The following is a 60,948-nucleotide window of genomic DNA, read 5'->3' on the forward strand; positions in this document are numbered from 1 at the left end:
TTGTGTGTGTGTGTGTGTGTGTGTGTGTGTGTGTGTGTTTGTTTGCTGCTCAGATGCTTCATCATTTTTGCTTGAGCGAAGAAACAAAACAAAACAAAAATCCGAAATAGGGAGGAGAAGCTCTGATCTGGTTGTTCCCAACCCACCACACCTCATTCCTGCTTACCTTCGGCCATCATCACCGTGCCGAAACCAAATACTTCAAGTTCAGAGAAACCTTCTGGGAGAGGATGTGATGTTGCCATCTTTGTAGCAGTAAGGCTAGACTAAGCTAGGCTCTGCCTCGTCTACTAGCAAACTCTCTGTGATAGTGTCTCCCCCTCGTTCCCTTTTTGGCTGGATTTCTGCCTCTTCCAAAAGCCCAAGCCAGCTCTCTTCTTAAAGGGCCAGTTCCTGCATGGACACTGACCGAAGGCGATGGGGAAGAGTGCGACCTATTCCCACATTCCCTTAATAAAGCAACTGACAGCAGCCACCTGCCATGCGTTCGACAAACTGTCTCATCCATGAAAGAAAAAAGAAGAGAGAATGCTTTCATCATCCTTACCACAGGTATTTTGTGAATATGGAAACTTATGCTTATATGGTTTTAGAATGATCGTTACTCCAGAAAAGGATTTCTCTCATTTATGCACCATGCACATTTCATATGACTGTCCAGGTAGGCATTTTTCTCCAAAATAAACCTCGTCAAATTAAAAACTGGGTTGGCCATGCATCCTTCTTTACAAAGGACTGTCCTCTATTTGTAGCATCCTCTGTTTGAAAGGTTGTCTGGTTTAAGGTTGTCCAGTTAAAGATCAAGAACTTTAAGAAGGAAGAGCTGGGCCTTAAAGCTGACCATCAACAGTCAGCACCGGGACAGCAGACTGAGGCCCTTTCTACACCTTAGGGTTATCCCAGGAAAATGGAGGGATCATCCCTGCCTGCTCTCAGGATCACCTGTGTGGCATTTGGATGCACAGGAACGATCCTGGGATGATCTCAGGATATAGGGCTGGTGTAGACATGCCCTGAGTAAGCACATAGACTGCCAGGTCACAGTCCTCCTGTTAATGGGAAGAGCCACTGTAAATTTGGTCTTTTTTAACCTCATTTCTATTTAAATTATATATAGTCAGCATATACAGGATCAATGGTCACCAAATGCCAGATGAAGCTGGAATCCAGCCCTAAAACAACCTGTTTGTGTTATTTGCCCTAGACTGGAAACCAAATCAACTCCTAAACTAAACTATTTGAAGGAAGATCATGGTTAGAGGGTTATTAGTTCACTTGATACCACCCACATTGCTTCCTCTTTCTGTAAATAGCACAACTTATTTTTTCCCCAGGTCTCTTTGCACAAACTGGGAAAATAACAATCAATAAAACCTCTGATACTTTCAAAATATTTTCCTTTGATTTGTTCACACCCAGGGCATGGCTAGATGAGTGTTTATCCTGGGGATCACCACAGGATCATCCCTGTGTGTCCACATGATGCACAGGGGATCCCAGGGGCAGGGAGGGATGATCTCTCCCCTTCCCCGAGATAAATGGGATGGCTTTAATCCCGACATTTCCAGTGGTCTCAAGATCATCCCGAGACCACAGGATGTGTGGGCAGCCATCCCGGTTTCTTCCCAGCTCGTCGTGAGTAAATATGAGGAGCCAGGAATTGGGCACAGAGCTCCTCCATTGGGGATGGTAGGGGTGAGCATGGTGGTTTTTTTTTTTAAAAAAAGCTTAGCTTTTCGATGGAGCCCTCAAGCAGGCGGGCACAACTGTTAAAGCTGCAGGAACCTTGTCCTACTGCCACTTTAACTGTTGTGATGAAGAGGGAATTTTACCAGGTGCTGCATGCATACAAATGACACCTGCTGAAATTCCCTTTCCTACACAACTGTTAAAGATACAAGAGCCCTGTCCTCTTTTCCCTAGGGTCACCCTAATTGCCAAATATGCCCTCAGGCTCAAAATAGTTGCCTACCCCTGCATTAGGGAGTCAGGATGTTCTGTATTTCTCTGTTCTGTGTACTTTCAGTGGCAACCCCAGGTTGTCCCTGTGTTTGGTATGTGAAAGGTCCCAAAGTCCAAGAAAATCAGCAATTATTAAGAGCTATTATGTCAGCATTGCAGAGTGGGACCAGGGTATGGGAGCTGTAACTATGGATAGACTGGGGTGGGTTTGCTAAAGTCGCATGCCATTATTGGTTACAACTCACAGAGTTTGGCTTAGCATAGGACAAGGATCAGAGACTGGGTAGCCCAAACCCTGACCAATTCCCCCATCCCAGCCTGCATGCTGGGATAATGAAGTGTGTGACAGGAATGTTGGGTCTAACTAACTCAAAGGAGAAGGTCTCCCAAATGCAACAAACCACAGACAAAGTCTAAAGGAGCTGCATGAATATATAGGATGGGTGTTATTACTAGTAAAAAAAAATGACAAGGCAACGTAACACAACAGTAATACGTAAGAATGTGAATAGCACATGGTATGTCCAAAAAACACTGTAAAGCTAGACTTATAAGGAAAAAAGCAGCAAACTGTAATGCTAAAAGTATATTGAACTGTTATAGAAACTGAGTGTGGGATGGAATTATAACAGCTGTTGTTTGTAGTAAAGCAGTTGCAGTTGTTACTAGGGTGTTTATAGTTGTTGATGAGTTCTCTGGATTATATCTCCAGTACTTCATCAAAACCAAGTTGAAACAGCAAAACGTCTCATGTTGGGCAGCTGAAAATACCCCCCTGGCCTCTTATGTGTTTCTTCCGAACCACTTATATAAATCATCCAGAGAATTCCCCCAAGGGGTTTATTGTTTCCCCCAAAAGTTCAATGCAAAAAACAATTTGCAGCAATCCGGAACAGCAGGCCAGAAACATTGTTGAGATTCCCAGGTAGCTGTGAATTGATTTTTACACCAAAACTTTTTGGAAGAGCAATAAACTGAAGGGGTTTATTGGAAACCACCAGTAGGGTATCTCCTGACGAGTGCAGCCACCAAATAGGCAGGTAGTTGTAACAGCAGCAGCAGCAGCAACAACAACAACATAGTATTAAGACTAGTGGTAGTGGTAGTAGTAGTGTCCAATTACCAGTTTTGTCCTCTGTAGGATTACTAATGCTTACATAAGAGTATCCACATTCCACAGCATGTCTTGGGAGATTAAATGGCAAAAACCAGAAAATCAGATGTTGGCATCTCAAAAGTCTTGAATTCCAAGTAGGGAGTCTAAGATCCATTTTAAAATATCATACTGTTCCTTCTCACTGGCAGCCATAACTCTCTAGCACTTTTATTTTCTCACCCCTCTATCCAACCATCATTTTAAATTATGGAACTTCTTTTTCTAATTGAGCTTCTTACAATTTGGAAAGCACCAGGTTGATAAGATACTTGGACAGCAGTCAGACAGAGCACCAGAGTTAGCACTGTTAGGACTATTTCTGGGAAATAACAAAAACTGCTCCTTTAAGCCATTGGCTGGATTTTTGGTGGCGGCAGCTGGACTGGTCATTGCTCAATTTTGGAAAGACCTAAGAAGATTTTCATTGGATGCTTGGTGGAGTCAGGTTTGGAAGATTGCGTTATCAGAAAAATGAACAAACAAGTTACAACTGGCGAAAGGAATTAGAGAATATGGTACATTTGCTATGGATTGTTATCAATTTATTTATTTATTACATTTTTATACCACCTAATAGCCAAAGCTCTCTGGGCGGTTCACAAAAATTAAAACCATGTAGAGTTGGTAACACTCAACTTCATAACACTCTGCCTGTAGCATATCAGTCTCTCTGGTTCAAGTGAATAATGTATTCTGTATTTTTCTGCCTGGATTTATTATAATTATTGAATGCCTGGAGAATCGCATTGGGGTGGGGGTGGGGAGGAATAGAGTATTAATTTTCTAAAATTTCAAAATTAATTATTATTATTATTGTTAACAGTAATAATGATAAAAGCAAGCAAGCAAGCAAGCACCAGGTACCATTTAGACTTAGGGTGACCATATGAAAAGGAGGACAGGGCTCCTGTATCTTTAACAGTTGCATAGAAATGAGAATTTCAGCATATATATGGAGAACCTGATGAAATTCAATCTTCATCACAACAGTTAAAGGTGCAAGACCTATACTAGAGTGATCAGATTTAAAAGAGGGCAGGGCACCTGTAGCTTTAACTGTTGTGATGAAGAGGAAATTTCCCCAGGTTCCCCATATATACAAATGACACTTGCTGAAATTCCCTTTTCAATACAACTGTTAAAGATGCAGGAGCCCTGTCCTCCTTTTCATATGGTCACCCTAATTTAGATATCTGTCTTCTAGAGACCAAAGATAGGGAGTTTACTTGAGATCTGAAAGACTCAGGTGTGCAGTGTCTTAGCAACATTTTAAAAATCCACCCGACATTTTCTACAAAAGATAAACAGATTTTTCAAGGACAGATACCCCCCCCCCCAAATGGATGTCCATGGTAAATAGAGATGGTTAACGTGCATGTTATTTCCCTTTGAGATGGTTTCTGATTCCATTTTTATTCTGAAATTGCATAATCAAATAATGAGGAGAGAATCTTTAAAGTGCTGTAATCTACCCCAGCTTACCTTCTACCAGCAGGGCGGTGCCAATAGCAAACACCTCTACTTCAGTGAAGCCTTCAGGAACAGGATATGCAGAAGTAACCATATCTGCAATAAAAATGCCCCCTATTTTGGGTTCTTCACTACAGCCTGCAAACCACCCTTATCCCTTCTTTTCACTGAATTTTCCTTCTCTCTTCCAGTAGCCTAAGACCATGACCTTCTTAAAGGGCCAAACCACGCGGAGACACATGCCTGTTCTTATATAAAAGCTTTGGGGCCATAATCCCAACAAAAGCAATCCTTACAAGAATGCCATGAATGAATCCCCATTCCTCACCCCACCCCCACACCCCACGACTGCAAATCGTATTTGTGAATTATGGCAAAAGGAAAGCATTCACCGAATTTACAACAAGGCCTTTGTAGAGACAAGATTAAGACTGCTGTCCACTTAATTCTGCAACATTGGGAAAGAATTAAAGGAGGCTGGGAAGGAAAGTAATATGTAATTGGGGAGTGACCTGAAAAAACAAACAAACATGATTAAATGTCTAATTAGGGGAAAGGGGACAAGAGGAATTTCTGGTGTACACATTTATTATTATGAAAGACAGCAGCAGGACATTTTCCCAACAGTTATTGTGAAACGACTTCCCTGCCCCAATTTTGTAATTTGTTTCTAATAGCTTTGTACAAAAGCAAACCAAAGTTACATATCTGTGCTGCTCACTCAGCTGAAGTAGGCCAAAAGGGACCAATCAACTTTGCAAGCTGGTGCCCAGTTAAGTAGTCCCCCTCAAAGCTGATTCACAGGATACATGTTTTTATTTATTTTATTTATTTTTTATTTATTACATTTTTACACTGCCCAATAGCCGAAGCTCTCTAGGCGGTTCACAAAAAATGTTGAACTCTGGTCCAAAGCCATGTGTGAAGTTTCCCTTGTGTCATGACATCACAATGTGCTTTATTTTCCATACCCCCCACCACTGGCAACCAATGATGTAACAAGATGGAAGGGAAATGTGGGATGCCAAGACATCAGGATATGGGAAAGCAGGGTTGTAGTGGTGCCAGGACTTACAGGGTCAAAGCACAAGGACCTTTTGACTGGCAGGGACGATGATGTTATCTCCTACTCCCTTCAGACTTCCCTGTTCCCTCTGAATGTAGCTAGCTGAACCACTGCTATATAAGGTAGGCTCACATTTTCATGTGCTTCAGAGGAAAGATGGGGAACGGAGCCTCCTATCTCTTCAGTAAACAATGGCAGTGTTCAGAAGACACCTTCAATCACAGCTTTAAGCATGGTGAATAAGGTAAAAAGCTTTAACTACCATGGTTAAAGCCGTGGTTTAAGGTATCTTCTTAACAGGGGCAACATAAAGAAGGATGGTTCTTGCTTTCTTTGCTCACAGTTTCTTTTTATATTGTATTTTGTATTTGTGTTTTAAATTTGTTGGTGGTTTTTATGCTCTTCATGGTTTTAATTTTTGCGAACCGCCCAGAGAGCTTCGGCTATTGGGCGATATAAAAATGTAATAAATAAATAAATAAATAAATAAATTTTGACACACATTGATTTTGGGGGAGATGGGGGGCAGGTCAACCTGGGTTGGGTATACATATGCTACCCTGGTCTTACGCATAGTTTGTGATGTGTCCAGATGACAGAGCAACACATGTTCAGGAGAGAACAACCTCAACATGTGTCTTCTTAGTTTCCTCAGAGGTTCTGAAGCCAATCTCTAGACATCAAACTTTGTTGTTGACTTTGTTAAAGAGGATAGCTATTCCACACAATCATGCCTCTTGGGGTGCTATATTCTAAGGGCATCATCAGACAAGCGTTTTATTGCACACTCGTTGCTACTTATGGATTTTCACCTGTCCCTCTCAAGACGTTGTCTGCGTCCTGTGGGCCTCCCGCTCCTTCTAGCCTTCTTCACGCAACAAAAAAACACCCCAATAAGTCTGACTTATTTTTTGATGGAACTTGCTGCTCTCTCCTGCTGTGTGCAGGAGAAGCAGCAGGCTCAAAACGGCACACTGAAAGGCCACGTGCACGTTGTTTACTTCCTCTTTTGAAAGAGGACGTAATGAAGGACAAATGTGCAGGTGGAGATGCAACGGTAAGGAAATACAATTTCCCCCCATGCGATGATGGTCTAAGTATTTGAAAAGTTAACACAAGCTGAAATTGAAGGAACGGCACATTAAATTACGGAATTTAGCAGTCTTAGATAAAGTTACCTGGTGTCTCTGGCTTAGTTATGCTATATGTAGTATTAATAGGTTTGAAACTGACTGAAAATGTCTTCAATATATTGGATTGCCAGACGGACATGATCATTGGTAATACTTTCCCATTATTATTGCATTGTGATGCATTTTCTCTTTGTGACTTTTCTTTTGTATTTGGTCATAAGTTGTATGGTGTTTTTTTTTTATATATATATGACAAATACAATCTTGAAAAAGAAACCCTGTAGCCATGGCCTTTGTCCATTGTTTGCATTCACACTAAAAACGGAGCTTCAGGCTTGATTTCTTTCTACTGCACATCCAAGCAGAAACACAGTTCCAGACACTGCAGCCTATTCAACGCTACCCACTTACAGACCATTAAAACAGGATTGTTATGAGCCTGCCCTGTAAAATCTTTTTCAGTGTCTCTGTTGTGGAGTTCAAAATGGCCTTTCCATTATAAGCTCATGACAAAGGACAGCAGGCTGTTCTAGTGAGAGAACATCGCTATTGCATAAACTCTCCTTCCCAGGGTCCCCCGTGTACCCTTTTAGAGAGGTCCAGAAGCATCTTGTTTTGATTTCTCCTGAGATCACACAGTGCAAACAGTATGGGGACAATTTATCAGAAGCTTCTCTTGTTCTGGCCTTCTGCCTGTGCCCTTACATTTATTTCAGTGGAGTCTCTGCTGGATACAGTTTTTTATTTTATTTTTTACCATTAAACATTTACTGATAATACACCAAGGAAGTCTGAACAAACAGAGAAACAGACTTGCCAGTGTCTCATCCTATGCCTGCGATGCCTAAAACTACAGGAGCTCACTTTACCCAGCAACTGGTCTACTAGTACAGTTAGTAGATGGAAGAAATGCTGAACTGAAGAGCTGTCTCCACTCACCCAGGAAGTCCATTTTGTCATTTTGGGATTGTTACATTCCTTAATTCTGACCTACCTCTGAGGATTGTTGTAACGATAGCATGGGATAACTACTTCTAAGGAAAGGCAGGGTGTGATAACTCAATAAACAGGGGTGTGGCCACTTAGCAGAAATCAAATTATTGAAGATAGCACGAATCATCTGTACTGGGGTGGGGGGCAGGGGGAGAACAGAGGAATGGCTTGAAAATTAACAGAAATCAGATCAATGACAAATGACAAAGGAGAACAGGTTTAATTTGCTGGAGCAAAGGAATCCTGAACATTCATATCTTGAATAGGTGGACAATACAAGATCTAGTGTTATCAGGGCTGTATGGAAGAAGCAGAGATGAAGAAAACCCTGAAGTACATATTTTACAATTTAGAATCTTCATTGATAAGCTTACAAAGTGACCTAAATGGACTAATGTTAAATAACCAGATAGGGAACTGAAAACCTTAAACGAAACGAACTTTTCAATGCTGAAAGGACATGGGAAAATGGATGGCGGCAGGCATTTTGCTAATTTGTTTCCAGTTTGCTCCATTTTTTATAGGAGAAGTTCTTGATGGATTGATGGGCACCACCTTTTGTTTTGCCTTTTGAGCAGTTCAGCTGGATGAAATTCAGTTCGGGACAAGCTTTCCAGCTCATTTGGTCTAACTCCCTAACTAATTTATACTTGGAAACGTTTAACTGCTGGACAGTGTTCACTGGAATACAATATGTCTTCAGTAGCAGACAGAGTGAACAAGCTGAAGTTTTATGTGGCGGGAAGAAGAAACACTTAACCTTATTATATACTTAACATGTGGAAAGCTTATTTGCTGCACCCTGCCAAGTCCTCTGAGTGAAGTCAATGGTCAGTTTCACCATTCCCATTAACTATAATGTTGTCAGGCTTTGATAAATTCTCAGCCCACTCAACAGGAGTCTCTTTATTGGATTCTTGGGACTTCGATTAAGTTGAATTTCAGTACTCCTATTACACCGTTACCAAGAAAGTCTATAGTCTATTCCCATTTCCCAGTCGACCAAAGAAACCTAGAAATGATCCAGTACAGCTGCTCCGTTCATTGGTTTTAGGTACAAGCAAGGCCATTTAGGATAATTCTTTGTCATGCTTTTAGTACCTGCAACAATTTTATTGTGATCATGATACGCTTGATTTGGTCTATTTTTTGTTTGTTTCTGGTGAAAAATCATTTAGTGGATTTTTTAAAAAAATAATTTATTTCATTTTCTATTATTGTGAATTACATTTGTTCACAAGTGCATTCGTTTTCCACTGACTTCAATGGAAGACCCCACCTACTCTTCTGCTGCCTGTAACTTTTATGTTTTGATCCAAAAACAGGCATTTACAACCTTCCCCCAGAGCATAGGATTGGCCAAATTTCAGATAGATAGGACAAAGGAGTATGAATGTGTGCAGCACTGTGCCATTTTAACATCTATTTGCGAATCCAAATTGCATTCAATTCTTACCCACAGGAAAACCTTATGCCAGCTTTCACCAACCTGGACCACGCTGGTTGGGGATGACAGAGTTATAGTTCAACACATCTAGAGGGCACCAGGTTGGGGAAGGCTGCCTGATAGAAAACAGCCATAACCTATTCAGTGTATGAATGGAAGGCCTGCATGCCCCAGAGTTTGTCCTTGAAGAATTGATTTCACATACTTCTGAGACATCCCTAATTGCTGTGAGGAGAATTGAAGCAAGGACTGTGAAGCATGTGACCTTGGCCAAATGAATCTATTAGCATTCAGCTGCATCTCCCCTAGTCCTTTCCTCTGACTTCTGTTCATGCCTTGACTTCTTATCATAAAAAAGCTCTAAATTATCACGCCATTTAAATGGGAACTTTGCCATTTAAATGGGGATTCAGGGACATAGTTAAGTGGTAGAATGCAGCCATGGGCTTGTGTGGCTTCCTCGACCATGTGTTTATGCATTGGAAAACTGGAGGAATAGAACCTTTTTGGGTGGATGTATCTCTCTGTGTGGTAGAATCAGTAGAACTCAGGAAGGAGTGCAGGATTTGTGGGCCAGGCCTCGGATAGAGGATGGAGGATTAAACAGCACACAGCTTTCCTTCTCTTCCCTTCACCAGCTTCCAGGCACCCAGCCAAGCGTTGGGGAAATCCTTCCTTCCTTGGGTGCCTCTAAACCTGAAGCCTTTAAATCAACACACACTTCCTACTGGCTCCCATTCCCTGTTTCTTCCCCAGGTCCCTCATGACTGCCATCTCCTCTGAGAGGGAATGTTCCTGTGTTGCCTGGCTTTCACTAAAGGTTATATAGGGCAGCACTGTACACCATGCAAGAGCTTCAACCATGGGACAGTATAGAAATATAATAAACAGGATTTTTTTTTTAGTGTGCAGTTTGTTTGTTTATTTATTTATTATTACATTTATATACCGCCCCATAGCCAAAGCTCTCTGGGCGGACACAAAATGTGTAGTTGGGGAAAAAATGTGCAGTTGGAAATCTGTTAATGTGGTGGGGGGAAATGACATGTGTTATGTATGTTTATTAAGAACTTAATAGACAAAGTCAGGGATGGCTTGTAACACAAATTATATAAGGATGCAGGCAAAAGAGCCCTTGATGGTGTGACTGAGGTTGTTGGGTCCTGTGACAGTGTTGCCTGAATAGATGTGGGGGCAGAGTTGGCACTTGGGTCTGTTGCATGGTCTGTGTCTCTGTCCTGTACACTATTGCTGGTTAGCATCTGCTTCAAGTTGGGAGGTTGTCTGTAGGCCAGGACCGTTCTGCCTCCCAAGGCTTGTGAGAGAGAAGTGTCTATGCTGATGATGGACTAGAGTTCATGGATGATCCGTTGCCGTGGTTTCAATTGGGGGCTGTAGGTGACAACCAGTGCTGTGCTTCCCTTGGTCTGTCATCCTTCCTGGGTATCTGCATGGCCCTGTCAATCTGTCTTTAAATTTAAGGTGCAACTAGTGTTGGTGATCATCTCTCCAGTTGTGAAAGAGAAATAATGTGTTTGGCTTGGGCAGTGGTGTCTGACAGGGCATTTGTGCAGAAGATCTGCTTTAAAAAAACCCTGATAATAAATGAAATTAAATGCAAGCCTGAGGACTGCTTCCTTGCCTCACTTGAGGTTCACGCGTTTGCCCTCATCACACCTAAAACATTATAAGTGTACACCCAAAAATGTAAAACGTGAGCGCAACAAACACTTATACAGGTACATTACTCAGGGAGCTGTGTTTAGCTGCCATTTCCTGTTGATACAATTGGTGACTAACTAGGATTTGGTTTAGCATAATGTATGCAATCGCTATTAGGGGTTAGTCACACCATGAACAAATAATGCTTTTATGCCATTATAATTGCTGTGACTTCACCAAAGAATGATGAAGGTGCTGAGAACCCTATTCCCCCCTCCAGAGAACCAGATTTCCCAGGGTGCCCTGAGAAAGAAAAATGATAATTAAACCACTTTGTTTCTATATGGCCTACATCTCAGAGCAGAGGGTAGTGGACATTAGGGCCTGATGTGTGCTAGTGGAGAAGTTTATAGTCAGCCATGTTCTTAATTGTTGAAGAATAGCACAAGTGGCGTGAAGTCTGGAGGTTCCTGATTTAACTTGGCCAGCTTAATTGGGTTGAATTCTCTCACCCCAATTGGGAATTTGTTTCAAGCATTGTGTGAGCATGTGATGTGTGCGGTGCGGGAACATGTTAGTCCTAGAGCCATTGAAATGAATGAAGTTTAAATTGGACAAACATTGGATATAATCCAGTGAAGATAATAACTCAGCAAAGGCTTCTTTTTCAGATCAATGATGTTCACCCCTTTATGCACGCTGACATCCTTTTTGTAATAATTCCAGTCAACGTAACAAGAACTTTAATGTGTATGACTAATCTAATTTTCTTCTTGAATGCTTTGAATACCAACTTTGAGACAGAAATAATAGCAAATATATTTGGGAATTTCATGGTCTTACAGAAGAGCGTAATGCAGGTGTGGATGATTGTTGTCACACAGGCCCATTCTGGTTGTTGATGCAATATTATCTAGCCACAGGCAGACCTACCAAATTTGAATCAAAGTGCAATAAAACTTTGCCCACCATTTCATTCATTTACATTTCTATACTGCCTAATATCTGAAGCTTTCTGGGCAGTTTACACAGTTTAAAAACCATTAAAATACATTATACATAGTATAAAAACCCATATACATTAAAAAAAAAACATATAAACATAGCACACACACATATATCTAAGCACTTTTTAAAGAATCAATAAGGAAATCCAGGACCATTTAACTTTTAAGAGGGAAAAAATCACAAAAAATAGCATCCACTTTAATATGTCTTTTGATTTTGTAGCAGTGCTGAGCCAAAATGAATCTTTAAAGAAATGTCAGCTTGGAAATCCATCTCCCAACCACCCCCTCCCCCCAAGAATTCGGAGGGCAACTGAAGAAAGGGTGAAAAGATTTTTCAGAACCACATACTGGCTTGTGATGGCACCAGTGCTGGCAGTTCCTTTTATTCTTTGTTTGAAAACTTAAAGCTCCATCACACCGGGGGTTAACACGCTCCCCACCGTTGCTTCTCTGCCTGTGTTTTCATTCCTCAGTTACTTCCTCTTTTCAAAAGAGGAAGTACAGAACGAGCACGAGGCATATTGAGTCCGCTGTTCTAATGGCGCTGCTTCTCCTGCACACAGCAGAAGAGAGCAGCAATCCTGAGTTTAAAAAAAATGGAATTAATGAGGTTTTTTTTGTCATGCCAGGAAGGCCAGAAGGGGCGGGAGGCACGCGGGAGGCAGACGACGTCATGTGAGGGACCTGAGCAAGCTCCGTGAGTGCCCAGGAATGAGCGTGCAATAAAACGCTCGTCGGATGGAGCTTTTATTCTTGCTCCCTCTTAGCAGAGCAGCGGCATTAGACTGTTCTTGATGGCTCAAGGCTTTCTTCCATGGCCAGATCGACACCTCATGTCATATTATTTAATTTATTTATTTAATTTATTACATATTTATACTTCCCAACAGCCTAAGCTCTCTGGGCAGTTTATAACTACAACCATAAAATCCAGTTTAAAACTTTAAAATCACGTAAAACCAGAATAAATTACAGTCCAGGGAAGGCTTGTTTAAAAAGATATGTTTTTAGGAGGTGTTTAAAAGTTATTACATTTTCCGCCTCCTGAACTGCACGAGGGAGGGTTTTCCAGAGGGTGGGTGCCGCCTCAGAGAAGGCCCACCGTTGAGGTTCTTCATGGTGACATTCTCGTCGTGTCGGGATGATAAGCAGGGCCTCCTCTGAAGATCGTAAATGTTGCCTGGGAGTATATAAGGGAAGGTGGTCTGCTAGGTATCCTGGGGGGCTTCCACACACAGTCTTCGGGGTGCCCCGAAAGCACTTCAGGGCGCCCCGAAAGTCCTAGTGTAGCTACCTGGTCAGAAGAGACGGAGGAAGAGGCGGCGGCGGTGAAAAGTTCCCAGGGCTCGGCGGCTTCCTTGCCGCCGAGCCCAACTCCCCGCCGGCCTCCTGCTGCCGGCAAAAGAGCCACCCGGGTTGGAGAGCTCAGTGGAAGAAGGCGGGCTCTTCCGCTGAGCTCTCCAACCCGGGTGGCTCTTTTGCTGGCAGCAGGAGGCTGGCGGGGAGTTGGGCTCGGCGGCAAGGAAGCCACCGAGCCCTGGGAACTTTTCGCCGCTGCTGCTGCCGCCGCCTCTTCCTCCATCTCTTCTGACCAGGTAGCTACACTAGGACTTTCGGGGTGCCCTGAAGCACTTTCGGGGCACCCCGAAGACTGTGTGTGGAAGCCCCCTTGGTCCCAAGTTGTTCAGGGCAGGCCTATCCAGTGGGACTTTAGGATGTTTTAACAATTTATATTATGTTTTAATTCAGTTTTATGTATTTTGTAATTGATGCTGTTCCCCGCCTTGATCAGAATGGAGAGGTGGGTAAGAAATAATAATAATAATAATAATAATAATAATAATAATAATAATAATAATGCTATGCTACACTTGAAGATGGAAGCAAGGTCAAACTATACAGCAGGGGAGGGCATATTTGGAATTTTGTCCACAGTACTCTGAGAAAATGGCTGCCATGAGGTGCTTTGTGTATTCGAGACAGGGCTGCCATATCCAGTCATGGAATACTCATTTCCCAGAAACCAAACTGATGACATTAAGGGCTCCTCTAAATGAGCTATTTATAGTATGCTCAAGACTGGACACTCACAGAAGTTTCCTCCGGTGCCTCTCTCGTTCATTCTGTGGTGTAATGGAAAAAGGAAAAAAACTAGTAACAAAAAGACTCCCTTTCCATTTCACCATGAAAAGTGCCACCTTGTGGCTGTAGAAATGAAACCTACAGAACTCCTAGTTAAGGGGGTGGGGGAAGGAAAGGAAGTGCATGGAAAGGAGCACATAGTGATTGTGGGATGAAAACGGGAGCCGGAAAGCTGTGGTAAAGTTGTAGAAATAGTACAGAAATAGTAGAAACAGTAATTAGAAATTGTATAATAGTGTAGAAATAGTATAAAAGAAAAGGAACTTGTCCAAGAGCCAAAGTGCAAGGCTAAGGTGAGGTCTGAGCTCCCAAAACACAAAACTGCACTTTTGAACCCCAAAAATGGCACTGGATGACAACTCTTTACTTTGCAGCAAGTCAGCCTCCTAAATAATAATAATAATAATAATAATAATAATAATAATAATAATAATAATAAAAAAAATAATAATTCAGAAGGGGCAGGGAGCATGGTGTGTCCCAAGAGGGGAGTTTGTGAAGACTTTAGCCATGGCTAGACAAGGGGGTTTGAGGGTGACGATCTTGTGATTTTATGATCGCGAGATCGTCACCCTCATCTACACGCAGCGCACAATGTCCCAGGAGGAAGAGGACGTCGTGCCCACCATTTGTTGTTTTCATTCGGAGAAGAGCGCATGACCGCTCATGCGCAAAAGTTTAGTTTTTTCAAAAGTAAAAAATTTCTACACTTCCCCATCTCACCCTCGATGGTTACTTGCGAGGAGCCGGGACAACCCGTGACACCTGGCCACACGTTCCACGGTCTCAGGATCATTCCGAGACTGTGGAAAAAGCAGGGGGAAGGGTAGGGCGATATCCCGGGCCAAGGGAGGGATCATCCTTCCTGCTCCCAGGATGCCCTGTGTGTCATGTAGACACAGAGGGATGATCCCAGGGCGATCACCGGGATATCACCTGGTCTAGCCATGGCCTTTGACACTCATGGGCACCATGTTAGAGACACCAGCTGTATAGAACAGCCCTATGCACATGATCAATTCTCCATGTGATTACCATCCTGCAAAAGGAGAGCAGAGCCAGAATGCGCTCGCTGCCCCATTGCTCAGCGATGTACCTGTCACATGGCCCCACCCACCACCACATTTTGGAAGGGAAAATCTGTACTGGTGATGGTGGGGGGAGCATAGTATACTCATTTGGGCTTCCTGTGTGATACAGAACTATGCATGATCATGGGACTATGTTGCAGGTGTCACCTACATGAGTACAGCAGAGTCCCCTTACAGACCTTTTCCTCTGACCCATAGAGGGTGGCAGGGCAAAGCAACATGGGAGCATGACCTACGAGTGCATCCCCACTCTTCCCCCCACATGAGACGGTTGTTGTGTGAGGAATTGCATGCATGAATAATGGTTAATATCTATTCTGCTTGTGTGCTTCAATGAATTGATGACAAAGCTGATGTGTAATGAAGCAAGCACTGTTTCTGCTAAGCTGAGGTGACCCAGCGGGGCTTAAAGTAATACTATTATGGCTCAAATCAGAAGAGATTGATTCTGCATAAAGTAGCAGGTGGGAATAGTCTGGTGTCAACTAAAAATAAAAAGTACATGTCTAACAAACCAGGTGGCCTATTGTTTTACTTTCATTCTTTCTCCCACCCAGCCAATATATTTGCCTTAGGAAAAGGAAAGGAACCTCTCGTGCAAGCACTTGAGTCATTGCTGACTCCTAGAGGGACGCCTGCTTTCACTGACGTTTTCTTGGCAGACGTTGTAGTGGGGTGGGTTGCCATTACCTTCCCCAGTCGCAGTTACCTTTCCTCCAGCTAGCTGGGTACTCATTTTACCGACCTCGGAAGGATGGAAGGCTGAGTCAACCTGAGCCGGCTGCCTGAGAACCAGCTTCCGCTGGGATCGAACTCAGGCCGTGGGGAGAGTTTCGGCTGCAGTAACTGCCGCTTTACCACTCTGCGCCACACGAGGCTCGATACATTTGCCTTAGGCCTGTACAATTTAAAGAAAGCATGGCCACATTGTGTCCTAGAATTCTGCATCAGCTTTGTAATGGATACATATTATAATTCTTTAAGAGGACAACCTCTAAACACTTCTGCTCACTGCCACATCTACCACCATGAGAATGCACCCATACCTTGTTAAAATAAAGGCCGGAATTATCTATGGGTTTATTTATTTTATGATTGCATGCTTCCAGGCAATATACAACAAAAATAAACAGCCATACCAGAACAGAAACAAAGCCAATCTAAACCACAGTGGGCTGTATCCAGAGGTGGCATGTACACTTAGACAAGTCAGAGTGCCTTCCTTTTTTTTTTTACTGATCTCCCAACGCACTTAAGCATCCTGTCCCTTCCCATTGGAGCTATTTCTGAGAGCTGGGGGTACCTCCAAAGTAGAACAGGATATGGTATTGAGGTCTTCAGTAAGTAGGGTAGCTTAGTGAAGATGAGCAGGTGCAACTCCTTGCAAGAGAAGAAGTGCTTTCTGGGCTTAGGGTTTCCAACTGTCTTTTTCTTCTTTTTATAGGGGACAGTCCTCGATTTGAAGGGCTGTCAGAGGACTGTTTGGAAGGTGTCTTCTGTTTCAATGTCTGTCCAGTACATGTTGACGATAAAGAACTATCAGAAGGAAGAGTTGGAGCTTGAAGGAGCTCATTGATAGTTCACACCTGTACAGCAGACTGAGCAGGACAGACACAACGGTCACCTTGTCACAGTCTTCCACACTATGGTGAGATGTATTTTATTCCTGCTTAAATTTTAATGATTTTTTTTTTAAAAAATTGCATCTATACATATAAATTATCAGATGCCAATTTTATGCAAATCGCTATCCTTTTTCATCCTCTTTTTGGGTGATGCGTCTCCTCTTTTTTGGTGATTCACAAGTGGTCACCCTACTTGCTGCTGTGACAAAGTCACCATTGTATATAGCCCTATATCAAAAAATGTTTTACTTAAAACCAATCTAGGAGAAAATCTGCATCAAAATCAGTTTAAAAAACAGCACAGAATGAAGGATAAATATCCTCAGTTCAGTTAAGTGACCCTGAGAATTATTTTGTATGTCAAAGCAGGATGGTGAAGCTGATAGAGAGGACAGTGGAGCTACCTTTGGTATACTATGGGCATAGACCCCACAGGGAAATCCATGAGTTTTAGAAGCTATATGAGGCCAAGAATATCCCTGTGAGAGTGATATACAAGCCTCTTTTTTATATTATACCAAAAGAAGGAAAGGAAAAACTGAGTTGTTCTGCCTTTCCTCCTCCTCCTCATCTATCTAATATAATAAATTTGAATGACTCATTCAAAAACATCATGTGACTCAGCCCTTCCTGACCATACCATTTCAGATTGCAGATGGAAGATCACATATTGAAATGTTTTCCCCAAGGCTCCGCTAGTCCCAGACTACTGGGTGGAGGTCCAGGGCCCCATAGCCTGGGGGCAACCCAGATGCCCCCCCCCCCCAAACTCCAGGAAGGCAGTAGCAATGAACTATGGTGTAGAATCACAGTGCTGCACCAGCAGTCAAGACTCCAGCTGTACTCCATTTTAATTTAAACCATTTCCTCCCAAAGTCGGAGTGGCAGCAAGCTCAGCAAGCCCCATGATCCAAAAGATGGTATCTGATTGGCACAACTCACTGCCGTGCTCTCTCTGGGTGGGAATGATTTAAATTAAAACAGCACATGATTTGACCCTCATTTCTGGTTGGCACAATGCTTTCCTTTCCAGTGAGGGCCAACAGGTGGCAGCAATATAAGAACATAAGAAGAGCCATTCTCGATCAGACCATGGGTCCATCTAGTCCAGCATTCTGTTCACACAGTGGCCAACCAGCTGTTGACTGAAAACCCATAAGCAGCAGGATGCAAATGCAACAGCATCCTTCCACCCATGTTCCCCAGCTACTGGTGTACATAGGCTTACTGCCACTGATATTGGAGGTATCTGCTTTGTCAGCCAGCCAGGGAAGGAGCAGAACAGAGCCAACACCATGAAGCTAAAAAAGAAGAAGAAATTGGGAACCAGTGGGAGGAAGGGTGAGAGAAAAGCGGCCCTGATATCCTACAAACAGTAAAAACAAAATAAAGGGTGGCTAGGGTAATAGTTATACTAATTATTTTAAATTCTCTCTCTCTCTCTCTCTCTCTCTCTCTCTCTCTCTCTCTCTCTCTCTCTCTCTCTCTCTCTCTCTCATCTATCCATCCATCCATCCATCCATCCATCTTATTTCTATCTATGTAAACAGAAATACCGTATATCCCCCCATAGTGTGGAACACTATGGCTGTTTCTACATCAGCCTGAAAATCCGGGCTGGTTATGGACAAGTCCCTGTGCATCCATATGACACACAGGGACTCTCAGGGGCAAGGGTGGATGAGCGCGGGTTTCCCCAGGGATAAATAATGCCTGGGAAAATCTGATTCTTCCTGCGGTCTCAGAATCATCCCAAAACCACGGGAGGTGTGGGCGCCCATCCCAGCTTCTTCCCTCCTCCCCGTGAGTAGTGGGGGTCAGTAGAAGGAAGGAGCTGGGCCTGGAGGAATGAAGGGACATCGGTAGTGGTGGTGGTGGGAGTTGGGTTAGGGCTTTTTTTTCCACCTTCATTTTTGCTAGAGCACAAGTGTGATCCAGCTCTTCTTCTTTTAAATTTTTTTAAAAATGGTGGGCACAATGCCCGGGATGTCATGTGGCCATGTGAACACAGGGTGACAATCCCAGAAGCAGGTAAGTCCGGGATCGCCCCCTCTCCCTCCCTCTACACCTGTAGATGTAGAAAGGGCCTACAATGAAATGACCTCTGTGCTTGCCTGCCTGCCTGCCAGTTCAGCCTGCTGTTTAGGTGCTAACTGTGGATGAGCAACAGTTCTGATGGTTCTTTGTCCTTAATCCAGATTGGTCAGGTCAGTTCCTTCAAATAGAGGACTGCTTCTGTAAAAGAGGACACACAGGAGCACAGGTGGGCCCCGTTTTATGTATTATATTGTATTTAATGTTGTTCCTCACCTCGATCTAGAGGCAGGTAAGAAATTATATTATTATTATTATTATTATTATTATTATTATTATTATTATTATTAGGCCCGCCCCGATGGTGTTTTGGACAGTTGGTACCTGCCCAAGTATATCGGGTGCTGTCACTGGATTTGGGTGCGGATAGGATTTCCAAGCAGTGTCTCATTCAGGTACTGGACAGATTCAGATCTACTTAGCTTCCAGACTCTGCCCTGGGACAGGGCAAGAATTTGGCAGTGGGTACTGATGCACAAGAGCTCAGCTCTAGTCATCCACTGCAAAACTCTCTCAGTGCGTGATTTTTTATTTCTTGGGGTGCTGGTGCTTTTTCTGGATTATCATATTCAAAGGAGGGAAACAAAATCTTTTATTTTAAAAAAAAATACAAGAAAAATGGTGACTGGTGGTTTGTCTTGCTTTAAATCAGGTAATGCTCCAGTTGCACAAACCTCAAAGATACAGCCCTGATAGGCTTTAATATTCCATGCCAAAATACATCAGGGTTTCTTTTATTTCACCAGCGCACCTAGTAGTTCTACTTAATGACTTAAGTCTGATAGGTCTGGAGGAGCTTTCTTCATCAGCCTTAAGTGCAAAATCCAATTCCAAATGACATAATGTATTAACATGCTCTCAGGCTTGCATCAGTGGGGAGGATTTGCCACTTTCCAAGATGTGCCCTCTCAGAAGCTTTGGCATGATACATTTGACTAATGAAATCACTCGAGCAGCTGGCTGAGAAGTTCCCCTTTAAAAAAAGAAGAAAAGGTCTGGGTAACAAAATGGCAGAACCAAATAATTGTTACTTCTTCTGTTATGCTTATTTTGCGTTTTAACTAGTGTTAGGCAGGTGGTGTTTTTTTAAAGCAAATTTTCCAACTGCACAAATGCTCTGTCAGAGACACACACACCCTTTCCCTGCTCAAGCCAAACACATTATTTCTCTTTCATGACTGGACAGATTATCACCAACGCTAGTAGCACGTTAAACTTAAAGACAGATTGACAGGGCCATACGGATACCCAGGGAGGACGACAGACCAAGAGAAGCACACCACTGGTTGTCACCTACACCCCCAATTGAAACCTTTGCAATGGATCAACAGTGAACTCCAACCCATCATCAGCACAGACACTTCTCTCACACAAGCTTTGGGAGGCAGGCCAGTCCTGGCCTACAGACAATTACAGCATCAAGCGCTCTTTCACCTGCATCCTTATATAATTTGTGTTATATGCCATCCCTGACTTTGTCTATTGTTAAGTTCTTAATAAACACATACACATAACACGTGTCTAATTTTTTCACCACTTTTTTCAACAGCACATTATCAGATTTCCAACTGCACATTTCCCCCCACCCAACTGCACATTTTGTGTCCAACTGCACACTAACCCCCTCCCCCCTGGTTTTAGGTGACTGCTGGAGCTCTCATAGCCCACACTCCTCGCTATTGTACTACTGGAGATCAACTGCATTGTGGTCGCCATCAGGATTGTCCTTCTTAGCCAGGAGTTGTGTTCATGTGAGTTATGTTCTAAGTCTTATGGGCTGCTTACAGGTACAAAGGAATTTAGGAAGCTGCCTTACACTGAATCATATCCTTGGTTCATGTAGCCCAGTATTGTTGACACTAACTGGCAGTGGGTCTCTCCGGTTTTAGGGAGGAATTTTCCTGCCCTAACTGAAGATGCTGGGCATTGAACCTGGCCCGATGTACACCAAGCAGGATATAACACTTTAAAAATGGTATGAAAACTGTATATGTAATGTGTTCTGGGCCTGAACAGTTGTCATAACTGTTATAAACTGTTATAAGCAGTAGTGAAGATCTTGCCCCTGAGATCTCCTGCACACAACACAGGTGTTCTACCACTGAGCTATTGTCTCTCCCTGGTCTAGAATGTTTCCTTTAGGGACCCCTTGGTATTTGCCGCCTAGATAAAATAGCACATTTGTGGAGCACAGTGAAAATGGCCTCTAAAAATTGCCACCCTATTTGTTGATGGTGGAACTGACAGGGCCATTTAAACTAAGATTCTCCAGTTGAGGAGGGAGCAGATTTCTCCAGCTGGGTGTGTGTCAAAAAGTAAAAATTATCTGGAAATTGTTTTCAGAGATATATTAGGGCCCTAGCTAGACCTAAGGTTTATCCCTGGATCATCCAGGGGTCAAACCTGTTCATCTAGGTGACACACAGGGGATCCAGTGCTCAGGCAGGGGCGAACCCTGGATGATCCCAGGATAAACCTTAGGTCTAGCTGTGGCCTAACTCATTTAATACTGAATGAAAGCACCTTGTTAGGTGTGTGTGTGTTTGTGTGAAGATAGGTTTTCAGCAGGGGGGAAACTATCCCCCCCACTAAACTAACCATTGGACACTTCTCTCACACAACCCTTGGGAGGCAGACCAGTCCTGGCCTACAGACACACCTACTAATGTCATCACTCCTCTGCCCCAGCACGGTTTTTGCCTTTCTGACCTCTAATAAAGAAAATAGTAATATTTAGTTTAAGGTGAAAAAAAGAAGTCAGGGTCTGCATAATTTATGTGTATGTTCTAGCGGGTTCTCAATGCTGTGAGTACTAATAAAGCCAAATTGAGACCTTAAGTGTTTGTGTAAATTATAGGCAGGCAACCCAAGGCTCATGGGCCCTCAGCTGCACTTCAACTGGCCCATTAATGAAACCCACCCACTTTCTGCCACTGCTCAGTAGAACAGTCATCAGCTACATGGTGGAGATCAAGGATTTCTGGAACAGGGAGAGCCTTTTATCTTGCCTTCCCCAGTGATCCATGCAGGTTAGATAGCTGAAGCACCCATCTTGATCAGGAACGCAGTGGTGGGAAAAGAAGCCTTAACTTAAAGAGGCAAGATGGTTCTTTTCCTGCTTAAATAGCAGTGGGAAAACTGTGTGTGTAGTAGTGAATAAGTGTTTGAGTGAAAGGTCTTTTTCTCATGGCCTCATCCATCACCAGCCCTGCTCACTCATGTGACTCTTGAAGGTTTCCACGGCTTTAAATGGTTTTTGCAATTAAATAATGGCTATAAATTGCTATTAAATTAACATTAATTAAATTTTAGGGGCACACACACACACACACACTGACCTTTACAACTCATGGAGACATACAATATCAAGACATCTTTATAAATTACTTCCCATTTTTTCCTGTTTGCCAATTGAATCTGTTCTATGCAGCATCAGGGAAGGGTGTCAATAAGAAATCTGTCTTATATTTACAGGAAACAAACAGGACCAATATTAACTTTCCATGACAGAGATATTCAAAATCAATTAACCTGCTCTTATTTTTCAATCCTCAAGAGCAATTCTGTGGTTGCCATGACGACTCCTGAAGGTCTAGATACCTCTGCTTGCCAAACATACTATGTCACAATAACACCAATGTAATGAAAGTCATGTCATTGTGATTCTGCTATCCATTTTAAGACTTTGCCATATGGTACATTCATGCTCTAGTTTCCTCCAGGCTTGAATCTGGTAAGATGTTCTACATCAGGGATGGACAACCAAAATTGGGTGGATGGGGAGATGAACCCCCACTCAGCTCTCCAAGGTGCAAATGACATCAAAGGGTGTGTGGCTGCACCCCTGATGTCATTTGGTCCCATGTGGGTGCATCAGGAAGATATTTCTCCCAGTGCATCCCCTGGAAAAAGTCTTCACCCATAGGAGAAGGCTCACATACAGCAAAGCCACTTTGCTTCTCCCCATTGGGGAGAGGATGTGGGACAGGCAATTCTGTTGTGGCTGAGCTGGTAGATGGAGAATGCTCCATACATCAGCTCGGTCACAGTAGCTCTGCCCACATAGATTCTCCAATGGGAAAGCCATAGCATGGGTGGGTCGTCCACACACTCACATTCCCCACTGGAGGGATTCCTCCAGGAAGGGGAAGAATTCAGGAAGGCTCCATAGGCTGGATGGTGAAGCTCCATAGGGTGGAGGTTCCCCTTCCTTGCTGTACACTGAGCTTGCCCTTGAAAAGTGTTTGGCAAATCAGCTGGTACAGAATACTATCTGAACTTGATTGGAATATATAGCTTAATACGGATGAGGATTTATATGATTTATTTGATCAAATACAATCCATTTGCTCTACATGGGTTATCTATTTCTTACCAGTCTCAATTCGAGGTGCCTTTTTAATCATAGAAGCATGAACTGCCTTGGGACCTGGATATCTAAGGCACCACTTTCTTCCATGTGCTCTGAACATAAGAAAATAGAAGTGTCATGCTGGATCAGACCAAGGGTCCATCTAGTCCAGCACTCTGTTCACACAGTGGCCAACCAGCCATCGGCCAGGGATGAACAAGCAGGACACGGTGCAACAGCACCCTCCCACCCATGTTCCCTAGCAACAGGTGCACACAGGCTTACTGCCTCGAATACTGGAGATAGCACATCTGCCCAATTTACTTTGTTCTGTGGATGAATGGGATCTGTCAATTTTGGTCTCACCAAGATTGTTGCTTTTTTGAGCTTAAGCTTATTCCAGGATCAGCCTTTTGCAAGAGGAACAGACCTTTCAGAAGAGGAAGGGATCCACTCAATAAATAAATAATAATTAAAAAATCCCTCTGCCCAATTTTGGGGGATTCTCCCTTAACCCTGCACCCCACAGCTCACCCTGTTCAGCAAATCTCCTAACTTTCTGTGTAGCATTTTCAGGGGCTGGAGGGGCTGCCTTGAGAAGGAGGGGTTGATGAAGTCCACTTTCATCAGTGCAGTTGATCCAGCATATATATATATATATATATATATATAGAGAGAGAGAGAGAGAGAGAGAGAGAGAGAGAGAGAGAGAGAGAGAGAGAGAGAAACAACCCTATGTGGCAGCCTAAAATCCAGCCTTTTTTATAAGGCCTTTGAGTTAATTTGATTTAAGGCACAGTCTTATGCATGGCTGGCTGAGGAACGCTGGGAGTCATAGGGCTTTTTTTTAATGTCTAAGCTTGGTTGTGCCCTTAAATTCTGTTAGTTGTTTCTCTGAGTTTAATTTTTGTGTTTTAGCTGAGTCTTTGCATTTTTGTTATTGTTTTAATTCCTGCTAGTTCTGTTTATCAGTAGGTTCTCTGACAAGAATGACAGGATAGAACCTTTTAGAATGAATGAACAAATACACATTTCCTACATAAACTCCATAAAGGAACATAAGTGGATCCTATGATTTTTTTAAAAAAATTGTGACTTGTTCAGAACTTTGGCTATTGGGAAGTATAGAAATGTAATAAATGAAAAGAAAAATGAAAACGATCATTGGCAAATCCTTCACAGGCCATTCTTTATTTATATAAACAATTTCTGGACCACCTTTCAGCCACCAAAATAAGTTCAAGGTCAGTATATAAACCTAATAAAAATCCAATAAAAACCAGTCCATAAAACTGAGAGAAATTAAAACAAAGGCCATCTGCCAGCTAAACCCACATAACTATAATCAACTTTGAAATGCCCAGTTTTCTGATATATATATATATATATATATATATATATATATATATATATATATGCCAGGTTGGCCCTTTCATCCACAATTAAATCATGGATAATAGATGGACCAACCTGGCATTCAAAAGCAGCCCCACAAGAACAGAGGGTAGGTTGATAGGGAAACCCAAAACTCTTTGAATATGGGAAGGCCCAGAAGAGGGGACAGCTCTTATACATCTTACCATGGCCTTAGCTAGACCTAAGGTTTATCCCGGGGTCATCCCTGCCTGCTCCCGGGATCCCCTGTATGTCATTTACATGAACAGGGATGACCCCGGGACGATCCCGGGATAAACTTTAGGTCTAGCTAAGGCCTAAATGCTTCCCCACATCTGGCTAATCCATCCCCAGGATCATACTTCTCTCTGCCCATGACTACTGGGATAGATGCTCCCCATCCCACAGTCCCAGGAATTCCATTGCACAGGCACATACTAACCGGTTCGCTAATTAGAAAAAGTGCAGTCCAAGAAGGATGGAATAATGTGCAGCAGCGGATAACAGTATGTAACAATTGCTATCAGATTTTATAATTTATTCAGCATGAGAGTAATGTAAGATACAATTGGTGCAGAATCCATAAAGAGCAAAGAGCAATAAAGTGCAGCATTTGTTTAAGTGAATGCAGAATTCAGTCATATAAATATAGATTTCAATAAAGTGCAAAATCAGTGCTGTATAAACCAAAAATGACCTTTCTGCTTCGAAAGCTCTGTTAATACCATGACATCATTCCTGCAAAAATACCACAATAACCGATTATCCTTTCTCTGTCTCTCTCTCTATCAGGAACCACCCAAACTTCATCCTCCTGCCTCTCCTAAATACTAAAGAACATACATTATTCTTCCAGTTATTGTGTAAAGAACATATTTGGTGCTGCCCGTGCCCTTGTGCACATCCAGGGTGGTTACACCCAAAGGAGATAAATTGATTCTATGAGGAAATCCAAATTTCAAATTGGTAAGAAAATGTTTTTGTGGTGGTCATGGGTGGATAAAGCAGTATTTATCTTGGATCAACTGGTGGGGGCTGATGATGAATTTTAATTGTTCTTTTTTTGGTGGGTTCAATATGATTTGCCAGCTATGGCTGTCTGGAAATACCTGCAACTAAAACATTTGTTACTATCTAGTTTTAGCCCTGCAGCTTTTACAGTCTCCCTCACTATTGGAAGCACTTACTGAGGCCGATCAGGCAAATCAACTATGATCCATGTCTATAAATACTTATCATTGGTGAATAAATATGAGACACTGGATTTTAAGCAGGAATGGAATAGGGAATTGGATTGTCCCATGTTGCCTTATCAACGAATTAGGCATCTATATCTAATGCGTCTATATTTGAAGCATCCATGGATCTCAGGTTTCATCTTAATCATCAAAAACCTTTGTTTCTTGTCTGCTGGATGCAGCAGCATCACTTTAAAAAGGGTTTGTCTAAGTCAGCTAATTGTTGGAGGTGTAACACAGTTAATGCTTCTTTAAAATGTATGTTTTGGCAATGCCCAGTAAATGCCCCTTTTTTGGAAAAGGTAATTGGAACACACTCCCTGGTATTACTTATTTGGATATTTATTTATTTATTTAGAATATTTATATACCGCTCCCCATTGAAAAATTTCGGAGCGGTGTACAAGATAAAATGAAAATAAAAACTGAATAAATCAGTTAAAACAAAATTTAAAAGAAGCAAAAACAGATTCAAGGCTGCATATTAAGGAAAGGCTTCTTGGAATAAAGATGTTTTCAGGAGGCGCCGAAAGGAGTACAAGGTTGGCGCCTGCCTGACCTCCAGAGGCAGGGAATTCCACAGGAGGGGGGCCACCACGCTGAAGGCTCTTCCCCTGGTGGATTCCAATCCGAGGATGGATCTATGTGGAACCAACAGGAGCAGGCCCTCGGATGACTTCAGTGACGACCAGGCAGGTTGGTAAGGGAGAAGGCATTCTCTCAGGTCTACTTTTGTTGAAGTTAATATATAGTTATTAAAAACCTGTATTTTCACACACACACACACACACACACACACACACACACACACACACACACACGAATACATTGAAACTGATGTAGTCAAATCTATGTAGCTACATTTTTTTCTGTCTTACTTTTCTTTTGTTGAAATTTTGCAATAAAAATATGGTTTTTTTAAAGCAGCTAAGCCTGTGTGGCAACCCAGCAGCCTCAACAAACCTCCATGCATAACCAGGTTTCCTATTTCACAGAGAACAGACTTCTGTTTGAAGGCTGACCTGTCCAAGTCTGGTTTAAAAATAAAGAGCCATCAAAAGGACAAACTGGACTTTGAAGTTGCCCATCAACAGCACCTGGACAGCAGTGAACAAGGCACACATGACACCAGGTCACAGTCTTCCACACTATGGTTAGACGTCCTTTATGGCTATTTAAATTATAATAATTATTTCTAAATTTGAATCTATACATATGCATTAGCATATGCATATTTTATGCAAATCAGCACCCTCTTTTGTACTCTTTGTTGGTAGTTCATAAGTGGCCACCCTATGTGGGTGTAGGAGTACTGCTGGCATTAGGCTGCAAAATAGGGTGTTCCAGTGGTGTGGTGTGGATTGTCTTGGATCTCCTGGATCCAAAGCTCTCATGCTTCTTTGGGAGGTTCCAGGATTGGGCCTGTTAACTATGCCAGTCTGGAGTTGATGTAGTTTGTTTTACTTCCATTGAAACCAATAGGGGATTTTTTTTAAAAAATGCCAGAGAAATAAAAAAAAATTCCCCACCAATTGCCTCGGCCAGAGTGAGCCAGCAGGTCTTTGCAAGTGGAGTATTTCCCATCACTTCACTCTCCCCCACCCTTGCATAAGATTGCTCTGATAGACAAGATTTAAACCAGAGATTTTCAAGCTCACAAGTTGCAGCTCATATCCGGGCGAAGTATAAAGTGTTGGTTATCACCTTTAAAGCCCTACATGGTTTGGGTCCAGGCTACCTGCAGGATCACCTTCTCCTGTACAATCTGCCCTGCACACTCAGGTCCTCTGGGAAGAATCTACTTCAGTCAGTCAAAGTTAGGCTGACAAGTATTACCCAGAGGGCCTTCTCCTCCGCTGCTCCCAGACAGTAGAATGGCCTGCCGGAGAAGACTCGTCAACTTGACAATCTATTAGCATTCAAGAAAGCTATCGAGACTGATCTCTTCCGGCAGGCCTATCCAGTGGGATTTTAGGAAGTTTTTACAATGTTTTTAGGATGTTTTAACAATGTATATTATGTTCTTAATTCAGTTTTATATAGTTTATATTTACCGTTGTTCCCCGCCTCAATCAAAATGGAGAGGCGGGTAAGAAATAATAATAATAATAATAATAATAATAATAATAATAATAATAATAATAATTTCTTAATTACTCATTTATGTGAAAAATCTGCAAGTTGTTTTGCATTGGGCCAAGATTGAGACCATGTTAAGGCTAGACTACGGACATTTTCTCTCTCTGTCATCGGCTTTGGAAAGAAAATGCTCCAAACTAGAGCAATATGATGAGAATGCAATGATCTCTCCATTACAATAAGCTTCTAAAAAGAACGATGTTTTAAAATTGTCTCCATTGCGCGATTCCAATTCGTGCATCATGGTGAGCCATTTGATATCGGGGGAAGCAGAACGAGACCTCTCTGTGGTTCCAGGAAGCATAAGCACCTACATGAAAATAACCCCATCCTTAATCCCCTGCCTATCCGTTTTTATCTGATGGCTTCAGTGCGGGCTGGAAGATCACTGTGTGACAGAAGACGAAGGCACGTTAACAAGATGTGACCGGTCCCATGGATCAAACAATAGAGAACAACCTCCTCTACTTTGTCTAGGATCCTGGTGCCATTCTCATGTCCCGGTAGCAATGTGGGTCACGGTGGGCTTGGTTTGTTGCCTAATGTTTGGGGGGCTGCCGTTGGCTCTCTGTTCTTGCCCTTCGCAATGTAGCTGCTCTTTCCACAGTATCAGTGAAGGAACAAAAGCAAGGTAAGTTTGCAACTGTTGGGTTTTTAAAAATTATTTCTCAATGGGTTCAAAGCATCATTTGGTGGAGTTTTTTTTAAAAGTACATGTCTAGTGTACTGCCTGAGCAGAAACCTCAAGTAGACATTGGTTGCTCCATGGCTCTTCGTTGCAAATGCTATTTTCTCAATCACTTTGTACTACGGCTTTATGTGCTGTAGGATTAGCTGCAGAGCAAACTGTAATCTGATTTCAGAGACGGCATTTGATGATTTTCTATACCAAGGCAGAAGCAATGTAATTAACATTAGTACAATGTTGGGGGTGCGGACTTAAATTGAGCTTTTGAAAAATGTATGCAAAGGAAATAAGCTTTTAAAAGCTATGTTGGACTGCGACAAAACATAATTCTGGACTTTTTTAAAGGTTTAAACACTAGTTATATATTTTATTTTGTTACTGGTCTTCTAGATGAATATTTTTTTTAAAAAAAACAAACAAACTATGGCATGATGTTTATTCCAAGCATTTAAGAATTATTTCAATTCAGTATAAAAAGAACAGAAATATGTCTTCATTTTCCCCAGTAGGGCTTACATATAGTTCATACAAAATATTTTACTGAAAATATTTGCAAGCATAGAACAAGACTGGATGTGTTTTAGTGGGCAGTCGGACAGATTTGTGGGACAGCAACATTCCTTGTTGATTTTCACTTGTACGCTTAGTTTCGTACCCTACCAATCTTTTTAACAGCCCCTGTAAGGCTGCTTAGAATTGTTATTTCCGAATTGCAAGTGGATTTCTTAGCGTGATAAATAATGGTTTGCTTAAGGCTGCCTGGTGTGTTGAAATAATGTTTGATTGAATGAGCAATTTCCTCGCTAATAGTCTCTATATGCACGCACAGCTACACACACACACACACACACACACACGTGTCATATGTGTCTGGCGTGTGCAGCAGATTTTTAGTCCAATAATAAAAATGAAAGAAATCACAGATCTTCAATTGTCGCATGTAATGTGGATCTTTGGCAACTCACTAAAAAATGACGTTTGTTTGCTGTAAAATACAAATGCTATAAGAGTATTATCAACCAGGGCTGCGTTTCTGGTAAATAAGCCACTGGCTTATGTAAATGTTCTGTAGCTACTGTTCAAGGAACTAAAATCTAGTTCCCATGCAGATCCTTTATCGAGCCTTTGGGGTGACTAGAATATTATAAGCAAGACGTAGAATAATGGAGTTAAATGGATTCAAAACAGTAGGACGTTCTTCCTAAAGTTAGGCAGACACTGGAGAAAGCTGCTTCAAGATGTCTTTGTCCAACAATGGACACACATTTTATAGTACTGTGTTTCAGCGCCAGGCGTTAGAAAAGGTCTTACCAACTCTAGCAGTTTATTATATATGAATGCCTAGGACAGCCTCTCTCAACCGGGCAGTCTTCCAGATGTGATGGACAGCAACTCCCATCACCCCCTTGGCCATGTTGGCTGGGGATGATGGGAGTCGCTGCCCCAGGTGATGACTGTTCCACACTGAAAACACAGTCTCACTGCAACAGTGTCCTCAAATGGAGCCCTTCATTTCTCCCCACTAGGAATGGATGACAACGGTTCATTTATGTGGGAGAAAGTAAACGGGAGCAATCAGGGACACCTTTGGGATGAAGCTGAGCTTGATCCCTGCCCTAGGGGCCCCCAACCATTGAGACTCAATTCTGCTTTTATCTGCACAATAAGCTCATAGTGGATACTGGTTCTTGGAATGTCAGGCTGTTGGGAACTGCTTTTGTAATTTTGGTATCTCAAAAAGACTGGAACGAAATATTTTGAATCCATTAATTAAATAATACAGATGAAAGAGTTTATAAACTTTCTACATGCTAAAATAAGCAGCTATGAATCCTGTTGAAATGCTATTCAATATAATAGAAGAATCCACAGAAACATGACTGAAACAGCAAGAGCTGATGGAATATATACATTAGGGATGTGCTCCGCTTCTCTTTGGTTCAGAGAAGCAGGAGCGAGGTGGCCTAATTCACCTCCGGAAAAGGCAGAGGCGAAGAGAGCCAGGGGGGCTGCGGATTGAGGCGAAGAGGATCGCCTCAATCCAGAGCTTCGCCTGCAGGTAAGTGGGGGGGAGGGGGACTCATCTGGCACTGCCGGCGCCGCCATCCATGCGGCGGCGGCAGCAGCGCAAGGTAAGGGAGCAGGGAGGAGGGACACTTACCTTCCTCCATCGCGGGCTTCAATTGAGGCCCTGGTTGAAGCCGGAAGTGAAGGCTGAGGCCTCTTCCGGCTTCAACCGGGGCCTCAATTGAAGCCCGCGATGGAAGAAGGTGAGGGGGCGGGGGCAGAGGCGGGGGCCTGGCCTACCTGGCGCCGCCGGTGCCACCATCCATGCAGCAGCACCGGCGGCGCCAGGTAAGGGAGCAGGGAGGAGGGACGCTTACCTTCCTCCATCGCAAGCTTCAATTGAGGCCCCGGTTGAAGCCGGAAGTGAAGGCCAAGGCCTCTTCTGGCTTCAACTGGGGCCTCAATTAAAGCCCGCGATGGAGGAAGGTAAGGGGGCGGGGGCAGGGGCGGGGGCCTGGCCTACCTGGCGCCGCTGGCGCCGCAATCCATGTGGCACCAGCGGCAGCGGCGCCAGGTAAGGGAGCAGGGAGGAAGGACGCTTACCTTCCTCCATTGCGGGCTTCAATTGAGGCCCCGTTTGAAGCCGGAAGTGAAGGCAGAGGCCTCTTCTGGCTTCAACCGGGGCCTCAATTGAAGCCCGCAACAGAGGAAGGTAAGGGAGCGGGGTGGGTGGGTGGCTAATCTTGCGCCGCCGCCGTCCATATAGTGACGGCGGCAAAGCCAGATCTCGCTCTGCAGAGCGGATTTTCCGGATCGGGCCATGAAGCAGATTGGGGGGTCTGTGCACACCCCTAATATATATATATATATATATATATATATATATATATATATATATATACACACATACACACACACACACACACACACACACACACACACACACACATATATATATCAGCAACAGTTGTCAAAAGCTCTTTTACATAAAAAATGTATTGACCTGGCAGCAGAAAGGAAGGAAGTGGCTTGACAGATCTGCATAGGCAAGATGGGGGCCACCCCAGGAGAGACCCTGGTCTGTGACCCGACCAATGATACATTCAAAGAAGGGAACACAGAGCAAAGAATTATATAAATTGAGAGGTTCAGAATCCTTTAAGTGAGTGTAAACAACTGTTATCAGGATTTCTTAAGGCAATGGTTTCATGTATTATTTATTTATTTATTTAGAATATTTATATACTGCTCCCCATTGGAAATTTTTGGAGCGGTGTATAAGGTAAAAATGAAAATAAAAACAGAATAAAACAGTTAAAACAAAATTTAAAAAGAAGCAAACAACAACAACAACACAGAAATCCAAGGCTGCATGTTAAAGAAAGGCTTCTTGGAATAAAGATGTTTTCAGGAGGTGCCGAAAGGAGTACAAAGTTGGAGCCTGCCTGACCTCCAGAGGCAGGGAATTCCACAGGAGGGGCGCCACCACGCTGAAGGCTCTTCCCCTGGTGGATTCCAATCGGAGGATGGATCTAGGTGGAACCACCAGGAGCAGGCCCTCAGATGACCTCAGTGGTAAGGGAGAAGGCGCTCTCTCAGGTATCCTGGTCCCAAGTTGTTTAGGGCTTTGTACACAAGTACAAGAACCTTAAACCTGGCCCGGTAGCGAATAGGCAGCCAGTGCAGTTCCCTCAGCAGAGGAGTTACATGCTGGAAAGGGGCAGCTCCAGACAACAGCCGAGCTGCAGCATTCTGCACTAGCTCCAGCTTCCAGAGCAGCTTCAAGGGCAGCCCCACATAGAGCGCGTTGCAGTAATCCAATCTTGAGGTTACCAATGCCTGTACCACCGTGGTCAAGCTATCCCTGTCCAGGAGAGGCCGTAGTTGGCGAACCAACCGAAGATGGTAAAAGGCACTCCGAGCCGTGGCGGCTACTTGAGCCTCCAACGACAGAAATGGGTCTAAGAGTACCCCCAAACTACGAACCTGTTCTTTCAGAGGCAGAGTAACCCCATCCAGAACAGGCAATGAGCCTGTCTCCCGGACTCGGGAACCACTCACCCACAGGGCTTCTGTCTTGCCAGGATTCAGTCTCAGTTTATTGGCCCTCATCCAGCCCATTACTGAGTCTAGGCACTGGTCCAGGACTTGTACAGCCTCACCTGATTCAGTTGTCACAGGGAGACAGAGCTGCGTGTCATCAGCGTATTGATGGCATTTAGCTCCAAATCCCCTAATGACCGCTCCCAACGGCTTCATATAGATGTTAAATAACATTGGGGACAAGATGGTGCCCTGCGGCACTCCATAGCTCAATTGCCAGGAGGCTGAGGAGTGGTCACCCAATGCTACTCTCTGAAAACGACCCCGTAGGTAGGACCGGAACCACTGTAACACAGTGCTTCCGATGCCCATCCCACGGAGTCGATCCAGGAGGATACCATGGTCAATGGTATCAAAAGCCGCCGAGAGATCAAGCAGGATTAACAGGGTTGCATTCCCCCTGTCCCTCTCTCGATAAAGGTCATCCATCAGGGCGACCAAGGCTGATTCAGTCCTGTAACCAGATCGGAACCCAGACTGGAATGGATCTAGATAATCAGTATCCTCCAAGAGTGCCTGCAGTTGCTCCGCCACAACCCTCTCAAGTACCTTCCCTAAAAAAGGAGTGTTAGCAACTGGGCGGTAGTTGCCTAATACCATCGGATCCAGGGTGGGCTTCTTCAGGAGTGGTCGCACTACTGCCTCCTTAAGGACAGCAGGGACCACCCCTTCCCGGAGGGAAGCATTTATCACCCCTTGGACCCACCCAGTCAGACCCCCTCGGCTTGCTTTTATAAGCCAGGAGGGACAGGGATCGAGAGGGCAAGTGGTCGGTCGCACTGCTGCAAGCACCTTGTCCACATCATCAGGCCGCAATAACTGGAACTGATCCCACAAAATTGGGCAGATGGTGGCATCGGACACCTCAACTGGAGCTGCACTAAAAACAACGTCAAGCTCGCTGCGGAGAGAAGCGATCTTGTCCTCAAAGTGTGATGCAAAAAGGTCACAGCGGGTCCTTGACGGAGCCAGGGCCCCATTTGCTGGGGAGGATGTTAGCAGCCCCCGGACCACCCGGAAGAGCTCCACTGGACGGCTACTCGAGGACGCAATGCAGGCAGCAAAATAAGCCTTCTTTGCTGCACACACTGCCACGCAATAGGCACGATTATGCGCTCTACAGCGTGCTCGGTCATCTTCGCTTCGAGTCTTGCGCCATTTGCGCTCCAGCCGACGTCCAGCCTCATTGACCGCAACTCCTTAGTATACCAAGGAGCAGAGCAGGCTCTACAGGACCGGAGAGGACACTCAGGTGCAATCAAGTCGATGGCCCTCCGCATCTCACCATTCCACAGTGAGGCTAGGGCCTCGGCTGGATCACCATCTCTCTCCACTGGAAAATCCCCAAGAGCATTCAGAAATCCATTGGATTCCATCATTCTCCTGGGGCGGACCATCCGAATGGGTCCCTCACCCTTGCAGGAGGGTAGTAACGCCGTGAGTTCAAATCTCACCAAGAAATGGTCTGACCATGACAATGGGGTTACTTGGACCCCACCCCCCAATCTTCAGACTACCCATCTCACAGCTTGGAGCAAAAACCAAATCAAGGGAATGCCCTGCTTTATGTGTTGGGCCAATGACAAACTGAGACAGCCCAATGGTTGTCATGGAGGCCATAAAGTCCCGAGCCAGAGCCCCAGAGACAGCCTCAGCATGAAAGTTGAAGTCGCCCAGAACCACCGTCCTGGGTTCCTCCAACACCACACTCGAGACTGCCTCCGCCAGCTCAGTCAGGGAGGATGCCGGGCAGCAGGGTGGGCGGTATACCAGCAGCATCCCCAATCTGTCTCTCTGGCCCAACACCAGGTGCAAACCCTCAAGGCCTGCTCCAAGATGGAGTGGTTTCCTGGTGATAGAGATGGAAGATCTATGAATCACGGCGACCCCCCCCACCCCGTCCCTCCAATCTATGTTGGTGCTGCACTGAGTACCCGGATGGGCAGAGATGAGTCAGATCAACCCCACCCAGCTCACCCACCCAAGTCTCAGTAATGCACGCCAGGTCAGCCCTCTCATCCAGGATTAAATCATGAATAAGAGAGGTCTTATTGCGGACTGACCTGGCATTAAGGAGTAGCACCACAAGGAAGGAGGGCTCAGTGGATGAGCTACCAGGTACATGAGAACTAGAGGAGGAGGGTAGAAGGGGAACAGTGTGAAGACACCTGAAACCTGTTCTACGCTGATGTTGCAACCCCTTCCTCCTGCCATATCTCCTTCTGCCCCAAATCACTGGAATAGTGGCTCCCCCTCCATGTGTCCCTGAATCACGGCTTCCCCAAAACATCTTTAGCTACACCACCTATGCACTCACTCACCATTCAAACCCACACTCAGTCATACAAACAACACAGTCACATTTCTTACTTGTGGTAACCAGCCACTGGTCACAGATGGACATCAGGCTACTACCAACTAAGTGATAAAGTGCTTTCCCCCGCCCCCACAATCTCCCTATCTTAGTAACTGCTAATTCTACTACTACCTGATGTGTGGCCACACTCCTCCCCCTCTCACACAGGGGAGCCTCCTGCTTCAAGTACCACAGCCTCTCACGTTGGGCAGATGAAGCAGCTATAATTGGTGAAGCCCCCAACCTCTGCCTCTCACTCAGGGTGGGGAGGACACAAGAAGTAATTATATCACTTCCCATGAGATCCCTGCTCTCACTCAGGGAAACTCTTCTCACACAACCGAGGTAATGTTTCAAAGAAGCAGCGAGTTGACAGCCCAGGGGAAGAGAGAGAAAAAGAGAATCACCCTCACGGCATCCCAAAGGGGCAAACCAAAGGGGCGCACCCCCTTTGGGGACGCCCTGACCAGGGCGGCCTGCCGCCTCGTGGCAGGGCAGTTCTTATGGTCTTCAAGCCTCAAGGTCTGAACAGGCTTGGAGACAGCACTCTTCTGCCAATTGGCTGGAGAGAACCTTGGCAGTTGGCTCCACTCAGCAATCAATGGAACTGGGAGGTGGGCGGGGCAGTGGCACAAGCAGCAGGCTGCTGTGGATGGTAGAGCAGTCCTATCCCCCAGTTCTCTTCTCTCACCAGCTCTGAAGTCTTCCCAGCCTCGTGGCAGGGCAGTTCTTATGGTCTTCAAGCCTCAAGGTCTCAACAGGCTTGGAGACAGCAATCTTCTGCCAATGTACTGGGGCATCTTGGGATTCCTTGGAAGCTTAGCAGCGGTTCCCTAATGGCAGTCCAGGTTCCCAGGAAAAAACCCTACTGTCAATGTTCTCCCACAGTGTGCAGCTACGTAAGTGCATTAAAGATATTGCAGGGTACACTCTCAATTTACATAAGACAAGGTCTGGTCAGTGGCCCATGTGAACTCAGTCTGGGCCCAAGAAACAGCCCTAGAACTTTCTGCAGTGCACAGGAGTTCTGCGGCATACAGGTTTATGTGGAAAGTGATCCCTAAATGTGGACATATTAAAGAAGACTAGCTAGTTTATTTTCCCCAGCATTATAGGGATAATAGGCAGGAGCCAGCAAAATGTAAATACTTTGAACTTCTATTGATTCTAGTGTATGGTGCATGCGTATAAGTTTGTGATCCAAAGCATACGTACTTGCATTTCAATAGGAATGATTTCCAAGCAAACATGGCTAAGCTTGGATTTCCTATCTCTCCCTTTGGGAACCGAGGGGATAAAAATAAATAAGTGCTTAGCTTGAACTGAGTTGTGCCACGGTTGGCAGCAGAGGTTGGCACTGTTGGGCCCAGGCTGAGGCCCACACCTCAGCAGGGGCTCCATTGCTAACTTCAGAACTCCCTGACCCTGTTTGATGCGCCTCCTGCCAATGCCATTGCCACCTGTTCACCTAATCTGCCCCGTCTGGCCAGAGGGAGAATCCCTGCAAACAATGTGAACCAGCAGGAGGAACAGCTGCAGCGGAGGACTCCTTGCTTGTCTTCTCTTTCTGTCTGGGCAGAAGTAGGAATAATGACCACCAGCAGCAAGCGAGCCAGTGGATGCGGCAAGAAGGAAGGGAGGGCAACTTGCCCGAGTAACCCACCCACCCCAAACTGGAACTAGCACTGGGCTGTAGCCAATAATTTCACCTTTGGTTTTCCAAAGGTTTAGCTGCATTAGTTTCTATTTTGCAAAAACAAGGAGACCTGTGACCGTTTAAAAATGAAAGCAAATTTATCATAGCATAATTTTTCATGGGACAGATGCATAAAATGTCATCTCTTGAACTGATGGGTTCCGTCCAAAATGGCCCTACGTACTAGACTGACTGCCCAAAGGCACAAATTGATTTCTTTTAAAAAGGGTGACTTTTGGATCTGTGCTGCTTACATTGGCATAGCTATTGGGAGGTATAAAAAGAAAGTGCAATAAACATTCCTAAAACCACACTGCTTTTGTGTGTTTTGAGTAGTCACTCCAGGAGCACAGCACTTAGCCAGGTTTGGTTTCCTTGGAAAGAAGGTCACTGGATGCATATTGGCGTTTAGTATTTATTTACAAAGATACAGATTGTGTGCAGGTGGACGCTTCGCTTAAAGAGGCCTTCCTCAACCTGGTACCTTCCAGATGTCTTGGGCTACAACTCCCATCAACAGGCTGGCTTAAATACTCCAAGAGACAGCCTGAAGTCCACTGCTCATGCATCAGATCTCTATTTTTCCATGGCGATGTATTGTGTGTACTTAGGGATGTACGGATTTTGTAAAATCTGTTCCATTTGCATTTCATGGATTGTCAGGCACCTTTCGTTCTGTCATTCGCTGCTCATCAATGGAATTGTGGGTTTGTTTTTTTAGTTTCTGAGTTTGCGCAAATTTGTACTTCACCAAATTCATACATCAATTGCAAAAAATGTGCAAATGCCCCCCCCCCCCCCAAATCTACAAATCCTCCCCAAATGCACATCTTCACAATTTAGCTTATGGGGAAAATGTTCATTTTCAGCCATTTTTTTAAAAATGGTGTATTTTTCTATTACTAAATTTGTGCAAAATTCTGGAAAATTAGAAAAATGGCCTGCAAGTCCACAGCATTCACCCAACTGGGGAAATGCCAGTCAGGAGCAGAATCTGCAGGTTGGATTCATAAAAATCCAAATTTATTAGATTCCATTGTGGATTTCTCTGATAACCTTACCTGTACTTGACATTAAAAAATGATGTGCCTGATCAGACCTGACCTGATGAATGCTTTGACCATTAACCCTCTCTTATTCAACCTCACCTCTCTCTCTCTCTCTCTCTCTCTCTCTCTCTCACACACACACACACACACACACACACACAGAGAGAGACTTGCAACCTTAGTGAGAATCTTGACTCCTTGAAATCTCTTCCCCTCTTCAAGATCTCCCCACAAAGTTATATCCCTCATGTTAAAATTCAATGTTCACCCTGTTACCTCCAGTCAAAGGATCTAGATAGGAAGACTGGGAAAATTCTGAAGAGCCATAGCTAGTTGGGGAAGGCAATAGTGGTCTAGATCAGGGCTAGAGGACCTCAGGCCTGGGGGCCAAATCCGGCCTGCTGGGGCTCCCCAGGTAGATATGCTCCCTTCCCCTGACCCCACCCCATTTCCCTGCTTACCATTCATTTGGCAGTTTCTCGTGTTTTGGGCGGCTTTCTCCCATTCTAAAAGGCTGAAATGCTTCTCCTCAGGCTGAGTTGCTGACAATAAGCACTTTAAGCTGGAAGATGCTGGTATTTTTGTTTACCCGTTTGCCATTGACCCTGCCCTTTTGCACCACTCATCATTGGACTGTAACTCCTGAGGGATTCCCCAAAACTGAATTCACTCCTTGGGCTGAAAGCAGTTTAACACCCTTGGTTCAGGTGGACCAATTATCTAACTTGGGGCCTTGCTAGACCTACCAGATAATCTGTGTGGGAGGAGGGGCCAGGCTGTGCTAGAAGTAGCACGGATGTCCACACGTAAGACATCCTCCATTTTTTTCTCCTGTAAAGGGCCATGTGCGCAGGAGCGCACCAACGGAACAGCAAGTATTTTTTTTAAAAAATAAAGGGTTCCCCGCTCCCCCTGCCCCTGATTTCCCCCCACAATGCCTGATGCCCTCCTGCCCGCTCGCTCGCCCATCCCCCGTTGCCACCGCTCACCATGCCTGTCCCCCGTCCCCACTTGACATGCCCATCCCCCATCCCCACTCGCCATGCCTGTCCCCCGTCCGCCATGCCTGTCCCTGTTCTTCTCCCCCCCTCTCTCCTGCTGGGTCCTCTCTTTCCCCCAGCCCCCATCTCCCCCCCGTGATCCCCCCCTGGCCTGATGGGCACAGTGCTCCTATAGAATGCTGTGCCGAGTGCGTGGCTTCTCCCAGCTACTCGCAAGTAAGCGAGCAGCTGGGAAAAGCCACAGACCCTGCTAGACCTTCCGCAGCCCCGGCTTCAGTCCAGGGCTGCGGAAAAGCCGGGCCATAAGCGGATCCGCTTATCCCGGGTCAAGGGAGGACTTAGCCCAGCCTGACCCCGGGATCCCCTGTGCGTCATCTGGATGCACAGCAGCGAGACCGGGCCTCACACCGCGCTAACTCCTCATCTAGCAACGGCCTTGGACACACTTTGCTTTGTATTCTCAGTAGCTTGCAAAGGTCACTGACTCCACAAACCATTATAAAATTGTGGCCTTTGGTATTAACCCCTCTCCTCAACACCCCAGAAATAATTGAAAAGGGAAGAGTCAGACTGGGTTCAGACAGCATGATAGGTTGAGTATGGCTTGAGTATGGCTTGTCCTTGAACCATGGTTTGTTGTTGAACTGTGGGTTATTGTGCTGTCTGAACCCAGCCATGCTAACAAACTATGGTTTGGTATCAAGCTAGCTTCAAACCATGAAGAGAACCCATGGTTTGTTTTTGGGTTATGAACTGTGGGTTGTTTATGGTTAACAAACCATGGTTTGTTATTGCAGATAGTTTCAGACAGCACAATAATCCACAGTTCAACAACAACCCACAGTTCAGTGACAACCCACACTCCACCCATACTCAACCCTTGAAAGTGGGTTATCATGCTGTCTGAACACAACATCAGTCAGACAAGAGCATATGTGATACCCAAGTAGGGATTCACTGAAGTCATTGACACTTCTTTAAATGTTATGAAATGAAGCAAAGTTCTATAGTAAAAATGGGGAAGGCACAGAAAAGGAAATGGAGAGGTATATAACAAATGATTTAAAGATTTCAAAGTTTTGAAGGGTAATTTCAACAGTCTTTTGGTTCCAACAGAGCTGTCCTCTGCAATGACCCAGAGATGACGCTCACACCTGTCAACTTCCCAGGGGATACATTTAAACTCCGAATAGAGAAGACGGCCATCCGAAGAGTTCCAGGGGAGTCTTTCCATTCCCTCCGCAACTTGGAATTCCTTTGGATGCCCTACAACTCTTTGGCAAGTCTCAGCCTGACTAACTTTAGGGGCCTCCGCCAGCTGCAAGAGCTGAGACTGGATGGAAACACTCTAACCGCCTTCCCGTGGGAAGCCCTCCTGAGCATGCCCCAGTTGAGGCTGTTGGATCTGCACAACAATGAACTTGCCTCCATACCGGCCGAAGCGGCTCAGTACATCCGGAACATCACGTACCTAGATTTCTCAAGCAATAAACTGGTGACGCTTCCTCAAGAACTTATTGCAGTGTGGTCTAACCTCCAGGCGGTCCCGTACTTCCCCAATGACAATTCTAAGATCATCTTAGGTAAGATGTCTTACTATGAAAGGGGGAGAAACAAAACTGTATGGGTTGGAGTCAGGTTTATGCTGGATCAACTGTGGTGGTGGAACTGGACTTCCCTGCCCCCGCCTCCCCATGGCAGCCCATCCACTCCACTGAAACTGTTACACAGAAGTTCAAAGGGCCCTGCTGGATGGGGTGAGCTGTATTGTGGAGGTGGGGGGGGAATCCCCAAAATTCAGGCAGGGGCACTTTCTGCGAGAAGAGCCCTTCTGACAATGGAAGGCTGTGCCTGGACCCAGCCCTACGTGATGTATGGCCATTAGACCATTGGGTTGGAACCAGACTAATGGACTGCAATTGGTCCCCACTGAAATCGATGGGACTGAAGTCATGATTAAGCTGTCCCATTTATTTCAGTGAGGCCTAAGTTCAACTAATGTAGGCTGCATTCCTTCATTTATTTATTTGTTTATTATTACCACTGTCCATATTTTAAAAAAGCATTTTATAAGAAAAGTAAATTACAAGAAATTTAGAAACATTAAAATACATCACGATATGCATTAAAATACAATTAAAACACTAGAAAAATAAAAAAAAATACAATTCTAAAACATTAACTGTTAAAACCAATTTAAAACCACTACAACACATTATTACCAACAAAATGACTGGGTAGCATACTCACTCAGAAAAGGCCTTGATAAAGAAGTGGGCCTTTTGCTGGTACCTAAAACATGTTATAGCTGGTGACTCACAGATACCAGGAGGGAGATCATAAATTGGGTGCCACACCGGAGAAGGCCCACTTCCTGGTTCTTGTGAGATGGGTGTCTGCAGGTCGTAGTACAACTAGGGTGACCATTTGAAAAGGAGGACAGGGCTCCTGTATGTTTAACAGTTGCATAGAAAAGGGAATTTCAGTAGGTGTCATTTGTATATACGGAGAACCTGGTGAAATTCCTTCTTCATCACAACAGTTAAAGCTGCAGGTGACCTTCCCTCTTTTAAATCTGCTCACTGTAGTATAGCTCCTGTAGCTTTAACTGCTTTGATGAAGAGGAAATTTCACCAAGTTCTCCGTATATACAAATGACACCTGCTGAAATTCCCTTTTCAATACAACTATTAAAGATACTGGAGCCCTGTCCTCCTTTTCATAGGGTCACCCTAGGTACAACCAGCAAGACCTCCTCCAATGATCTTAGTGCTCTTACTACCTGTAGCCCTGGTAGGCCAGATTGAGACCTGGGCCTGAGGTCATACACCTGTTCTAAAGTGTCTCCAAGGAGAAGATTTTGCAATTGCCCAAAACAGCTGGGGCAGTAGGATACAAATAACATCTTACCAAGGATGAATAAAATAGTACTATAATATCTTGAGATGATCCTTCTATGAACACAATCTAAAATCGTGTCAGCTTTCTATGACATGAGATTATACTGTGATCTCACATTCACTCCGATATAGGATCACATTTCTCAGAGGTGGCGCTACCTAACCAGGTCATCCTTCAACTTGAACATTTGGCTTCTCTTTACTCTATTGTTGCACAAAAAAAGGAAAGGAAACGCCCCATGTAGAAACACTCAAAAAGAACCACCTCTCACCAGGGCCCCATGACCTGAGCCAAGAAACGTTATCTCATCCCCATAGCAACTTCCCTCCTTGGTGGTCTCTAGGTAGCAGAGCACTAGGAGAGGTAGGACAGAATAAGCCTCTACTTAGGCGGATGTCTTCATTAAAGGATATAGAGCTGAAGACAGCATAAAACACCGAACATAGCAGCAGTTCCCTTATGAAGGTTTCTGCTAGAGTTGAGAGAGTGGGGGTGGACACAGCCAAGCCCTGATGGCAAACCCAAAGTCACCCCTCCCTTCATAAGCAGCCCAAACAATCCCTTTGGACAACAGTGAAGCCACCTGTGATCTGAGAGATGAAACACAGGATCTCCTTCAAGATGTCTGGACATGTTAGGGCAAGTTTGGAAAATACAAAGAATCTAAATCTGACAATGGGGCCATAGAGTGCAGCATTCTGTTTCTAACCAGGGTCAGCATCAGATGCCTCAGCAAAGCAGAGTCTGAAGGCAACTACCTGACTTTGTTGCTTGCTGCTGCCTGTGTGGTATGGACCTAAGAACATAAGAAGAGCCCTGCTGGATCAGAGTGAAGGTCTATCTAATCCAGCATTCTGATCCTACAGTGGCCAAACAGATGCCCATGGGAAGCTCAGAAGTAGGTCATGAGTGCAAGAGCGCCCTCCTGTGCCCATGTTTTAAATTATTTTATTTAACTGGGAGGCTGGCATGAAGCAAAGCCAAATGCTTCCTTCCAGCACCATCTTTACTTGGGTCCAAAAAAGTGGTTTTGTGTTTTGGACCCTGTCTCTGCCTTGTACTTGGGTTCTTGGGCAAGGGACTTTTTTTTTAGACTCATCATTTGTTTCCTGAGAAATGAATGTTTTGTGACCAGCCATTTTATGAATGGGCCCCTCCACCCACCCCACTATGGCAGCTATTTGGTGAGAGTGCCCATGACAGTCTCCTGAAATTCCAAATGAGCCCATTTACTCAAAAAGGTTGGGGATGCCTGAACTAAACCATTGACAATTTGCTGCCCATTCATGATTCTCAATGAGGCAGGCATCTTCTTTCTAGGCTTCAACCCATGTACCTGCTTCCCTCGAATTATCTCCTGTAGCATAAAGCTGTTGTTGTTGTTGTTAGCAGCGCTCCTAAGATCCTTTGCATACCAGGAAAAGGGTTTAAGGGGGGAAATGTAAAAAATCATTAAAAAATCAACGGATGACCCAATCTGTTTCAAATTTGGTATGCTTAAAGCTCTCCTTAATATCTATTACTGTGCCAATTTTGGTGTCTTTATCTTTAAAACTTATGCAGATGTAAGCATTTGTTTAATTTGTACTTTAAACATATCAAATCCTCCTCCTACACCCCTCCTGTGGCCGTTCGGAAAACAACAAATGATTCGCTCCTAAACAAGTAAAATATGTCAGGTCTTTTGGCTTTAAAGCACAATTAAAGCAGGAATGCAAGGGAGCACTTCACAGTCAAAGCAAATTATAAACTGGAAAACTTCTGAGTCCTTTGCATGTAATTCACAGTGATTGCTCAGTATAACCCTGGTGTGATGAAGCTCTCTGTCCAACTTTGTATCAACTGGGTTCTCCTAGTGTACTGTAAGACTTGACATTTGCACAGTGTTTTCAAGCACCCAAAGTGCTTCCTATGTATCATCTAGTTGTAAACCCTCCAACGACTCTGTTACAGAAATCAGTATTATTATTCCCAAATTACAGATGGGAGTTGGCGTGTGTGTGTGTGTGTGTGTGTGTGCTGGGGCTGAGAGAGAGAGTGGCTTGTCAGTGGAATTCAGGCTGGGGTGACATTCAAACTAGAGTCTTCCTGTTTCGTAGCTTGGTCTCTTGCCACTCTGCTATCATACAAAAATCTTTTATTTCAATCAAAGTCAGCAACAAGATAAAGCAGCAACCCAGGAATAAGAAAATGGGGCAGTCAAAGGGGCGGGGAAAGAAATTAGAATGTCAAGATATTAACTTTATTGATTTATACCAATCTAAAAATATTCATACTGTTTATTCAGATGATGTCAACAAATAGTTCAGTAGTGCAGACTTAAAAACACATTTTGATTGTCAGCAGCATGAGCTAGTTCAAGATTAGCGAATCCCTCCCCCGCTTCTCAACTTCAGCATCTTCAGAACAGGATTAGACATCATTTCTCCAACCGCAGTTTGTGTCTCTAATTTAAAACAGCACGCGGTTAAATTTCCATTCACAGTAAGGGAAATTAGGTTGTTCTGGCATGATGCGTTGAGATCGGAGCCTTGCTGGGCTGCTAATCATCACTCTTATTTCTATCGAATATTAATAGATCTGTGGCTTTTTATACCCTCTAATATATTTCTGTTTATAGAAATTCTCCCCACTAATTCCCTGATCTTCCCTCCTCCTTAAAAAAGAAAGAAAGATGAAGCTTTCCCCCCCTGAGTCTGCAAGGATTTTCATACAACCACGCATAAGGCAAAAACAGCAGTTGGCAGCAGACCCAGTTCTGGGAATCTGGGTTGCAAAAGAAGAAATGCAAATCTGTAGGGATTTGCAGCAGAGAAGTGGGAAGTGGGGAAGGAGATGCTTGACCCCCTTCTCCCACCAGCCACTTTTCCCCCCTGCAAACCCTTCCGCCAGTTTCTTTCCCTTTGGCAGAGAATAGGATTTCAGATGCATATATGCCATGTTATGGGGCAGCCCAGAGGGCCAGATTGGAAACCCAAGTCAGCTGGATTTGGCCCCCCAGGTCTGAGGTTCCCCACCCCTTGTATAACAAAAGACCACATCCTCTCCTGCCATCCTTGTGATGTAGAAGAACCGAAAATGCACTGCCTTTGTACATTACGTACAACTGACAACACCCCAAGCAGGAGGGACTTGAGAGTTATGGGAATTAGTCAAAGAGGAGGGAAGGTGGGTTTTTTTTTTTTTTAGCAAGTCCTCTGATCTGTCTAGACAAGATCCCAATCCATATCTTTCCTCTACCTCTCCTTTAAAAACTATAAACTCTCTGGGCTTATTTACACCAAGCAGGATATTCCACTATGAAAGCGGTATATAAAAGGCAGGAGCCACACTACTGCTTTATAGGGATGTGCTCCGCTTCTAATTGGACCGGCGAATTAGAAGCGGAGCGGGGTGCTTCGCCTCCCCTTAAAGTGGAGGCAAAGAGGATTGGGGGGCCGGCAGAGCGTTGCGAAGAGGATCGAGGTGAAGGTGGATCCTTCGCCTCGATCCAGAGCTCCACAAGAAAAGGAAGTGGGGTTTACCGGGCCCTGCCGCTGTCGCTGTCGCCCATGTGACGACAGCGGCAGGGCCCGGTAACCCCCCCTCCTCTCCCTTACCTGCGTCCGTCCGTGGTCCCTCGGCTTCTTCAATTGAGCCCGCGGCTCAACCAGGAAGTCTAGGCCGCACTTGGGGCCCAGACTTCCTGGTTGAGCCATGGGCTCAATTGAAGAAGCCGAGGGACCACGGACGGATGCAGGTAAGGCCCCCCTCCCCCTTGGTCCCTTACCGGGCTCTGCAGGTAAGGGAGAGGAAGGAGGGGGGGCTTACCTGGCACCACTCCCCACCACTGCGGAGCTCCGATTCGGAGCCGGAGCTCCGCAGCGAAGTGGAGCGGACTATGGGCAGAGCGGAGCGGAGCGGGCCTGATCCAAAATTTTCGGATCGGCCCGCGGGGCGGATCGGGTGGTCCGTGCACACCCCTCCTGCTTTATAGCAGTATTGAAGTGCACTGGCAACTGTTGGGGCCCATTGACACATACCATATATCGCTTTCATACTGCTTTCATAGTGCTATATCCTGCTTGGTGTAAAGGTGTCATGGACCCCAACAGTTGTCAGTGCACTTCAGTACCACTATAAAGCAGTAGTGTAGATCCTGCGGTGCAATTCAATACCGCAATAAAGCAGTAGTGTGGCTCCTGCCTTTTATATACTGCTTTCATAGTGGAATATCCTGCTTGGCGTAGATGAGCCCTCTCTCTCTCTGGCCTTTGCTAGACCAGTGGTTATCCCAGGCTGATACCTGGGATCGCCCCTATGCGTCCAGATGACGCACAGGGGATCCTGGGCTCAGGCAGCGATCAACCCTCCCTGGCCCTGGGATATAGGCCTACCCTTTGGCCCCACTTTTTACCGCAGTCTTGGGCTGAGCCTGAGACTGTGAGCGTGTGGCCTGTTTCCGTGGCTTTTCCTGGCTCCACATGATTACTTGCACAGAGCCAGGAGTGCTGCGCCCATCGGGGCTAGGGTGGGGGGAGTGGGGAAATCATTTTTTTTAAATCCTACCTTTACTCGCTTGTGCGCTCATGTGCAGCCAGCCCTTTAAAAGTAAAAAATAAATAAATGGCAGGCACGATGGCTCTCTTGTTGAGATCACCTCGCCTGACGTGTAAACAAGGGTGGGATCTCACATTATTCACAACGCGAGATCACCCCTCCTCCGTCCTGGAATATGCGGTAGGTCTAGCAAAGGCCTCTCTCTCCCTCCCTCCCTCCCTCCCTCCCTCCCTCCATGTGTGTCTCTCTGTGTGTGTCTGTATCTGTGTCTGTGTAAAAGTGGAGAGGGGGAAAAGGCTGGCGATATTGAAGCCATGAAGTCTGCATGGTCAGAATCTTAATATGAAAGGGGAGGAGGATTTGCAGACTTTCAAACTGGGCTCTACCCAGGTAATGCGAAAGTTTCAGGTTTCACCTGGAACTGTACCTAGGAGTGCTGGGAAAAAGAAAGAAGCAAACAATGGCTGCTCCCTGCCAACAAACAACCATTTGTGAAAATATAAAATCCAGCTGATACTCAGAATTGTGAAACACCCAGGTTCCTTGATCAGTTGAAAACAGAAGTAGAAAGAAACTAGGCAGTCTTAACAAAGCTGGAGATAATATTAGATGCAGTGCTAGGCAAAAGCAAGTCAATAGAAGCTAAATTGGGTACCTTTCCTTAGAAGTTGGAGGAGGGGAACCTTCAGAGAATGAAGTACCAGCTTCAGATGGTTTTAAAAACAAGCCAAACATTTATGAAGAACAGCGAGTGTCCTTGGTAACCATCCGCTCTCAGGATGCTTAAGCTTGTGTGCAGTGATCCCAGGACAAGTGAGGGCAACAGAATATATTGAAACCACACCATTCAATAAATAAGGATCAAGGTAGGCTGATTATTGATGAGGGGGAAACAGATATCCAATCAAAAGGCAATAAAAGGTGTTGCGAAGTGTCTGCACAGAGTGAATTCACAGAGATGGGTGCTTAGCATTCACCATTCCCAAGACTCAAGGAGGAAAGATGTAAATTTCAAAGCAGGCGTAAATTGAGAAATATTTCCTCTGCAGATACTGTCAGATGGGAGGAAGACATAATCTTGTCTAGTCATGCATAAGATTGGGACATAAGTGTGTTCCTGGCTTTACTGTAAGGAATGGAAACAATCCATGATCATTTTCTTTTGTATTAAGGGCAAGAGGGACTTCGTTACAGAGCACCTTGAGGACACCAATGTTTCTGGTTGGAAAAAGTGCTATGAAGCCTCTTTCAGCTCACTAGTTAGAGTGAAATGGACGTTTAATAAAAATGCAAGTGGCTGGAGGGCTATAGGTGAAAAGTAGCAATGTGTATGTGAGAATAAAGCATTCCTTACCTGCTGCTTATCTGCAAAAACCTTTCCCTTCTACCCCTTTGCAGCAACTTGGCAGCAAGGGTTGCGAGATGTGGGCCTGCTGCTAACCATCTAGATCAACCTCCCCCAACCTGGTGTCTTTTGGACTGCAACACCCATCATTCTTGACCAGCATTTGGCCATATTGGCTGGGAATGCTGGGAGTTGCAGTCCTACACCTCTGGAAGCCACCAAGGCCTAGATCTGCTCTGAGATTCACCCAGCTGGCTTCTTCAGGAGGCTGCCATAAAAATTCTCGAACTTCACCGATGAGGATGCATTCAGATTGTCGAAGTGACAAATTGACACATTCCTTTTGTTATCCCGATCAGAGCTCTTTTCCATCCTTGATTTTGTCAGTGTTTCCAAATATCTCATCATATTGCGGCATTTTCATAAAGACCGTTGCAGAGTAGGAGCTGAATAATTCAGCATTCTTTATATCCCCGTCACAGTCTTTCCTTCACAAGTGAGCAGCTGTTTCTTCCCTCGCCCTCATTTCTAATCTCTTTTACTAGTCTTTGCTTTCCCAAGAGACACCATAAGGTTTCTGTTTGCAGATCCTCTTAGGGCAGCTGTCCTCAACTGTGGCGATTCAGATGTTTTGGTCTACAACTTTCATCATCTCTAGCTATTGGCCATGCTGTCTTGGGGTGACGGGAGTTGCAATCCAAAACATCTGGAGGGCACCGGTTTGGGGAAGGCTATCTTAGAGAATGCTGGAACAAAAATATTCTGCACATAGGCAAATAAGCCCATGAGACCTTGCTGGAGCAGGTGAAAGAGCCTCTAGTGGAGAGTTGGCATGGTCAACTTTCATATACTGTATGCTTTTATCTGTACGCCGCCCTGAGATCTTAATGATATAGGGCGGGATATAATGTTTTAAATAAATAAATAGCAGTGGCACAGATTATTCTGAAAGCCATAAGGTAGGGTGACCATATGAAAAGGAGGACAGGGCTCCTGTATCTTTATTTTTATTTTTAAATATTTGTTAATAGTTTTTATTTGAAATTTTATTACACATACAATAATCATGTTACATCAACTTAATATACCACAATAATAAAATTTTAAAAAACTAGATAAAGTAATATAGAATTATCTTGTGCACCCCACCCCCCCGGGACCCTTATTCTCCTTTCCAAAATTGTAATGTATCCTGCACCGGTTTACTCCCTTTCCCTTTTTCCAGTACAAATTTAACAAATGGACTCCAAACCTCATCAAAGTCATTTGGTTTCAATAATCCTTTCTTAACTTTAATACTCTATGTAAGTTTGTCATTAATAGCTATATCCCAGACTTCTTTGTACCATTTTTCTATTTGATAATCCCTTTTTTCCTTCCAATTCCTGGCAATTATTAATCTAGCTGCAGTTAATAAATTGTTTATTAATTCTTTACTATTTTATGTACATTTATCCCCTTCATGTATTGATAACAGTGCTGTCCTTGGCCCTAACTTAACCTTCCATCCCATTATATCATTTATCTCTTCGAAAACCATTTGCCAAAACCTCTGAATAACTTCACAAGCCCACCACATATGGAAATAAGTGCCTTTTCCCTGACAACCTCTCCAACAATATACTGAATACTTTTTATCCATTTGGTGTAGTTTTACTGGTGTTAAATACCACCTCCATATCAATTTATAATAATTTTCCTTTATTCTTACCAACATAGTCTTTAATAAACGTTGGCTCCATATCTTTTCCTACTCATAACTACTCAACTGTTTTTCCATATCTTGATCCCATATCATTTTGTAATGCTCATGTTGCTCTTCCATTCCCAGCAAAATCTTATATAAAGCACTCATTATACCCTTACTATCTTTCCACCTCCCTCTTCCCTTTGAATGATTAACTTTTCAATCTCCCTACTTTCCTTGCACTTTAAATTCTCCTTTTTCCATTTTTTGTCCATTGTTCTAGTTGTATCACCTCCATCCAGGAATTTTCTCTCTCCCTTACTATCTCCTTTATTTTCTCTTTATTATTCATCTTTTCCATCCAGTCTTTTAATTTATTTACTTCTCTTTCCCTTAATTCTTTTTTCAACTCTTTAAGTTCTCAGGGAAATTCTGCACCTAGGGGGGGAAATCTTTGGCATTAATTTTCCCTTATATTTGGCCCAAATTTCTATAATATTCTTAGTAAAATATTCTCAATTTCCTCTATATCTTTTCCCCAAAAATTATTAAAATAAATATTCTCCAATTTATACTTCCTTTCTTGCATCTCCCACTCTAAATCTTCAGATCCTCTTATCCCCTCTATCAAATATCTTAATTGATTTGCAGTATAATACCATTTTATATTTGGGAGCCCTAAACCTCCAATCTTTTGAGGTTCATACCATATCTTTTTGATGACCCTTGCTTTTTTATCTCCATTGCAATAATTATTAATTACAGTTTGCCAATACTTCAATTCTATTTCCGACATTTTAATTGGTAACATCCTAAATAGGAAATTGATCTTTGGTAAAATTTTAATTTTAATAATCGCTACTCTACCAAACCATGATAATTTTAACCTCCCAAAATCCACTTCCTGGTCCTTGTGAGATGGGTGTCTGCAGGTCGTAGTACAACTAGGGTGATCATATGAAAAGAAGGACAGGGCTCCTGATCTTTAACAGTTGTATTGAAAAAGGAATTTCAGCAGGTGTCATTTGTACATATGGAGAACCTGGGGAAATTCCCTCTTCATCACAACAGTTAAAGCTGCAGGTGCCCTGCCCTCTTTTAAATCTGGTCACTCTAGTATAGCTCCTGCAGCCTTCTTTTAAATCTGGTCACTCTAGTATAGCTCCTGCAGCTTTAACTGTTGTGGTGAAGAGGGGATTTCACCAGGTTCTCCATATATACAAGTGACACCTGCTGAAATTCCCTTTTCAATACAACTGTTAAAGATACAGGACCCCTGTCCTCCTTTTCGTATGGTCACCCTACCTAAGGGCATGAGGATTTGTATCCAAGGCAGAGCATGTGTGTTGAAAACTTTGTGCCAGGCGAAGAGCTTTTTATTCTCCCAAGTTTTTTTTAAAAAACATTCTGGTTTTAAAAGTCACCGTAATGACTGCTGCTCAGTTTTACTTTAATTTTATTCTTTCGTTGTGGAAAACTTTTTCAAGTTTTGACATCACGTTTTTATGATCTGTGGTTTTAACATTTATTTTGTGAACTGCCCAGATAACTTCAGCTATTGAGCGGCACAGGAATGTTAAACCAAAATCTAAAATAAAAGAAATATATCTATTTTCAAAGTCAAAGCCAACTTTGGATACACTTCTAGGGCAGGTAGTTTTAGAGTCACAGAGAAAGAAACTGGCTGAAAATAGTGTTTTTACTATTCCCCACCCCACCCCCACCCCATTGCAAAATGTCCAAACTTCTCAGACATTTAAAAACAACTCCCTTCATACAATATTTAAGGACAGATAGGGCTATGTATTGTTGATAGGGATTCTGCAGAGAAAGAAATTCCACACTTTTGAATAGATGGTCAACTCAAATATTGATAGAGCAGGTTCACACAAAGAAACGCATTTGTGAATTTATGTGGATCTTCACTTGTTTGGGCCTATTGATGATATAATGTTTAATGATCTTCTGATTGCCTCTCTTCTCAGGTTTACAGGACAATCCTTGGGCATGTGACTGCAGCCTCTACGAAATGGTCCACTTCCTCAACTTCCAGTCCCCCAATGTAGCATTCATCGAACCAAGACTCAAATGCTTCACTCCTCGGAGTCTGGCTGGTGTTTTGTTCAGTCAGGTTGAACTGAGAAAGTGCCAGAGCCCTGTAGTCCACACATCAGTGGCCAAAGTGAAGACCATCTTGGGAAGCACAGTGCTATTGCGGTGCGGGACCACAGGGGTGCCTATTCCTGAACTCAGCTGGAGGAGGGCTGATGGAAATCCACTCAATGGGACAGGTAGGTTGAATCCTCCTTCTCTGTGGCATGTGTTGTGATTGAGCTTTTTGGAGAATGAAGCAACCATATATTCTTGGGGGGAAGAAGAAGAAGAAGAAGAAGAAGAAGAAGAAGAAGAAGAAGAAGAAGAAGAAGAGGAGGAGGAGAGCAGTCTTTTTTAGCTTAGCCTTCCCCAACCTCTAGATGCTGTGTAGATGTTTCAAACTTTAACTCCCATCAGCCTCAATCAGCATGGCCAATGGTCAGGAGTGCTGGGAGTTGTTGTCCAAGATATCTGGAGAATACCAGGTTGGGGAAGGCTGTTCTCAAATGTAATCTTATGCATGTCTACTCAGAAGTAAGTTTTACTGAGTTCAACAGGGCTTCCTCCCAAGGAAGTAATATATAACTCCCAAGGAAGTTATATCAGTAATATAGGATGTCACTCTAAGCCTGCTTCTCAGCTCAGGTTTTAAACATAGCTATAAGTTGCATGGGCCATTCAGGAATCTGTGAAGGTCTCTCACTCGTACAACAAAAGGAAGATAGACCCATGAAGATCCTCGTTATAGACTTGTGAAAGGGATACACAAGGACAACTAAGATCAAAATGTTGAACCACCATCCCTTTAAGAGAGGGCATATGGAATCCAGGAAAGCTGAATGGGCCAGATAGGCTACCTCCATTGCCAAGTATAGACCCCTGAGCCAGAGGTTGCCTTCTGGTGGCGTAAGGATTTGGTGCTTTTTAGGGGGACATTTTTTTTTCCTTTCTTTCTTTTTTTATTTTTTTACATAATTAAACATACACCATTACAATAAAGAAACAACAGCAACAACAACATACTACATACATGTTGAGTAAATGTTGAATAGATATATATTGATTAGATATTAACTATAACATAACATATCATAACATAATCATAATCATTCTTAACATATAAGTGCACCCACCACCCCGGGATCTATTCCTGCTTCCAAAATCTCATACTGTCTTCTGCTGGTGGTTTCCCACTTCCCTTAGAAAACACAAATATTAGGAATTGTTTCCAAATTCCTTCAAACTCATTTATTTTAGTTATACCTTTCCTCCACTTAATATTACAAGTCAATTTATCATTAATAGCTATATCCCATACTTCTTTGTACCATTCTTCAATAGAATATTCCCTTTGAATCTTCCAGTTCCTAGCTACCATCAATCGTGCTGCAGTCAGCAAACTCGATATTAATTCTATAATTTCTTTTCCACATTTTAAATCTTCATATAGTGACAGTAATGCAATTTTTGGTGTTTGTTCTATTTTCATTCCCACTATTTCTTCAATTTCCAAAAACACCATCTTCCATAATCTTTGTACATATTTGCATTCCCACCACATATGTAAATACGTTCCTTTTCCCCCACATCCTCTCCAACAGTTTGCTGAATGCTGATTATTTATCTTATTCAATCTAATCGGGGTTAGGTACCACCTCCACAAAATTTTAAAATAATTGTCTTTTATTCTCACTGACATACTTCTCAACACTCTTTGTTTCCAAAGTCCCTCCCAGCTCTGTCATCCTATTTGTACCTTCAAGTCTGTCTCCTTAGGGGGACATGGTAATGGTTTATAAAATTATGATATGGAGAGAGTGGAAGCCTGGTTCAAATTCCCCACTGTGGCTTCTTGGGTCATTTGAACCAGTGAGGGTGGCTTGTTGGGATATTTAACAACCTACAACTCTATAACAGGCAATGGGTTCTGGCTGGTTTGTTAACCAGCACAACAAACTACTCTCATCGGGTTCGGACAACACAAGATGCTGTCCCCAGAGAGGGTAATTATGTAAATTGGGCCAGTACACAAGCTACATGTAGCAAGGTGGTTAACAAGCTATTATGGCTTGTTATCCATCTTCATGTCATGTCAACTGGCTCAGTGTGAATGGACTTATAGACACTTGCTTAGCAATTACTTTAAAAAGGATTCTACAAGTATGTGGAGAATAGGTCTTTCAATGGGTGTTAGCAAAGGTAACTAAATGGAGTCTTAATGAACAGACGCAGTATACCTTTGATTACCAGATGCTGGGGAGAAACACCTAGAGATGGTTGTGAGAATGCTGAACTATATGGACCTTGGTCTGATCTAGCTGGGCAGTTCATATTTTCTTAAGCAGAGTGACATTCCCTTTAAATCAGGGATGTCAACTTTTGGCCCTCCACATGTTTTGACCTACAACTCCCATCATCCCTCACAATTGGCTATGCTGGCCAGAGCTCATGTAAGTTGTAGACCAAAACATCTGGAGGACTATAAGTTGCCCATGTCTGCTTTAAATATTATCTGCAGTAGCATGGTCAAGTTACTGCTGTGGTTGTTCCCATGCTTCGTTGGGTGACACCTTCTGTGCATGTGTTCAGGGTGGAGTAGATGGAAGTTGGTCCTGTAGTGGAATTGCTCTGTTTGGCTTAGCAATTTCCCGGCTGGAGAAGGGGGGTCTGACTCAGCCAGCCCAGACACACGCCCCTTCACTGCTGCTTGTTAACCCTTTACAGTCTAGGTTCTCAAGGAAACCACACCACACTCCAGAATAGGCTTTTATTCTTTACACACAAACTTTCATAAGGGTTCACACATAAAGGTTAACACTTAGGCGGTTTTGGGGAAGAATACGGACAAAGGAATAACACACATAAACAGCAGGGACTAACACTTCACCCTTCCCTTTCACATGCTCAAGCCAAACAGAATTCGCAGTCGCTCCCCGCCTAACCACCCCCATCAGCCGTTACTCTGGCAAGGTTCCTTGCCCCAAATTGTACCCAAACCTAATTTAAAACAAAACAAACACCTAATTTCTACGACTCAGCCTTTGCTGCTCACCCCAACTTGGCTTTATGCCACTTGAGCTAAACTCTTTCCCTCAGCGGCCACGTGGAGCCTCCACCATTCAGCCGGTCTGGCCTGGATGCCCCGACTCACCACACACACGCTGGACTCCTAACACCCACAGGAAAGAGGCCGGACCCCTGGGTGCCTAAGCCTTTTATCCCTTTCTGGAACCCCTTTGTCACCAGACCCACCTTGACCAATAGAAACCCCATAGCAACCCACACCTCTCTCGAAGGGAGGGGGTAATGCTCCCAGACATTGCACAGCTGCAACCTGATACTCACCCCGGCACCAGCTCAGGGAGGCGTTATCAGATGCCAGGCGCTTCTCGCCCAGTGCGGCCTTGGCATTTCACTTACTACTTCCTTTTCAGACACAAAGAAACCAAACCCTTCTCCCTCTCCCTGAGATGAAACAAAAGATGTTCTCTTAAAGGAACCATGGGCTCAGCCCATGACAGGTCCAATCCAGAAAGGCACTTCTTCTGTTCTTATCGTGTGTGTTTTTAATATATGATATCTTCTATTTTGATTTGATATCCTCTAAAGTTTACAGAAAAATAACCATTATTATCCTAATCAAATCAATACAGTCAAAAATCCTCTTTGTTTGTAAGGCAACTCTGTTTTACTGAGCGTAATACAGCTGTATGGAGAAAGGCCTACAGGTGAAAAACTTCTCAACAGCTAATGTGAAAAGCAGGTATATTTATACATAGTAGCATCTTAACCAATGAGCAGTTAGCAAAGTTCTAAAGCAAAACAAAGACAGATCAAAGAAAAGTTCTGCATTATACCTCATTAACGGATGGCCCATAACACTTCTGGCAATGCCCGATTGACCTGGATGGCCAGTCCTCCTTATTAAGCCAGGTTATGTGTCTTCTACTTGATAATTAGAAATTCCAATTAAGCATTTCCTTGTTGATATAACAGTTTTAGCATTATAGCACATTCAGGCACATCCATTATTCCAATTCCATCATGCAGTTCACTTGCAAGAGCCAAACTACATACAGAGGCCTACATGCAGAGCAGGTATATCAAGGCTTCTTACCTTGTTTTCTCAATACCCCAAAGAAAAGAAATTCCAAGCAGTTCCTTTTGCTGATTGTTGTATTCTGTGTTTCTCCTTTCTTTCCAGTGCATCAAGAAATTTCCAGTGATGGAATGAGTTGGTCTATTTTAGGCTTGCCTGTCGTCTCTTACCTTGATTCTGGAGAATATATATGCAAAGCAAAAAACTTTCTCGGAGCAACGGAAGCATTCATCTCCCTGATCATCACTGATTCGGAAAGCACAAATGATCCCACTGTCAATTCGAAAGGAACGTGGAATGGAAAAGTGAGTGGGATGGAAGCGGCAGCTTACAATGACAATTTGGTTGCAAGGTATGTCATCACAACATCAACGTCTCCTACTTTGGGTGCCAGATCAATTCGTGCCAACACGGAAGGGAATCTGGCACTTCGAGATCAGGCACTCAATATGATCAACAATCCAAAAAATCTCTTAGCAAGTCCACCCACTGCCCAGAAAGAGCCTGAACGCCTCGTAAGATCTGTTAGAGTAATAGGAGACACTGATCATAGTGTCTCGTTAGCATGGAAGGCTCCCCAGGCCAAGAATACGACGGTGTTCAGCATCCTTTATGCCATCTTTGGAGAAAGGGACATGCGTAGAATCAACGTGGAGCCAGGTAAGACCAAGATCACCATCAATGGTTTGATACCGAAGACGAAATATATTGTATGTGTCTGTGTCAAAGGACTGATTCCCAGGAAGGAGCAATGCATCATCTTTTCCACAGATGAAGTTGCCAGTGCTGGGGGAACCCAAAAGTTGATCAACGTGGTGGTCATTAGTGTGGCCTGTGTCATTGCAGTCCCCCTGACCTTAGTGGTCTGTTGTGGGGCCCTGAAAAGGCGCTGCAAGAAATGTTTCACACGGAAACCCAAGGAAATCCAGGACTCTTACGTCACCTTTGAAAGCCTCTCTCCAGGGGCCAAAGCAAAAGGAATGGAAGGGGAATACTTGACTAGACACACACCTGATGAATCTAACAGGTTGCTCTCTGCACGGTCCAGTGTGGATTCTGAAGCAATCCCAAAGGCAGAAGGACAGCCGAATGAATACTTTTGCTGATACCAGTCTGTTAGTAACACCTGCTTAACAAACGTACTTATGTTTCTTGATTTGGCAATTCTCACATTGCCTGATATTGAAGACTCTCATGTCACAAGTCTTGTCTCCTAATATATTTGGCAAAAGAACTATGTGCAGCTTTCCTGCTATATCTCCACCTCCACCCTCAATTCAAGGATGAAAAGACTATGTACAGCTTTAATGGGACTCCCCCCGCCGCCCAGTTCACAATACAAGGATATATCCATTAATCTACAATGGAAAGACTTCATTTTCTACAGTTTCATCTAATGAGGGGATTCCCAATACATGGGGCTGTGAGGGTGTGGGGGAAGGAAAGGTCATTAATTGTAGGTCATTAGGACCCAGCAGATGATGGTTGGATTCGAGTTTCTCCAGACCAAGAAAGACATAGTTGTGAAACTGAAGGCTGTAGTGGACAGAGGCTGGGTAAGATATATATGGATGAGCATAGAAGAGACTTAAGTCTTTGTGAGGTTGATTGTGACTGGAGACTTCTCCTACGCTAGCACACAGTGGTGGATCTTTAAAGAATGTGAGATATAGTGGTCAATCCTTACAAGTTATCATATCCCTCCTGCTGGATCCTAATTACTATGCGGTTCCCTAGAAAGGATTTGATATCAGGAGGAGGAAAGGAAACCTGTTTGGTCATGGGTGCGTATTGTCTTGCACATATCCCTAGGTCTCTTGTTCCTTTCAACAAAATGAAGTCTGTTCTGTGAATACATGTACATCTATGTAATGATGTTGAATGCATATTCTAGTGTCTCATTGTCTATTCTCCATTCTGGAGTCCATTAAATAATTTAAAATGAGGTGTGCTAAACTCCATTCTGAGTGACCCACCAAGAAATGGCTTCGGATAAATAATAAAAGTCACATTAAATTGTTGTCGGGATTCACAAAGTCATCTGCTATACCTGACCTCAACAAAGGAGAGACTTTGAAGACTGAAAATGCCTTACCTCCTGCAAAAATGATCAAAAAATAAAATAAAAAATAAATATCTTGTGGCATCTTAACCCCCACCCCCAAACAACTAACACATTCATTCTGTTCTTGATCTGTGCTCTCAGAGGAAGAGAGACAAGCAGCTACATCTGGTGCTGATCTATATAGACCCAGCCCATTTAACTGGTGCACCTATAATTGAAAAAGCTATTCAGCATGTTCTCCAGCAGCAGCTGTCTTTGTCTAGCAAAGCAAGATCAGTCGCTGCTGGAGCAAACCGATCAGCAACTTTTTTAAAAAAGATAGCAGCATCTGTTGTATAGGATTGGTTGATACTGGCCTGATGCTGTTCCTTAATATCTTCACTGCCTCCCTCCCCTAGAAAAACAGTACAGTATGTCCATCAGTCCTAGAAGCCTCTTCCACTGTTATCACTGAACAACTCTTGTCATAAAAATCGAAACTGATAGTCAAGCTTAGGGTGGCCATATGAAAAAGAGGACAGGGCTCCTGTATCTTTAACAGTTGTATTGAAAAGGGAATTTCAGCAGGTGTCATTTGTATATATGGGGAACCTGGTGAAATTCCCTCTTCATCACAACAGTTAAAACTGCCCGTGTCCTGCCCTCTTATAAGTCTGGTCACTCTAGTATAGCTCCTGCAACTTTAACTGTTGTGATGAAGAGGTAATTTCATTCAGATACAGGAGCCCCGTCCTCCTTTTCATATGGTCACCCTAGTCAAGCCAAACCAGTGATGTTGGCTTACTTAGGATGGGGATGAGATGGGTGAATGGTGATTCCGGCTTTTGGATCTTAAACAAGGTTAGCCTAATAATGAGGTAGTCTAAAAGCTCTGGCTCCAGTGTGGCAAATTTTTACTGACAGTGTCCAAAATGGGTGACACCTTGGGCCCTTAAATATGCTGCTGGTTGAAACCTCTCCAAGATGGCTGCAGGTAAATGTGCTGTCATGTGTTTTCCAAGGCCATTGCTAGACGAGGAGTTAGCCTGGTGTGAGGCCCGGTCTCCCTCCTGTGCATCCAGATGACGCACAGGGGATCCCGGGGTCAGGCTGGGCTAAGTCTTCCCTTGATGTACATTGATGTACATCAATGTACATTGATGGTGCTATATAAATAAATAAATAAATAAATAAATAAATAATATTGAACCGGGATAAGCGGATCTGTTTATGGCCCAGCTTTTCCGCAGCCCCGGCCTGAGGCCGGGGCTGTGGAAGGTTTGGCAGGGTCCGTGGCTTTTCCCGGCTGCTCGCTTGCGAGTAGCCAGAAGAAGCCACGGACTGGGAACAGCATTCCATAGGAGCACTGTGCCCATCGGGCCAGGGGGGAGTCATGGGGGGGGGAGATGGGGGCCGGGGGAAAGAACGGACCCAGCAGGAGAGATAGGGGGAAGAAGAACGGGGACAGGCATGGAGGACGGGGACAGGGGAAGAAGAACGGGGATGGGGGATGGGAATGGAGGCCAGGGCTGGGGAAGAAGAACGGGGACGGGGGACAGCCATGGCGGATGGGGGGGGAAAGAAGAACGGGGATGGGGGACAGGCATGGCGGACTGGGGGAAGAAGAATGGGGACGGGGGACAGCCATGGCGGACGGGGGGAAGAAGAACGGGGACGGGGGACAGCCATGGTGGATGGGGATGGGCATGGCAGATGGGGGGAGGATGGGTGAGCGAGCGGGCAGGGGGGCATCAGACATCGTGGGGGGGAATCAGGGGGAGCGGGGAACCTTTTATTTTTTTAAAAAAAATACTTACCTTTTTCGTGGGTGCGCTCCTGTGCACATGGCCCTTTAAGAGAGAGAAAACTGGAGCACGCGACAGGGCTTTCCCTTGCCCCGTCGCGTGTTTACATCTAGCTAGGGCAACAGCACACGCTAGCTGCAGTGCAGCCTCGCCCCGACTCCCGACCAGATTATCTGGTAGGTCTAGCAAGGCCCTTGTTGTTGCTCCCTGGTGAAATATCTCCGACAAGCTTAGTACAATTCTATACCTAGGATTTTAATATTATGTGGCTCTTTCATGGTATGTGGGGCAAAGCTGGAGTGGCACATTGTTCTGGAGCAAGTCTCATGCAGAGAAATTGTTGGGAGTAGTTTGAATTAAAGCCACTTCAGTTTGAACAAGACCAACGTGTGTAAATTGCTCACTCTACAGCGGGTGTGTGCATGTAGAAGAGAGAGATTTCTTTGGTAGTCTCCTGGAGAGAGATTGTATATACAGAGGAACCTGTCACGGTTTAGTCAATATTTTGACTTTCCGCCAAATGTTGTGAAAAGCAGCTTTAGGAAAGAGAAAAGGCGAATAAAGGGACTGAAAGCAAACTGGTGATAAATTGAAAGCCCACTGTCTTTAAAGAAGAGACGTTGCTGCACTATGGAGTTCCATATGCAATTTCAGTCTCTGATTGCAGTTGGAAGCAAATTGCATGCAAATACATTGACACTTTTCTGAGTGTCAGGCTGAGCAGCTCAAAATGCTACAGCTGCTTCATACATTCCAATTTGAATGGGGTACAGATTGCAAAAGTCCCATGAGGTGTGCGTGCTCAAGCTGTAAATGTTGGAAGAACATATACATCTTTTTTGCGCTTGGATATGCTATAGGATCAAGCATCAGATTCAGCTGAAGCCCAAACTAAATTGGGCCCCTTTGGACAGTTTCTAGTGCTTCCTGAGTTGGAGCAGACTTTCCTCCAAAGCAGCCAGAACCAAGGCTTCATTATAGGGCTGTGCACAGCCCACCCCTGTTTGACTCAGAGGCTAATTCAGAGCTTCCAAATTGGCCCCAATTCAGCCCAGGGTGCCTTGGCACTGTCCACTTCAGATCTGGTTCTGAAACTGAAGCAGGCCAGGTGTTTGGGCATCTGAGAAATTTGGGCACAAGGCCAACTGGGACTCCATTGGACTCCCCTCTTCTCCTGCCTGCCCCCTCCTCTCCCCTCCCACCAGGACTTATCTGAAGCCTTTACTTGTACCGGCAAGCCACCCATCCACCATGAGGGCAGCTGTGGCTTGCTGAAGATCTACTGTAGTAAAACTACGGCAGCCGTAAATGGCCATTTCTGGCTGCCATAGTTTACCACAGTAGATCCATGGCAGGTCAGAGGAGCTCTCTTTGAGGACAGGCAGCTTGCTGGTGCATGCAGAGGCTTCAGGTAAGTTCTGCGGGCAGGTGGGAGGGGAGGGGGGCAGTGGTGGGCCATTGGGCCAAATTAGCTCAATGCACTTCATCTGCTTCGGGCTGAAGCGGGACAAATCAGCCCGCTTCAACTCGGATTTGGGGTTCAGGACCAAGACAAATCAC

General features: G+C 44.2%; 2 protein-coding genes across 2 annotated transcripts in view; one reads left to right on the forward strand and one right to left on the reverse strand.

The window, feature by feature from the left end:
• The window catches only part of RGR (retinal G protein coupled receptor), a 16,099-nt gene extending 15,797 nt beyond the window's left edge, over window positions 1-302 (reverse strand). The window contains exon 1 of the mRNA XM_063133140.1: window positions 167-302. Coding sequence (XP_062989210.1) covers window positions 167-245 — 79 coding nt within the window. The 5' untranslated portion in view covers window positions 246-302. The remainder of the gene's footprint in view (window positions 1-166) is intronic.
• Window positions 303-28,483: 28,181 nt separating this feature from the next.
• On the forward strand, window positions 28,484-56,645 carry LRIT1 (leucine rich repeat, Ig-like and transmembrane domains 1). The gene is made up of 4 exons (XM_063131652.1): window positions 28,484-28,605; window positions 39,991-40,457; window positions 51,332-51,637; window positions 55,645-56,645. The coding sequence occupies exons 1-4, from the start codon at window positions 28,484-28,486 to the stop codon at window positions 56,643-56,645; spliced, it is 1,896 nt and encodes a 631-aa protein (XP_062987722.1).
• Window positions 56,646-60,948: the final 4,303 nt, after the last annotated feature.

Source organism: Elgaria multicarinata, chromosome 8 (assembly GCF_023053635.1).
Source record: "Elgaria multicarinata webbii isolate HBS135686 ecotype San Diego chromosome 8, rElgMul1.1.pri, whole genome shotgun sequence".
Classification (NCBI taxonomy): domain Eukaryota; kingdom Metazoa; phylum Chordata; class Lepidosauria; order Squamata; family Anguidae; genus Elgaria; species Elgaria multicarinata.

Excerpts from the sequence above, each read along its gene's own strand:
- LRIT1 (XM_063131652.1), top strand. The coding sequence starts at position 28,484 with ATGTGGGTCACGGTGGGCTTGGTTTGTTGCCTAATGTTTGGGGGGCTG. Across the intron at positions 28,606-39,990 it reads AGTGAAGGAACAAAAGCAAG|AGCTGTCCTCTGCAATGACC; the intron begins GTAAGTTTGCAA and ends TGGTTCCAACAG. Across the intron at positions 40,458-51,331 it reads CAATTCTAAGATCATCTTAG|GTTTACAGGACAATCCTTGG; the intron begins GTAAGATGTCTT and ends CTCTCTTCTCAG.